The sequence below is a fragment of the Dromiciops gliroides genome, chromosome 2 (assembly GCF_019393635.1).
Source record: "Dromiciops gliroides isolate mDroGli1 chromosome 2, mDroGli1.pri, whole genome shotgun sequence".
NCBI lineage: Eukaryota > Metazoa > Chordata > Mammalia > Microbiotheria > Microbiotheriidae > Dromiciops > Dromiciops gliroides.
In genome coordinates, this window is record NC_057862.1 from 153,635,880 (window position 1) to 153,707,968 (window position 72,089).

Genomic DNA, 72,089 nt, shown 5'->3' on the forward strand with positions numbered 1-72,089 from the left:
CTGCTACCACCACCACTACATAACAATAAGGATAATAAATAATAACTAATAACGATAATCAATAATGATAAAGTATATGTGATGATGAATAATATGGATAATAATGATGATAAATAATAATAATAAATGACAACCAGCATTTATATTGCATTTTAAGATTTATACAGTGGATTTCAAAATTATCTCATTTTATCCTTATGCCAGCAGTGTAACGTGTTCTTATTATCCCCATTTTACAAATGAGAAAACTGAGGTTAAGTGTCTTGACCAGGGTCACACAGCTAGTAAGTGCCTGAGGTAGAATCTGAACTAATCTTTCTGACTCTAGTTCCAATGCTCAATCTACTGCCTATTCTGCCACCTAACTTCCAATGATACCACAAGACATTTGGAGATGTCATACAGTAACAGTATATTAATAACTGTCATATGGACAGTATAGACACTAAGTACTATGAGAGGTCAGAGGAGGTTCAGATGATCACAGATATCTTCTTGGAAAAGGTGGATGTGATGTGGGCCCTGAAGAATGGGAAGAATGTTAATGGGTGGCCAAAAATGGAAAAACATTCTAGGATTTAGCTTTTCTCAGCAAGCAATACAATGATCCAATACAATCCCAAAGGACTAATGATGAAGCATACTATTCACTTTGTATGAGATGATTATGGATATGTCTGAGGATACCCAGCCCCACCCCAGTATAATTAGTTTAAAAGTTTATTGCTTGTCAAATTCTCACTATCTCCTTTAAGTTTTATTGCCAATCAACAGTATTTTTACTTCTGCTCAGTCTCCCCACTTGTCAGCTACATCTTAGTTTTATCTGGAATCCATCATGTGTCAGAACCCCAGTCCCTGTTGAGTGGGTCAAGGAATTCACCCACCAATTCAATACTTGGGACTCAAGAAGAAAGGGCAGGCAATCAGGGGCTCAGCACAGGATGCGGCAATTGAGACCAGATGTTAAGTGACATGTTTCTTTTTCTCAGAGAAGAATCCCCTTGACCCTGGAGTCTCAACAATAGATTATTCTTTTATTCTTTATTCTATTTCTTTGATTTCCCAACATAGCCAGAGATAAATTTTAAGCCTGTCATCCTTCTAAAATGAACACAACTACAAAACAATGCTGAAACACCTGAGTGACTCTTCCTGTTATTCAAGTTGAATATCTTTAGAGATACGGGCCAGGAGAGGAGGGGAGGGTCAGTGGGAACTGTGAGATCTGAAATATCTGACTGTCCCCCCCCTTCTCTCTTCCTTCATTTTGACCTTGTTCGCCCTCCCCTTTTCCCCCTTGTTCCTGGAACACATATATATGTCTCCATACATTGATCATGAACTAAGCATGCACTTTGGGTGAGACAGGATTGGATGTTAGATTGTGAGCTCAGCCTAGTGCGCGTGGGGACTTTCCTTCCTACAATTGCTATAAAACCCCAAAAGTTTGGGTCTATCATTGTGACTCAGTTATTGAGTTTTCCCATTCTTGCAGGAATGTAATAAATCTGTCTCTGTTTGACTTTGTGGTCTTCTCAAGTTATTTGGGTAAACTGAGGCAGTTTGTCCCAAATAACTTCTAGAGAAACAGACTGAAATGTACCATTTTTTACTTTCTTTCATCTTTTTTCTTTGAGTCTTCTTATGCAAAATTACTATTATGGAAATGTTTTACATCATAGCATATGTGTCTGATTGCTTAACTATCTCAGGGCTGGGGCTGGGGAGGGGGAGAGAGAATTTTGAACTCGAAACTTTAAATAAAAATGTTAAAAATTTTAAAAAGAAAGATATTTTAGGTAGAGACATGAGCAAAGAGGGTTCTCAAACTGAGTTTGGGGGATAGTAGAGAGAGATCATTTTGGCTGATAGTGAGCTTGTGTGGGAGAGTAATGAAGTCATGGGATGATAACTGTCAAGCTGGAAGGGACCTTACATGTAATCCAACCCCATCATTTGACAGATGGGGAAACTGAGGATAAGTTGAATAGTTCTGATTCTATGGTTTTTTAAATATTGCTTTATGTCTAACTGGTATCCACCAAAACATTTAAGTCTCTTCAAGCGGGGAACCATTTCTCTTATTTTTTTATTTCTTCCAACAATATATACATAGGTCTCTGTAATAATAGGTCCCCGAATCAATGAGATTGACTGAAGGAACAAGAGTTTGAACCCCAGGTGACTGTCCAAGTAGGAAGAGCAACAAGTTGATGTGAAGTTCCTAATGTTCACTCACTCAGTCATTTAATTAATTCATTTATTCACTTCAGTGCTAGGCAGGTAGCTGGTGGAGTGGATAGAGTGCCGGCCCTGTATTCCGAAGACCCAAGTTGACATTCAGCTTCATCCACTTTTTGCTTAGCTGTGTGACCCTAAGAAGGTCACATAATCTCCCTCTGCCTCAGTTACTTCAACTAGGGGCTGCTAGGTGGCACAGTGGATAGAGCACTGGCCCTGGAGTCAGGAAGACTTGAGTTCAAATTTTACCTAACACATTTACTAGCTCTATGACCTTGGGCAAGTCACTTAACCCCCATTGCCTTATAACATTCAAGGCCATCTCCAGTTGTCCTGATATATATCTTGCCACTGGACCCAGATGGCTCTGGAGGAGACAGTGAGGTTGGTGACCTTGCACAGCCCTGCCTCACTTAAATTCAGTGTAAGTCATGATACCACGCCAATGTATGGTTCTCTTTGGGAAAGAAGGACAAGCAACAATAACCTCAACTATAAAATGGGGGTGATAATAACACCTACTTTGCAGGGTTGTTTTGAGGATCATGTGAGTTGTAAAATACTTAGCACAGTACCTGACACATAGCAGGCACTCTATAAATGCTTATTCCCTTCCCCTTCACCTCTAGGTATAGGGGAGAATCCGAAGATGAATGAGACATAGTCCAACCCCTCAAAGAGCTTACAGTCTCAAGGGGAGACAGAGACAGAGACAGATGCAAAATTAAGTAGCAGGGTTTTTTTTCTAAATCTAAATAATCATTCAATATAGCAATAAAACTGGAAACAGTGTTGTGAACTTGGTTATGAGAATTTGTTTTTCTTCATGGATGTTGTACTAACATTCTAAAGAAACCAAATTTCATCTCAGGGGTTACTACCTTTTAGAGGAAAACACATCTTCTTGCCTCTTGGGGACTGTATACTGGGGGAGGGAAGGTGGGAGGAGAGGAGTGTTAGAAGATGCATCAAATAATCAAAAAAGATTTCTATAAATGCCTTTCCTTTTACATAGCAATGAAAACAATACATGTCATGCTTAGAGCATTTTTCTTTTATCAAAGTGCTTATGGGTATCTTCCTTTGCTATATTCTCATATGACCTCTGTGAGTGAAGTGGGACAGAAATTATTGTTCTTGCTTTACACGTGAGAAAGCTGAGGCCCAGAGAGGTTAAATGACTTGTTGAATGTCCATAGTTATTTAGTGACAGAGTTAGGAATAGAACAAAAATCTCCTGACTTCTGATCCAAAGCTTTTGTTTTTTTCCCCCTCTTTCATAGTCCACAGAAGGCATTCTTATGACTGGAATGGAGGTATTTTGGGCCACTGGCTGGGGATATGGACATTCTTTTTGTGGACTCTTATGTACACAACCTGACCTTTAGAATCATGTTAGGAAAGGTATTCTCGTGCTTTTTTGTGGGTCATGGATTCCTTTGGTGAAATCTGGTGGTTTCTGGAGTCCTCAGAATAATATTTTTAAATTCATAAAATAAGATACATATGATTACAAAGGAAGTCAATTATATTAATAAAATACAGTTATCAAAATATTTTATTTTTTAAAAGTACATGATCTCAGGCTAAGAATCCCTACAAGGTCTACAGTTGGAATTCAATGTTTGTGTCTTTCTGCCTACAAGTGACATGCTACTTCCTAATAGATACATATTTCTGTATCCTAGGATCCTCTCTGTTGATTCAAATCAATTCAATTTGACAAATGTTAATTAAGGCCCTCCTATTTGTATAGCACTGTAGGGAATACAAAGTTTAGTTAAATCATGAGTAAATCTATTTTTTGGATAGTTCTAATTCTTGGGAAATTCCTGAGTTATTATGCACTGTAGGGGTGGACTATGAGCAGATAAGGTAGCAGATACTCATGATTGGTACTCTAGTCTTCTTGATCCTATAAACCCAATTTTAAAAAATTATATATCTTGTTTTTACATCACACTTATTTCCAAATATATACTTCCTCATTTCCCTATTCAACATGAAATGAAGAAAAATAAAGAAAAAATCAATTCAACTAGCCAACATATTAATCATAGTACATGTAATGTTCCACACCCATAGACCCCACCTCCACAAAGAAGCCTCATTTGTCCCAGTTCTTTGAACTGCTAAAAGAAACTCTTTGTTTCTTTGCCCTCAATAATGAAGCAAACTCAGGTAGAGAAAATTAAAGGGAGTTTATTGTAGCACCCAAGGCAAAAGTGTGTTAAATGTGGCCAGGTGACGAAGTTCAAACCTGGACACTGTTTTCATAGACAAATTTCGTAATAAGGGAAAGACAATTCTGAAAGGTCCACATTTCTAAAAGGAGATGGACTCCTCTCTTCTTGACACATCAGTGGGAAATGAGACGAGATAAAGAGATGGGATGAAAGCACATGGGCTGCCTGGGGACTAGTAGGTATTACAAAGGATGAAGGGATGGGATCAAAGTATGTGCCACCTTTTCCTACAGACTGACTGTCTCTATTCTGGAAGATAAGGAAGACTATCTCATGCTTGGAGCATTTTTATTTTATCACGGTGCTTGTGGGTATCTTCCTTTGCTATATTCTCACATGACCTCCGTGAGTGAAGTGGGACAGAAATTATTGTTCTCTTTCATAGTTCCCAGAAGCCATTCTTGTGACTAGAATGGGGGTATCAGGGGATACCAGTATCTCTGAACAAATTTCAATACAACCTCTTGGAAATTATGCCTTTGTTATTTGTTACACTCATAGAATGCTCCCGTGATCATTCCATTTAGTTATATTATTTGTATTTTGGGTAAAGGTCATGGGGCTCTGAGTCCTTTCTTCCCAGAGCCAAGCTGCTTAGTAATAGAGTACACCTGCAGCTGGCCTAAGGCCTCCCACTAGGACCATACAACTGGGTGGGCTTGGTTGGGATCAGGGCAAAGAGTATGCATGCAGACGTGTGTGTGTGTGTGTGTGTGTGTGTGTGTGTGTGTGTCTTTATGTCTCTGAGAAAGGGGTGGTGAGGATGGTGATGGAGAATAACAGGGAAGAGTAGAAAATTCCATGATTTTGAGCCAACGAAAATGTTTTGGTCTCATCTCTACTACATAATTATTGTTTGTATTGAGACCTTCTCCTCTCCTCTCTTCTCAAGCCAGTAATGAGGGGCAACTGATGAATCATCTCCTCCTTCAGGGAGACAGTGAAGCAGAGCACAGAGAATGCTGCATTTGGAGGCATTCAGTCTTAGTTTGGATCCTCACCTTGCCAATCAATAGCTGTGTGACCGTGAGGGAAATCTATTCATCTCTCTTCAGGCACCTCACCTGGACAAGTTGCTGGGACAAACCAAGGGGACCTCAAAGACCATGCACTACTTAAGTCAAGGAGCAGCAAAATATGGACCCTTGATCGGAAGAGCAAACCTGGACTTTGTCCTTCATTAGTATGGTGGAATATAGAGAAGATTTCTGGGACCCAGCAGAGGATTCTGAAGACTGTGCAGGAACTAGTGCCAGGGAATAAGAAACAGAGCCGTGATGTGGAGCAGTGAAGTTAAGCTCAATTAGAAATGGGGATGCTAAAGTGTACTTAAGCATCCCTGCAGGTGCATATTGGCTTAGAAAACCACAAATAACGTTGTTGTTGTGTTGCAATCATTTCGGTTGTGTCCTATTCTTTGTGACCCTATTTTGAGGTTTCCTTGGTGAGGATACTGGAGTGATTTGCCATTTCCTTCTCCAACCCATTTTGCAGATGACTGAGGCAAACAGGGTGAAGTGACTTGCCCAGAGTCACACAACTAGCAAGTGTCTGAGACCAGATTTTGAACTCAGGAAAATGAGTTTTCCTGACTCCCAGCCTGGCACTCTATCCACTATGCCACCTAGCATTATCTATATTTTACTATAGTTTTATTTATTTTGTTAATATTTCCAATTACATTTTAATCTGATTCCTGCCACACTCAATGTTGCCCAAATAGAGGAGCAAACTAGGATCTTGCCCTTTATTAATACTGGACCTGGAGTCACAAAGACCCAGATTCAAATCCTACTTACTCCTTGTGTGATCCTGGGTGAGCCACTTAACTTCTCTCAACTTTAGTTTCTTCATCTGTTAAATGTGGAAGATATCAGTACCTGCCTCACAGGGTTGTTGTGAGGATCTAAAAATTGTAGGTATAAAGTACTTTGTTAACTTTAAAGTGCCATCTAAATAAGATTTATTGTTATTATTTGGAGTTACGCAGACTAACAAGTCTGAGGAAGTCAAAGCTAAGAATGCCAATCTTTCATCTTTTGGAGAAGCTTCTATCTTTGGATAATACTACAAGTCTGGAGGACCACATAGGTTCCTGGTGGAAATAAGGTTCATTAGAAGGCAGCATAACATGGTCAGTGTAAAGAATTATAGGACTTCTAATCATGGGACCTGAGTTCAAGTTCTGACTCTGCCCCTTACTATCTGTATGACTGGGCAAATCATTTAACTTCTCTAGGACTGATTTTCTCCATCTTTAAAATAAAGAGGTTGGACCACATGACTTAGAAGATCCCTTTCAGCTCTAGTTTTGTGAGTCTATGAGGAAGAGTTGCTTTGAAAATTCATGGGTTTGTTTGTGTGTCCTTTTGTGGTTTGTCTTTTCTGTCTGGCAAAATCAAGTCCATCATGTCTTTGGTGTGTTAGCCTGAGTGCTTGCTTGGGAGCTAAGGACCTCTTTGTTTTCCTGTAGAGACCTAGAGGTGAATTGTGTCTCTGTCTGTCTGTCTGTCTGTCTGTCTGTCTGTCTCTCTGTGTCTCTGTCTCTGTCTCTCTATCTGTGTCTGTCTTTCTCTCTCTGTCTCTCATTCTCTTTCTCTCTCTGCCTCTTCTCTGTTGCTATTTATTTGTTTCTCTATTTCTCTGCCTGTCTCTCTGTCTCTGATCTTTCTTTGTTTCTGTCTTTTTCCCTCTCTCTCTCTCTCTCTCTCTCTCTCTCTCTCTCTCTCTCTCTCTCTCTCTCTCTCTCTCTCTCTCTCTTCATGTCTCTGTCCTCGGTCTGCCTGCCTGCCTGCCTGTCTCTCATCTTGCCACTGGACTTCAATGACCATAAAAGAGCAAATGAGTTTGATAACTTTTCCCATAACTCTGCCTCACTAAATACAATCACTCACAAGTCAAGGCATCACCCCTGTGATGTCATTGGTCCTCTTTTGAAAACTAAGGATAAAAAACAGCAGTGTATGGTGTATATACATGTTCCTAGATCTTAGTTTAAGAACCTCTGGATTGGAGGATCTCCAAGATCCCTTCTGACTTGCCCAGGGTAACAGTTTAGGGCTAGTGCCCTTCCTGCTGTGATTAGCTCCATTACTTGGGCTCCAAGGGATATTCAAGAAGAAAAGAATAAAGAATGATTTTCTTTAGTTTCTGTGAGAAGTCCTTTGACTCTTATTAGTCTCTTATCCTCCACAGAAGGTACCTCAGCTATCTTTATCCCTTTGTTTAGCACGGTTAGCTTTTTATCAATGAAGTCCAAAGACTTTGGGAAGAGGTATGGGTTGTCACACTCTCTCTATATAGCTAAGAGAATCTCTGTCTCAGTTTCTGTTTCCTCTCTCTCTCTCTCTCTGTATATATATATATATATATATATATATATATATATATATATATGTATGTATGTATATATATATGTATGTATATATATATGTATGTATATATATGTATGTATATATATATACACTATGCATGAATGCATGCGTGTATGTATGTATGTATATCCTGATGTTCAAGTGACAGAAGGAAAAGAAAATTATTCATTTGGAATTCTCAGAACTGAATCTAATCTTTGTGAGATTTGTGCAACAGTTTATCAACAGGAAAAAAGGCAAATGACCAGATGACTTCCATCTCAATAAGAGTACTCTTCTACTTCTCTCTCCACCCCATTCTCAAACAACAAAATGGACATCTTTGGAAGCAGAATGTGAAGGCAACCAAACTAGCCAGCAGATTGCTGAAGAAAAGAAGGGTGTGTCAGTTGGCAGGAAAATTAGGTTCAGAGATCAGCTGTGCATCTTCCTTATTAGTCATAAAAATATAAAAATTCACGGATGTAATTTCAGTACAGCTTAGTCCAGAGACAGGGAGAGAACATGAGCATGGATATGAAACCAGATCAGCCAGAACCAGAACACACAGAGAGCAGAAGGTGAGTGTTTAAAATCACTTGTTGGGTTGCATGTTTTGTGATGTAGGTAAGCTAGGATTTTGGGGAAACCTGGTGGATGGGGAAAAGAGGAAATTTACCAAAATATTGTGTGTGTTCAGAGTTAATTCTCAGAAAATTTTCAAAATTGGAAATCTTTCCTTGGATACCTTCCTTCCTCATTGTCTATTCCCTTTTGTGGCTCCTGGTACTCGCATCCCCTTCATATTCTTTCTCACTACCATAAGCTACCCACTGTAGTAACCCACCCAGATAGGATGGAAGAACATGAAGTTAGAAGACTTTGGTTACTTACTACCAGGATGGCCTTAAGAACATCACTACCTTACTGAGTCTCCATTTTATCTTTGTCAAATAAAGGGGTTGATCTCTGAGATCCCTTCCAACTGCAGCCCTATGACCCATCTTCTCTATTCTCTACTTTTGTTACTCCCCTACCCACATTACTTTTTCCCCACCTCCCCATGCCCCATCAGAATCTCATAAACTCAGTGTAGAAGATGTGATTGACTAAAACCTTTTTTTTCACATTGTCATTAACTCTGATTTTGTCCATTTTAATTTTCAGGGAGTCTATTACTTGGGTTAGGTTTTGTAACTCCTGATCCAGACTGTTAATTCTCTTTCAAGTCTCTTCCCATAGTTGTAATTTCTTTTCAACTTTTTCCTCTATCATTCTCATTTCACTTACAATACTGTCTTTTAATTCATTTTAAAATCTTGGGTTATTTCTTCTAATGATTCTAACTGATTTTGTGGACAAACTGGGTTTTCCTTTAGTGCTTTGCTTGTAAGCATTTTGGAGTTTTTTCCCTTTTTGTTTTGTGTCTTGGGACATCCCTAATCTCATAATCGTTCTTTATATTGTTATTAGTCATTCTTCCAGCGATCAGCATTGCTAGGCTAGCTAAGAACTCCTTGGATCTAGGTCTATAATCTTAAACCCTTTGGGGAAATCACTCCTGAGCTGCTGGTGCAGCTCCAAGATCAGTTATGAGCATCTCTATGCTGTAGACCCGGCTCAGAGTTCTAAGAAATGAGTCTGTAATTCCATCTCAAACTGGTTACATAATTTCTCCCATGGTCATTTGCCTGTAGGTCAAATTTGTGATCTTGGGCTATAGAGATGACCCACTATAATTTCTCTTTGATGTCTGTTTACTATTTGGTCTGGCATTCTTTTGAGAACATTGTAGTAGTTTTGGAGGAGCTGGGCTATAGTATTTCCTCCTACTCTGACATGTAGCTAGTTTCCCAGACAATTTATTAATCCCAGCAGCAATACTTGATCTGAGGACCCAACATTGGTATTCTAGAAAAAGAACTACCTTCTTGGAGGGAAAATTTTCTTTATCCTTTTAGGAGACCAGATGACAGAGCAAGAGGCTTCTTAGAATTAAGGTAAACACTTTTCCATGATTTTTAAAGGATAAGTCTAATCATCGGTGGGGCATAACCTGATGAACTTGTCCTTACCCACTCATACATTGTTCTGTCTAAGGAACCAGTTGCATAGAGTTAGAGCCTCTCTCCCCAATCAGTGCTGAATAGACTGCAATTCAATTCAATTCAATTCAATAAGCATTATTGTCTCCTATGTTCCAAACACATAGGATGCTTAATAAATAATAAAAAACAATCCCTGTCCTAAAGGAACTTGCATTCTAGGGCATGGAGAGGGGAAATTCTGTCTGGGAAAGGCCAGCTGCTATCTTCATATATACATCTATGAATCTGTATACACACAAATTGTTATGTATACATAAAACACACACTTACTTTTTTTTTTTTTGGTGAGCAATTGGGATTAAGTACTTGCCCAGGGTCACACAGCTAGAAGTATTAAGGTGTCTGAGGCCAGATTTGAACTCAGTCTCCCTGACTCCAGGCTGGTGCTCTATCCCACTGTGCCACCTAGCTGCCCCTAAAACACACACTTCTGTGGTAGATATGTATTCCATGGAACCATCATTCTACATGTACTTATCTTTACAATATTCTCTATTTACCACCAGTTTTCTCATTTAAGCAGCATTTCACATCATGGTACAGTCCCAAGATTGCAAATTATTTCCCACTGTTCCATTTGAGTTGTCCCTTTCTTGATGACATACAGAAAGAACATTAATCTTATCAGGAGAACCTTCATTTCAGTTCATAGAACGATTTGCTTTGATAGAGGTTTCCCATAGATTGTTAATCATTTGTTCAGTTTTTACTTGTCATGGTCCCAGAGGGTTGGCAGTCCTGACTTTTCCCCTGGATTCTGGGATCCATTTTACAGGGCACTGTTACACTGGAGTCAGACTATAAATGCTTTTGTATTGAGGGAGGTCTCTGTATGTAATATAGGTTGAGGTATGCAAGGTCCAGAGGAATCTATTAAGGCATCTGGATAGGTACTATGGGTCTGGAAGTGATGAATTCAGGAGATCAGAAAGAAGAGCAAAATCAGTGGTGACCCAAAAGACAAAGCTCTCTTCCCAGGGCAGAAGTTATTTACTTTTAACTGGATTTCATATTTCTTGTTTAATTCAATACTTGACACAGAGAAGGTGCTTAATCAAGAATCCTTTCTTTCCTCCTTCCCTCTCTCCCTTCTTTCCTTCCCCCTCCTTCCCTCTCTCCTCTCCCTCCTCCCTCCCTCCTTTCCTTCCTTCCTTCCTTCCAGCTCTGAGTCCAAAAGTGTTCCTTGTAACCAGAAATGAAACCTGCATCTAATTAGGGCGGGAGCAAAGGTAGTTGGATTCTTGGGACCTTCTCCCAGGTTCCTAGTCCTCTTTCCATTGACAAACCAGAAGTTTTCCTTTGGTTCCCCAGAACTATGAATGCTGACGATGATGCTAAGTGGCTGAAGTGGGTGTCACATCAGTTTGAAGCCATTGCTGGAGAAGATCGGGAGATTGACCTGCAAGAGTTCAAGACAGCATTGAAAGTGAAAGAGGCAAGTGCCTACGTATAAACCCAAGGTAGAACTTACATTCACCCAGAGAAATGTATAATAAATAATAAAATAAAATAAAATAAAATAAAAGCAATAAAGATCCTTAAGAACTTGAGGGATTGTATCTGGTTCACTGCTTCCAAGAAAGCTGAGAGCCCCACCATTTAGAATCTGGTGATCTTTTTTCCTTTATGAAAAGCTCCCCTTTAGGGCAGATAGATGGGCAGTGGAAAGAGTTCTAGACTTGAGTTAGGGAAAGACCTGGGGTTAAATTTGCATCAAGGACACTAAGCCGTGTGACCCTGGGCAATCACCTTACCTCTGTCTCCCTCAGTTTCCTCAACTGTAAAATGGGGATAATAGTTGCACCTATCATCCATGGTGGTTGTGAGGATCAACTAAGAAAGTAATCATAGGGGGGCAGCTAGGTGGCACAGTGGATAAAGTTCCGCCCTGTGATCAGGAGGACCTGAGTTCAAATCCAGCCTCAGACACTTGACACTTACTAGCTGTTTGACCCTGGGCAAGTCACTTAACCCCCCATTGCCCCACAAAAAAAAAAGTCATTATACAGCACTTAGCACAGTATAGGGCACATAGTAAGCATTATATAAATGTTGTTATTATTGTTATCATTATCATTATTATTAGGTAGGAGCAGTAATGATATTCTCCTTACTTCACCTGAAAGTGTCAGGAATAGCTTGATCCTGACCTGATATATTCACCTATAGCTTTTTAGTTTAGACCACCACTAGCCGTGTTTCAGGTCTTTTCAATTCTCTTTTTCAGTATTTTTGTTCAGCTTTCTCTTCCACCCATTCAGATTGCCCTAAGCACTTCCCACATGAATTCTCTGGTTTTATCTGGCCTGATTCCTTGCTGGTTCAAGTGTCACATAGAAAGAGTTTCTCCACAGCAGTGTGGTTGCTGTCACTCATCTACTACTTCTCTTCAGGCTACCAGATTATCAGCAAGACCCAGCAGAAGAGGTGATTGTGTGATCAGTTCAAGTCAGTCCTACTGGCTTTCCATGTATATTATTTGATGTGCAATTGTTGCAACTAGAAGGTATTAGAGAAATTAGACTTTATCATGGGAGAATCCCTAGCAACCACAGGGATCTAGGAAGGACCTTTCAAGTGAAAGGTCCTTTCATGTGAGTTACGTGCAGATATGCTGAAGTAGTTCTCATCCTGCTACTGAAAATTTGAGCATGAGAATTTATTCCTCCTAAATCAGCAAAACAAATCAGGGCTTAATTAATTGTTTATAATGTGTTTCTGAGGCTCCTGCTGTCTGTTTTCCTTGAAATCTATACCTGGGGAAGTGAACATTCTCTCATACAGGGATCTAAACTGAATTGAATTGAATGGATGTGAACCCAGAAAGCCTGGCCAGCTGTCAGCAGGCTATCTCACCCCTGCTTATTTCCCTTATAGAAGGTAGGCATACCCAATGAAAAGGAAGAAAATAAAATTCAGTGCTGTCTGGCTTTGTGGATGTCACGGTTTGTTTCCTGAAGGGTTACCATACAGAACAGAGTCAAAGCTTATTGTCTGTAGTTCCAGAACTAGGGCTAAAAATAGAAACTACAGGGGGATAAATTGCTTGTTCTGAGAATTTCCTAATAATTTTAGTTATCTCCTATAGAAGTTAACTTCCCATTGAGGGGAAGCATTCATTGATAGAAGAATTCAGGCAGATTTTGACAATGGTCCAGGGGATTCTCGAATCAGTTCAGAGGAGTAGATATTAGGAATTTTGGCTGATGGAGTACTGGCCTTGGAATCAGAGAAGTTCTGAGTTCAAATCTAACTTCAGATATTTGCTAGCTACATAGGAAGTCATGCTTCAGTTTATTCATCAATAAAATTGAGATAATAATAACACCTATCTTCCAGGGTCATTATGTGGATAAAATGAGATAATATTTGTAAAAGGCTTTGCAAACCTTAGCTTTAATTAAAATGAGATGATGATGATGGTGGTGGTGATCTGTGAGGTTACAGCTCTAACACTCTGTCATTCCCACAGTCCTTCTTTGCAGAGAGGTTTTTTGCCTTGTTTGACTCTGATGGAAGTGGCACTATCACCCTACAAGAGCTTCTGGGGGCTCTGAATCTACTCATTCATGGGAATGCAATGGACAAACTCAAATTCCTCTTCCAGGTGTATGATGTGGATGGTAAGGGGCTGGCCACAGGGTAGATCTGATGACTACATCAGAATGATGGGTTATTTCACGGTAGAGCAGGAAGGGTGGGGTATTTTTCTCTCCCAAGCTTTTTGTGGTTGAATCATTTTCAGTTTGTGTCCAACTCTCATGACCCCATTTGGGGTTTTCTCTGGCAAAGATTCTGAGGGTTTGCCATTCTTTCTCTAGCTCATTTACAGATGAGGAAACTGAGGCAAAGAGGGTCAAGTGACTTGCCCAGGGTCACCCAGCTAGGAAGTGTCTGAGGCTAGATGTGAACTCAGGAAAATGAGTCTTCCTGACTCCAGGCCAGGCTCTATCCACTTTCTCTCCTAGCTCCCAAGGTTACTTCCACTATAAGCTCAGTCTTTGGAGAATAAATACTTTTGTCTTTTGGTAAAAGAATGTGGGGCAGCTGGATGGCGCAGTGGATAGGGCACGGGCCCTGGAGTCAGAAGACTGGACAATTTGTACCTGAGTTACGAATCTGGGCCTGGGGACATTGACACTTCTAGCTGTGTGACCCTGGGCAAGTCACTTGACCCCAATTGCCCATCTAAAAAAAAAAAAAAAAAAAAAAAAAAAAAGGATGTTAGGCAAGAGGGAGCTGGTTGGAGAGTTCTGGGGACTTGGGGGATTCTATTTTCTGTGCCCTAATGCTTTTCCTCTGAGATTATCTTGAATGTACCTAGTTGTTTGCATGTTGCCACTCCCTGTAAAAGTGCACAAGAATCATATCTTTGCTTTTGTTTGTATTCCCAGCATCTGACAAATAGGAAGAGTTTCATAAATACTTGTTGACTGACTTACTGACAGTTACCTATTCTGCTTATCCATGATAAGCCCTGTGCTCTAAATGGGGGACCCTAAGTAGCCACCAGGCACTTAAAGAGCATTCATCAATGTGGATAGGAAAGGGAGCTAAGGGTAGGAGGACAGAGACCCTTCAAACAAGTTTACTCTACTTCAAGATAGGGAATCTGGTCGAAATGGATCAGGTCCACCCAGACCCCCAGGTGGAAATGGGATCACAAAACTAGTAATAGGGTTCTTATCTGGGTTGAACAGGACCACACATTGTGGGGAGAGAGTGAGGAGCCTGAACCTGGAGCCTAGGGCTGATTTATTCTACTGGGAAGTAGGAGGGGGAGAAAAGGGGAAATTACTGGGAATTGGCAGCTAGTTGATATTCAAACTCTCCCTTGGCAGGGAAAAGGGTTTTGAGCTGTTCCTGCTGGTCTTACTCTTTCTGGGTCATTCGGAGGTTTTGAGCTTCTCAGGGGCTTTGCTCAGTGGAGTGGAGAGGCTAATGGGGCCATTACGGAAACCACTGAGCAAAGCCCCTGAGAAGCTAATGGGAGCAAAGTCCAGCAACCATCTGCAGGTAGCAACCATTGGGCTATAAAAAGAGTAAGAATTCTTATTAACTAATGCTAATCCAAACCTCTATCTGCCTCAATTTCCTCAACTGTAAAGTGGGAATACTAATAGTAGCTATCTCCCAGAACTGCTTAGAGCATCAAATGAGATAATACTTACAAAACATATAGTGCACTTAATAAAGGTTCCCTTTGTACTCTTGTTCCCCTTTCCCTATAATTCCTGCTACCTCTGTGATTGTTTCAGTAAGTGCTTTCTGTTTGAAATTATCCATCTACTGGCTTGGCCTGGGAGAATCATGGAAAAGTAGACTCAGAACTATAATGTGAATAGACAGAAGGCCCTAAAAGAATTATGATTCTGGGGGGGCAGCTAGATGGCACAGTGGATAAAGCACCAGCCCTGGAGTCAGGAGGACCTGAGTTCAAATCTGGCCTCAGACACTTGACACTTACTAGCTGTGTGACCCTGGGCAAGTCACTTAACCCTCATTGCCCTGCAAAAACAAAACAAAACAAAACAAAACCACCCAAAAAACCAAAAAGGAATTATGAGTCCGGCTTTAATTTTCAGGGGGCCTGTTTGAAGGGGGTGGTCCAGATTGTATATGGGTGGTAAGTAGCCTTTGCCCCATCATTACCTACATTCTATCTTACTAGTCATACTTGTTAAACCCATCCACACACTCCATCCACCCAGTAAACTAGGTGAGAGCTGTGAGCAACCATAGTCATTCATTTTCCTTTTAGAACAACATCATCTAAGAGGCTGTGGGAATTTACATTGTGGGGAGCTTCCAAGTGTGAAGGGTTTTGAAACAGGCAGTACCTTGGGCACTCACTATCTACGTGACCATGGCCAAATCCATTATCTCATCTGTGAAGTTACAGTGTTGGGCTTGATGGACTCTTAAGGTCCCCCTAGTTCTAAATCGCTGTTTCTATGGTGTCAAGAGTGACTGCTCCTCCCCATGACAAGTCCTGCTTCTTTCCTCCCTCCTCCCCCCGCAGGGAGTGGGTCCATTGATCCGGACGAGCTCCGCACAGTGCTGCAGTCTTGCCTGAAGGAGAGTGCCATCTCCCTGCCAGATGAGAAGCTGGATGACCTCACCCTGGCCCTTTTTGAATCAGCCGACAAAGACCAAAGTGGCTCCATCACCTTTGAGGAGCTCCGGGACGAATTAGACAACTTTCCTGAGGTCATGGAAAACTTAACCATCAGGTACTATTGCCTTGCTTGGAGCACACACATCCATCTCAGACCAACTCTCCCTCCCCAAGTGCCCTCACCTCAGGCTGAATGTGATGCTAACATATCACTCACAGCCTGAATGTCATCATGTTACCATTTCTCTTTGGCCCTCTGTGTATACTGTGCTCTGTTTATGCACTCTGTTCATCTTAGACCAATTCATCAAGATTGGCCTTATTGGGTACTTACCATGTGCCAAGGACTATGCTAGGTACTGGGATACAGATAACAGAAGTCAGAAAGCCTCTTCCCTTCACGCAGCTTACACTCTACTAAATGGGGACACAACAAGCAAATATGGGATATATGCTATATAAATACATAGTGACTAGGAGTGGGGAAAGAGTACTAAGAACTGAGACTAAAGGTCTCTTGAAGGAGATACTTATCTAGGAACTTAGTCTAAGTGCTAAGTGTAGGGGAGGCTAATGGGATCTTTATAGAAGACCAGCAATTAATTGGAACCAAGTCTAGCACTCTTTAGAAGGCCCGAGCCACATATATGCATATATATATATATATATATATATATAGTCAGAATTCTTACTATCTAATGCTAATCTTAACCTCTATCTGACTCAGTTTCCCCAACTGTAAAATGGGACGAATAATTGCAGCTCCCTCCCAGGATTTTTGTGGGAATCAAATAAAATAATATTTGTAAAGCACTTAGGATAGTGCCTGGCACACAGTAGGTACTTAATAAGTGTTTATTGATTGATTGATTAAGCTCCTTCACAGCATGTACATTGTACTTTAGATAGCTGTTGGACTATCTGGCCAAATGCAATCAGGTTCATATTAAGGCTTTCTGACAATGGTGATGATCATGATCTGTTCTCATTGGATTATCTTCCTTGGTGTTTGCTAGATCAGCCCATTCATGGGTTTGTAAACTTTGTATATTATCTGCCCCATCATTTACTAATCTTACAAATGAGAGATATTGTATCTTCTCCAATTTGTGGGTTATCTGTTATGCAGACACAGTGGGTAATGAGACTGTAATCAAGAAGACCTGAGTTCAAATCCCACTTCAGAAACTTACTGGCTGTGTGACCATAGGCAACTTACTTCACCTCTATTTGCCTCAGTTTCCTCAACTGTAAAATTGGGATAATAATAGCATCTATCTCCCAGGCTTGCCATGAGGGTCAAATGAAATAATATGTGTAAAGTTCTTGGCACACAGTAGGATTGAATAAATGTTTCCTTCCTTTGTTCCTTAATTTTTTCCCTTCCATGTAGATGATACATTGTATAGTTTATCCATTTTGTTGTTTGTTCACTTTTATTATTATTCATGGCATACCAAGGTTTTCTTTCTCTTTTTCTCTTATTCCCTGAATTCACTCATCAGCCTTTTCCCCATAACCAGGTGCCCTCTCCAATGAACAGAAACCACTTTTCCTTTTCACAGTGCAGCCAATTGGCTGAAGCCTCCATCCTCCAAGAAAACGTCACAGATGCCCCGCCACCTTACCTCAGCATACTGGCATAACAACAGTGGCAAGCTGGCCATTCTGGCAGCCTACATCGGGCTCAACATTCTGCTCTTCACCCTGGCAGCCTTGAAGCACCAGTCCTTTGGAGCCAGTATCATGGTGGCCAAAGGCTGTGGCCAATGTCTGAACTTCAACTGCAGTTTCATTGTGGTGAGGACTAGATGGAATTTCCTTCTGGAGGTCATGGGAAAGTAGTTGGATGGGAAGGAATGGAGAGGAAAGAAAGGGGAAGGTCTCAGATGTAGCCTTAGCACCCCAGGATTGCTCAGCTGCCTGAGCTGAGGTCTTTTCCTTAGTTTGGAGAAATATACAGTCATTTACTCAAGGATGAAGAGGTGGGGATGGTAGAGACTTAAGAAAAGATGGGGGAATGCCCCCCCAAATATAGATAATTTTTAATTATCTGTGATTACTGGAGACAGCAAATTAAGTTTTCAAAAAATTCTGACTTTAATTTGGTCAGTAGTCTCACCTCCTCTTTCCAAGCATGTCTTTTATTTATTTATTTGTTTGTTTGTTTGTTTGTTTGTTTGTTTTTGGTGAGGCAATTGGGGTTAAGTGTCTTGCCTAGGGTCACACAGCTAGTAATTGTTAAGTGTCTGAGGCCGGATTTGAACTCAGGTCCTCCTGAATCCAGGACTGGTGCTCTATCCACTGCACCACCTAGCTGCCCCCTTTTATTTATTTTGAAAGATTTCCTTGGTTATTATTATGAATTTAACATGTATCAACACACATTATTTCCTTATGCAATACACAGAAAAAGAAGATTGTATATGACACCATGAACCTGAATTATATTAATTTTTTTAAAGCATATTTTAAATTTAACTTGGTAGTTCCATCACTGTCCTATTCTGAACTTCTTTCTATTCTTTTCTCTGCATTTCTTTCTGTTTTTTCTTTTCTTCTTTTTTATCATTATTACTATTCACCCACTCCCTAGAATTTGTCGTTGTTGTTGTTATTAATGTTCAATTATTTCAGTCATGTCTGACTCTTTGTGATCCCATTTGGGGTTTCCCTGGCAAAGATACTGGAGCGATTTGCCTTATCCTTCTCCAGCTCATTTTACAGATGAGGAAACTGAGGCAAACAGGGCTGAATGATTTGCCCAGGGTCACATAGTGTCTGAGGCCAGACTTGAACTAAGAAAGATGTCTTCATAACTCCAGGCTTGGTCTTCTATCCACTATTCCACTTAGCTACCAACCCCACCTAGGATTTCCCCCCTTCACACACACACACTCACACTCACACACACACACTCACACCCTCCCTTATAACAAATAAGTGTAGTCGACAAAACAAATTAACACATCTACCACAACTGAGAATGTATGCTTCATTTTGGATCTCTACCTTCTTTCTGCCAAGACAGCCTTCATTTGGGAAGGTGAGATGAAATCAGGGGGTAACAATTTAGGAAAAATCCAGGCTTCAGACATTGGAAAATGGGTCTAGGCCTGTTTCCAGCTCTGCTACTTACTACCAGGATGACTTTGGGGAAGTCTCAGGGAATCAGTGTTCTCATCTGCAAAAGAAGGGGTTAGACTGGTGGCTTCTGGGGTTCCTTACAGCTCTAGATCCATGATTATACATGTGCATATTTGCAAGTTGCTTGGTAACATGAATTTCCAAAATTCATATATCTCCTGAGTAAAATTTGGGCAGGTGGAGAAGAGCCTTGGAAGGCATCCCAAGAAAGCAGGATGGCATGAGCAATGGCCCAACTTGTCAGGCAGCAGTAAACTTAGCTAGAATAGAGATTTCATGTTGGAGAATAATGGGGCAGGAGCTGGTGGGGGGGTATGTTTGGGAAGGGCGAGTGAGGTCACACCACCCGCATAGGATGAAGAAGAGCCAAGGAATTTTAAATGCCAGGCAGTCATTTGGGTTTTATCTTATAGATTCCGGGGACTCCGTGTCAGTCCCTGAGCAGGGGATGGAAGTGACAAAAACAGTACTGTCAGAACCTGGCTGGCCTAGGAGGATGGAGTAAGGCTATTTCCAGGGAGCAGTGCAAAGGGAACAGAGAGAGGCACAGGTGTGAAGACATTACTGCTTCTTTTTCTCCCCCCACTCTCACCCCATGGCCTTCCTAGGTGCTGATGCTGCGGCGTTGTCTCACCTGGCTAAGGGCCACGTGGGTGGCCCGAATTTTCCCATTGGACCAGAATGTCGAGTTCCACCAGCTCATTGGTTATGTGGTAGTTGGATTTACACTTGTACACACTGCTGCCCATGTGGTCAACTTCGGTAAGTTTCTGCTCCTAAGACCTCACCTTCCCAAGTAAGACCACCTGGCATCTCATCATTCTCGCAGGCCCCCCCCCCATCCACTTCATTCTAATCATGTCATTCTTCCACTAAGTAAGTTCCAGTGGCTCCCTATTACCTCTAAGTGCAAATGCAAAGTACTCTTTTTTGACATTGAAAACCTCCTCTGACCTGCTTCAAATCTCTTTTTCCAATCTTATTACACATTATCCCATTATATCTACTCTACAATCCATTTGAACCAGCCTTATTACTGTTTCCTGTATACAAGGTGACCCCAAAAGTCATGAAGGGGATTCTATACTTAATAACTCCTTTATTTTTTGTTTTTAATTTACAATCCCATAGCATCATATACAGTATATATAGGAAATGGATTCATATTATGTGTGAAAAATAAAATCTTATAAATGGTAAAAAATAAAGAAAAATATTTTTTGACAAGTTATTATTATTATTATTTGGTGAGGCAATTGAGGTTAAGTGACTTGCCCAGGGTCACACAGCTATTACGTGTTAAGTGTCTGAGGCTGGATTTGAACTCAGGTCCTCCTGAATCCAGGGCTGGTGCTTTATCCACTGCACCACCTAGCTGTCCCAAAAGTCATGATGTTGTTTTTGTTTTTGTTTTTAATAGAATTTTATTTTCCAAAATATATGTAAAAACAAAATTTTAACATCAATTTTTTAAAAACTTTGTGTTCCAACTTCTCTTCCCCCCTCCATTTCCACCCCCCACCCACAAGAACTCAAGCAATTCAAACTAAGTTATGCATGAGTAGTCATGGAAAAATCCCCATACTAGCTAGTTGTGAGAGAAAACAGTCAAAAAACCCAAAACTTCAGATTAAGGAATTGTTGAAGAGGAAATGAAAAAAAAAATTTTAATGTGTTTCCATCTGTTTCCAGATAATATCAGTTCTTTCTCTGCAGATGGGCTGAAATCTTCATAAGTCTTTCAGGGTTATATTGGATCATTGCCTTGCTGAAAAAGTCATGATGTTTTAATAACTTGTCAAGGGGGCAGCTAGGTGATGCAGTGGATAGATAGAGCACCAGCCCTGGATTCAGGGGGACCTCAGTTCAAATCCGGCCTCAGACACTTGACATTTACTAGTCGTATGACCCTGGGCAAGTCACTTAACCCTCATTGCCTTGCCAAAAAACCCCAAAAACCATCATGATTTTTGGCTCAGCCTGTACAACATTCCATTTCCTTTCTGCATTCCTGTGCATTGGGTTTCCAGCCTCCCCTCTGCCTTTCAGAATCCCTAGTTTTTTCAAGTGTACCTCCTCCACGAAGCTTTTACTGATCCTCTACCCCTGTTATAAGGGCCATCCCTTCCAAACACCTTGTATATATTCTGTAGAGGCCTAAATATATACGTGTAAAATCCCTGATGGTAGGAACCATTTCAATTGTTATTGCATCCCCAGCACTAGGTATTAAATAGATACTTGCTGATCAAGTGATTGATCACAGGCATTGAGTTTATTGACAATTTTGTTCCCCATACTAACAAAGGAGAACAAAGACTGACATAACTCCAAATAACAGACAATCAGAAGAGGTAGGAGTATCATAAACTGTCCTTTATCTAGTAAGGTTGAAGAATGCAGGGATTCTATTTGATTTGATGTTCTAACTAAGAGTCTATAGCTGGGGCTTGCAACCCTTTGTGCAATGGTATTTCAAACTGTCATTTCCTTACTCCCTTGTGAGGGGTCCCTCCTTTGGGATGAAGAAGAAGGAATTTTCTGCATTTCTGTTATTGTTTTTGGACATGCTGACAGAACTCCTTGGCAGCACAGTATAGTCTCTGTGAAGACGTTGACATTGGCTTGGGTATTTACAGAGGAGGAAGGGCTATCTCCAGTTGCTTACAGAGATCTCATTCAGGGTGGCCCAACCACCTTGACTGGCCTAATGGGGAAGAAGTCACAAAACTATGACTTAGGTCACGTAAAACCAGGAGGATTATTTTGAAGGAACAGGAGAGTAATTAGCCTCAGGAGAGAGGGGTGCATTGGGGCTGTTTTCAAGAATCTGGATGCTTATTATGTGGAAGAAGCCTTAATATATTTCTATTTGGCCCCAGGGCATAACTAGGAGCAGTAGGTTGGTATGACATGGAGGTAGATTATGTATAGGTGTTGAAGGAGGAAGAAGAGGAGGAGGAAGAGAAGGAAAAAGGAAAAGGAAAAAAGGAGAAGGAGAAGAAGAAAAGAAGAAAAAGAAGAAAAGAAGGAGAAGAAGGAGGAGAAGGAGGAGAAGAAGGAGAAGGAGAAGAAGGAGAAGGAGGAGAAGAAGGAGAAGAAGGAGAAGGAGAAGGAGAAGGAGAAGGAGAAGGAGAAGGAGAAGGAGAAGGAGAAGGAGAAGGAGAAGGAGAAGGAGAAGGAGAAGGAGAAGAAGAAACTTTCTAATAGTCAAAGCTACCACAAAACGAAAAGGCCTTTCTCAGTGTGAGGTGAATTCTCCATCACTGGAGGTCTTCAATCAAAGCTCAAGGACCACTAACCAGGGGTGTTCCTATTCAGTTGTAGGACAAGCTGGATGGCTTCTGGAGTCCTTTCCAAATCTAAGATTCCATGATTCTGAGTCTGTTTTTGATGCCATCTGCCTCCCTTCCCTTTTTAGTGTTTTTCCTCCTGCTTTCAGTTCCCATTTCCTCCCCAGTGATGAGTGCCCCTCTGCTGCCAAAATCTACTCAGTCAAGAGGTCATCTGATAAAATATTCATACCAAGGTGCTAATGACTTTGTGTGTTCCCCTCCAATGGGAAGGGGAAGAGAACAATTTTTAAAAAGGAGTCTAGATATTACAAGACAATGTCAAACCCTAAGGTGGTACAATGAAAAGAGTGGTAATTCTAGAGGCAGATAATCCAGGTTCAAATCTGGTCTCAGACACTTGCTACTTGTTTGAACTGCATAGTTCTCTTCTTTAAAAATATTTATTTATTTATTTCATTAAATATTTCCCAATTATACATAAATATATTTTTCACTTTTTAATATTTTTAGTTCCAAATTCTCTCCATTCCTCCCTCCCCTCCCCCATTCCCTTAAAGGGCAAGCAATAGGATATTGGTTATACTTGAGAAGTCATGCAAAATATATTTCCATATTAGCCATGTTGCAAAAGAAAATGCACACACATCCCAACACCACCAATGACAAGAAAAATTAAGAAAGTTTTAAAATCCTGCTTCAATTTTCTCTCAAAGTTTATCGTTCTATCTCTGGAGGTGAATAGCATTTTTTGTCACGAATTCTTTGGGATTGTCTTGGATCATTGCTTTGATCAGAATAGTTGTCTTTCACAGTTGATTATCTTTACAATATTGCTGTTTACTGTACAATGTTCTCCTGGTTCTGCTCACTTCACTTTGCATCAGTTCATATAAGTCTTTCCAGGTTTTTCTGAAATCATCCTGTTCATCATTTCTTATTGCATGACAGTACTCCATCACAATCATATACCACATCTTGTCCAGCCATTCCCCCAAATTGATGGGCATATCCTCAAATTCCAATTCTTTCTAATGCAAAAAGAGCTGCTTTATATATTTTTGTGCATATTTGTCCTTTCCCTTTTTCTTTGATCTCTTTGGGATACAAACCTAGTAGTGGTATTCCTGGGTCAAAGGGTATGCACAATTTTATAGCCCTTTGGACACAGTTCCAAATTGTTCTCCAGAATGGTTGGATCAGTTCAAACTCCACCAACAGTCATTAGTTGAACTTGGTAGTTCTTACCCTTCCTGGGCCTCAGTCTCTTCATTGGTAAAATGAAGAAGTTGGACTAAATGATCTTTAAAGTCCCTTGTATTTCTACACGTGTGATCCTCTGATTAAGGGTGGAATTTCAGGCATTAAGGAGAAAGAGGTATCTTTGTGCTGAGGGAGCATGTCCTTTGGTCACACCACTGAGGTAGTGACATCTTTTGCCTATAGTTAAAGCTGTCTCACCATCTACAGAACATTAAGAACCATAGACAATCAGAAAGCCAAAAAGAACATGTGTCCTACACATATAATGATATTTACCATGAGGATTTGCCAACCCTTTCTGCAAGTTTCTCCTGCTTCTTCCAGCTCTAATAACATGAGCTGTGTATAATTACATCTAGGGTATAGATTTCTAATAAATTAATCATCGGTTTGAAGGCCTGTATTACTTAGAAGATTAGTCCTGTTCATAGTAACTATACTGAGGCTCCAACGTGAGCAGTAATATTTTAACAATCTATTCCCATTGCACTCATATGCAGGAACACCAGCTCTGGGCTATGGTGAAGGGAGGATGGACCTAAGCTCTGCCTTCCCCAATTTTTAGGGATATTCTAGGGATTCTTATGCCAAAACTAAACATTTTGGTGGATGTTGTGCAACAGACCAGTGGCCAAATGTCCTATTGTCCAAACAGTCCTGCAGATGAAAGTTAGTGTGTGGTTTTCATTCTTTTTTTGACCTTCAATTTCCTTTTAATTCTATTTTATGGATATGTTTTGCTTTTATACTACCTTAACTCCAAATATCTTTGTCCTATTCCCTTTCCCCTATCCAGTGAGCTTTTCCTTGTAACAAAGAAGAAAAAAGGAAGAAAAAAACCATTTTTTAACAAAGTTTAAAAGTATTTTTTATTGCAGATAATGCATATACATTATTAGTAGAACTGGTTTCTTTCCCCAACTCTAAGATGATATAAAATACCTGATCTTATAATGATATTAACAAAAACTCCAAATGTTTTCATGTAACTATTTTTTTCAGTACCAGATGATTTCATTTGGCTATATTTTCTATTTTAACCCATGCTTCTTCTCGTTCCTTCAGTTTTAGCTTCTCTTTAATTTTCTCTGCTTTAAATTGTTGCATGAGGTAATCAAATAGTTTTCGGTTCATCTCCACGAAGAAAACCCCCCAAATTATCCAACTCATTAGCCAAGTCTCACAAATTTTACAATGTCCACACCTGTAGTATCCTCTGCAAAGAAGGGAGAGAGGTACATTTTCTCAGCCCTTCCCTGGGACCACATTTATGTGGTCATTATAATTATCCAATTTATTTGTTGGTTATTATTCTTTCCATTTACATTTGTAGCCATTGTATACATTCATTGATAACAGGATCTTGGATTTGGAGCTGAAGAGGACATTAGAGGCCATTTAGTCCAGTTCCCTTATTTTACAGATGAGGAAACTGAGACCCAGAGAGGTTAAATTACTTGTCTGAGGTCATAGAGGTGTCAGAGGTAGGATTCGAGCCCTAGTCCTGGGACTCCAAATTGTTCTTTCCACTATATCAAAGGCTCTTAAGATTTTTGTGTGCATGTGTTGTGGGCCCCTTGGGCAGTCTGGTGACTCCTCAAAATAATGTTCTTAATTAACTAAAGGAAATGCTAAATTTGTTAATCAGTCAGTCAAGAAATATTTGTTAAGTGCCAACTATGTGCCAGGCACTGTGCTAAGCACTGGGAATTTAAAAAAAGAGAGACAAAAGATGATATCCCTGTCCTCAAAGACTTTACAATCTAATGGGGGGAGATAACAAGCAAACAAATATTTACAAATAAGCAATATATATGATAAATAGGAAACAATTAACAGAAGGAAGGTAGAAAATTAAGAGGGTTGGGAAAGGCTTTAGAAGAAGGATTTTTTAAAAAATTGTGAACCCTTCAAGGTAATTTAATATACTACTTATAATATTCTTTTAAAAAAATAATAAACATTTTTATTTAAAGTTTTGAGTTCCAAATTCTATCCCTCCTTCCCTTTCTCCCTTCCTCCTTCCTTGAGGTGGTAAGCAATCAGATATAGGTTATACATTTGCAATTATGTAAAACATTACCATATTAGTCATTTTGTATAAGAAAATTTGAACAAAAGAAAAAAATCAAAGAAAGTGAAAAATAGCATGTTTCAGTCTGTGTTCGATAAATATCAGTTCTTTCTTTGGTGGTGGATAGTATACTTCATTATTAGTCCTTTGGGATTGTCTTGAATTATTGTATTGATGAGAAAATTTAAGTCATTCACTGTTTTTCATTGAACAATATTGCTGTCATTGTGCACAATGTTCTCCTGGTTCTGCTCATGTCATTATACATTAGTTCATACAAGTCTTTCCAGGCCTTAGAAGAAGGATTTATTTATTCATTCATTCATCCATCCATCCATCCATCTATCTGTCTGTCTATCTATCTATCTATCTACCTATCATATATATATGTATATATATATATTCATTCATCCATTTATTTGTTTATTTAGAATTTAATTTTGCCTTAATTACATGTAAAATCAATGTTTAACATCCATTTTTAAACTTTGTGGTCCAAATTCTCTTCCTTCCTCCCTCCCCACCCCCCACTTTTAAGAAAGCAAGCAATTCAATATAAGTTATACATGTGTAGTCATGCAAAACATTTCCATATTAGTCAGGTTTTGAAAGAAAACAGACAAAAAACCTCAAGAAAAATAAAGTAAAAAAATATGCTTTAATCTATATTCAGACACTATCAGTTTTTTCTCTGGGGATGGATAACATTATTCATCATAAGTCCTTCAGAGTTGTCTTGGATCATTGTATTGCTGAGAATAGGTAAGTCATTTACAGCTAATCATCTTATAATGTTGCCGTTACTTTTTACACAGTACATTTCACTTTGTATCAGCTCATGTAAATCCAGGTTTTCTGAGAGCATACTGCTCATCATTTCTTATGGCACAATAGTGTTCCATCATAATCACATACCACAATTTGTTCAGCCATTCCCCAATTGATGGGCATCCCCTCAATTTCGAATTCTTTGCCACCAGGAAAGAGATGTTATGAGTATGTTTTGTACATATAGGTCCAAAAGAAGGAATTTTTGTTGGAATTTAAATGAATGCAGGTGGGGGAAGGGAGTGGGAAGAGCATTCCAGGCATGGGGTACAGACAGAGAAAATGTTCAGAGACTAGAGATGAAGTGTCTTCTTCGTAGAACAGACAGGAGACCAGTGTCACTGGATCACAGAGTATGTGTTGGGGACTAATGGTATAAGAAGACTGGAAAGATAGGAGGGGGCTAGGTTATAAAGGGCTTTGAACGTCAAACGGATTTTATGTTTGATCTTGAAAGAGATAGGAAGAGTTTATTGAGTTAGTGAGTGACATGATCAGACCTGCACTTTGGTAGTTGAATAAAGGATGGGAAGAGATTTGAAGCAGGTTAGTGGGAAAAAAAAAATGTAATCCCCCCAACTCCCATCCAAGGTTATAGAGCCCTTGAAATCTATCCAAGGACTCCAGGCTCAGAACCCTTGAAAATGTGAAGTGTTTTCCTGGTTCTCCCTTACCTTATTTGGTAACAATTCATATTAGCCTTCCTGTGTGTCTCTTAATGTGTCTCATTTGTCAATTCTTATGGTGCACTAATATTCCATTACATCCACATGCCCCAATTTGTTTGGCCATTCTCTCATTGAGAGGCACTTTTTCTTTTTCCAGTCCTTTGCTACCACAAAAAAGTTGCTGTTATGAAAACAATGGAGTATTATGGCATGTTCTTGTCTTTGACTCCTTTTGAATACATGCTTAGCAGGGGTTGGAGATTTTAAGCATGTTTGTATTTTAGCCTAATTTGAAATAGCTTTCTGGAGTGATGAGGCTAATTCTCAGCCCCATTAACAAGCATTATAACATTATATCAGGCTAATATTCAAAAGCAGGAAGGACAGTTGCTCATAGCCACTTGTTCCTCTTTGCCAGAGTTGCTGCCTTCTGCATTATGATTATTTACTGTACTATTTTCCCCTCCAGCTCCCCTCAAGAGCAAGGTTTGTAGGCAGGGCCTGTAAAAAGTTAAGCAAGACCAGAGTTCCTAACAATCAGTGCTTTTTAAAAGTGAAATGGGCTGCCCTGCCTACAACCTTGCCCTCATTAATGATCTTCAAGCAGAGGCGGAACTCGATGAGCATGATATAATAGGGATTACTTTTGAGTACCGGTTGGATTCCATCAAGCTATCAATGAATGAAGACTCATTAAGTGCCTACTATAAGGAAGACACTGTGCTAGGCACTGGAGATACAAAGATAACAATAGCACAACAACCATCCTTACCCTAAAGCAGCTTACGTTTTTATAGAAGGAGTCAGCATGTATGATAGAATTACGGACAAAATAAATGCAGACAAAATCATCTAGATTATATTCAGTTCTGAAAAATCACAGTTTCCATGTCCTTCATAGGATATGAAATCAGGACAGAAGTGAATAGCAAATCAACAGATGATGATTACAGCCCACATTTCAAGTGAGCATGCTTTCACTCCTCCTTTTTGCCACAGTAGTTCAAGGGCAACTAGATGGCACAGTGGATAGAGTGTCAGTCCTGGAGTCAGGAAGATTCATCTTCCTGAGTTCCAATCTAGCTACGTGACCCTGGGCAAGTCACTTAACCCTGTTTACCTCAGTTTCCTCATCTGTCAAATAAGTTAGGAAATGGCAGACCACTCTATCATGTCTGCCAAGAAAACCCCAAATGGGGTCATGAAGAGTCAGACATGAAAGAAAAATGACTGAGCAACAAAAATACTCATAGTTCTGATAGCAAAGGCTTGGACAAAGTCTCTTTGTAGCAAGGGTTGGAGGATTGAAAACTTCAACAAATATGCCATCTGTTTGTTCAGGTTGGATCTTTTTGGCTTGCCATGGCCAGGATGTCTCCTCTTCCTGTCCTACTGTCTTCCAGATCACTCAGTGGCTGGCTAGATGGCTAAAATCCTCACTGTGACTAGACTCTACTACTGCAGACTCCATCCCTTGTGGCTGTCCTCCTTTAAAGAAGCTTCTTTCTCCTCCCAAGCAACAGCTATGCCATCAGCATCCAGCCTTATGGAAAATAGAATTCTTACTCTCCTCCAAGGAATACTTGTACTCTGGTATTCCTATATCCTGAGAAATGTAGTCCTTTTGCTCTTGGATATTACAGTTACATATAGAAAAGGAACCTGAGGCTCAATAGATTATTCAACTTGCTCATGGTCACATAGTTATTAAGTACCAGAGGTAAGATATGACCTTGTGCAGAAGCAATCATAGGATGAAGGGTACTGGTTAGTAGAGGTTGACAGTCTCAAACTGAACAACAGACAACATTCAACCAGCATGCCTATGATGTGTCCAACTCTATTCTAGGTGCTGTGAGGGAAAGAAAAGAGAGCCATGCTATTTGCCTTTGGGGTGTTAGCATTCTAGTTGTGGAGATGGTGCTAACATGTGTGGAACAATTAGAATGTGGAAAAACGCTGCATAATGAGGTGCTAAATGAAATATGACTAAATGGAAAGACATTTAAGTGCTTACTATGTATCAAGTACTTTACTAAGAACTCAAGATACAAAAAAGAAAATTGAGATAATCATTGCTACCAAAGAGGACACATTCTAATTAGAAGAGATAACACAAAAAAGGAATGCTTGTGGGTACGTTTGATTCATGAAAAGTGGAAAAGTCAAGTAGTACTTAGAAAGGTTAAATTGCGGAGCAGATGGCAAGCAAGGCCCAAAGGATCTTGGAGACAAATGGTTGTTCCACTACAAAAAGAATAGTGAGTTTAAGAGTGTTCTAGGATATTTCCAGGACAAGTAGGGATCTAGAGATCAGTCTTCAGTTGCCAGTGGGCTTCCTGTACCTAGTGGGAACTGGGAAAGGGGTAAATGAGGGTTGTCTGGAGAAAGAAAAAGTCTGTGGCTCCCTTCAGTGGCAGCAGGTATTACTGGTCCCTATTCTTGTCACCCATTGGTGGAATGGGGGCCATGGAGGGAAACAAAATGACATTTTCAAGATACCCTTTTAAATATCTAAGGCAAGCCAAAATATAGGATACTAATTAATTGTGATTTTGAAGAACTTGTCTTCTTCAGGTTTCCATTTCCTCACTGTAGGATTCAAAAGCACACACAAATGGCAGGCAGGAGGGGGCCCTGAATATGCCTGAATAATTATTTTTTCCTACTTAATAGTATTTTACTTTTTCCCAGTTGCACATAGTTTTCAACATTCATTTTTGTAAGATTTTGAGTTCCAAATTTTTCTCCCTCTCTCCCTTCCCTTTCCCCTCCCCAAGACAGCAAGGAATCTGATATAGGTTCTATATGACAATCATGTTAAACATATTTCCACATTAGTCATGTTGTAAAAGAAGAATCAGAACAAAAGGGAAAAACAATGAGAAAGAAAAAGGAAAAAAGGGAAAATAGAATGCCTCCATATGCATTCAGACTCCATAGTTCTTTCTCTGGATGTGGAGAACATTTTCCATCACAGGTCATTTAGAATTGTCTTGGATCATTGTATTCCTGAGAAGAGCTAAGTCTGTCACAGTTGATCACACAATGTTGCTGTTACTGTGTACAATACTCTCCTGGTTCTGCTCACTTCACTCAGCATCAGTTCATGTAAATAAGTGTTCCCAGGTTTCTCTGACATTTGCCTGCTTATCATTTCTTACAGCACAATAGTATTCCATTACATTCATATACCACAACTTGTTCTGCTATTCCCCAACTGATGGGCATCCCCTTAATTTCCAATTCTTTTCCACCACACAAAGAATAGCTATAAATATTTTTGTACATGTGGGTCCTTTTCCCTTTCTATGATCTCTTTGAAATAAAGACATAGTAGTGGTATTGCTGAGTCAAAAGGTATGCACAGTTTTATAGCCCTTTGGGCATAGTTCCAAATTGCTCTCCAGAATGGCTGGAGTTCACAACTCCACCAATAATGAATTAGTGTTCCAACTTTCCCACATCTTCTCCAGCATTTATCATTTTCCTTTTTTATCATATTAACCATTTTAATAGGTGTACGGTGGTTCTCAGAGTAGTTTTAATTTGCATTTCTCTAATCAATAGTGATTTAGAATGTTTTTCATATGATTTTAGATAGCTTTAATTTCCTTATCTGAAAACTGCCTGTTCATATCCTTTGACCATTTATCAATTGGAGAGTGAATTGTATTCTTATAAATTTGATTCATTTCTCTTTATATTTGAGAAATGAGGCCTTTATCAGAAACACTAACTGTAAAAAATGTTTCCCATCTTTCTGCTTTCCTTCTAATCTTGGTTGCTTTGGTTTTGTTTGTGTAAAAACTTTTAAATAATCAAAACAATCTATTTTGCATTTTATAATATTTGCTATATCTTGTTTGGTTACAAATTCTTCCCATCTCCATAATCTTGAAATATAGACTATTCCTTCCTCTCCACATTTGCCTATGGTATCACCCTTTATGTCTAAATCACGTGCCCATTTTGACCTTATTTTGGTATACAGCATGAGATGTTGGTCTATGCCAATTTTCTACACTATTTTTCCCAGCAGTTTTTGTCAAATAGTGGAAGCTGGAATCTTTGGGTTTATCAAACAGAATATTACCATAGTCATTTACTACTATGTCTTGTGTACCTAACCTATTCCACTGATCCACCACTCTTTTTCTTAGCCAGTACCAAGTAGTTTTGATGATTGATGCTTTATAATATAGTTTTTGTTTGTTTGTTTGTTTGTTTGTTTTTTAGTGAGGCAGTTGGGGTTAAGTGACTTGCCTAGGGTCACACAGCTAGTAAGTGTTAAGTGTCTGAGGCCGGATTTGAACTCAGGGACTCCTGACTCCAGGGCCAGTGCTCTATCCACTGCGCCACCTAGCTGCCCCCCCCTTTTTTTTTTTGTTTTTAGTGTATAATATAGTTTTAAATCTGGTTCACCTAGGCCACCTTCCTTTGTAATTTTTTTCATTAATTTCCTTGATATTCTTGACCTTTTGTTCTTCCAGATAAATTTTGTTATTATTTTTTCTAGCTCTATAAAATATTTTTTCATAGTTTGGTATGACACTGAATAAGCAAATTAATTTAGGTAGAATTGTCATTTTTATTATATTAACTTTGCCTACCCATGAGCAATTGAGGTTTTTTGCAATTATTTAGATCTGATTTTATTTGTGTGAAAAGTCTTTTGTAATTGTGTTCATATAGTTTCTGGGTTTGTCTTTGCAGATAGACTCCCAAATATTTTATATTGTCTACAATTATTTTAAATGTAATTTCTCTCTCAATCTCTTACTGCTAGACTTTGTTAGTAATATATAGAAATTCTGATGATTTATGTGGGTTTATTTTATATACTGCAACTTTGCTCAAGTTGTTAATTGTTTCAAGTAGTTTTTTAGTTGCTTCTCTAGAATTCTCTAAGTATACCATCATATCATCTGCAAAGAGTGATAGTTTTGTTTCCTCCTTGCCTATTCTAATCCCTTCAATTTCTTTTTTCTTCTCATTGTTGAAACTGATATTTCTAGTACAGTATTGAAAAATAGTGGTGATAATGTACATCCTTGTTTCACCCCTGATCTTATTGGGAATGCTTCTAGCTTATCCCCATTACATATAATGCTAATGGTTTTAGGTAGATACTGCTTATCATTTTAAGGAAAACTCCATTTATTCCTGTGCTCTCTAGTGTTTTTAAAGGAATGGGTGCTGTATTTTTGTCAAAAGCCTTTTCTGCATCTATTGAGATAATCATATGATTTCTGTTAGTCTTGTTATTGATGTGGTTAATTATGTTTATAGTTTTCCTAATATTGAAGCAGACCCATATTCCTGGTATAAATCCCACCCAGTCATAGTGTATGATCCTGGTGATAAATGAATGTAATCTCTTTGCTAATATTTTACTTAAATTTTTTGCATCAATATTCATTAGGGAAATTGGTCTATAATTTTCTTTCTGTGTTTTGGCTCTTCCTGTTTTAGGTATCAGTACCACATTTATGTCATAAAAGGAATTTGGTAGAACTCCTTCTTTGCCTATTTTCCCAAATACTTTATATAGTATTGGAATTCATTGTTCTTTAAATATTTGCTAAAATTCACTTTTTTTGTTGTTTTTTTTGCTTTTTGTTTGTTTGGTTTTTTGTGGGGCAGTGAGGGTTAGGTGACTTGCCCAGGGTCACAAAGCTAGTAAGTGTTAAGTGTCTGTGGCTGGATTTGAACTCAGGTCCTCTTGAATCCAGGGCAGGTGCTTTATTCACTGTGCCACCTAGCTGCTCTCAGTAGAATTCACTTGTAAATCCATCTGGCCCTGGAGATTTTTTTCTTAGGAAGTTCATTGATGGCTTGTTCAATTAATTTTTCTAAAACGGGGTTACTGAATGATTCTTTTTTTGGGGGGGCAGGGCAATGAGGGTTAAGTGACTTGCCCAGGGTCACACAGCTAATAAATGTCAAGTGTTTGAGGCTGGATTTGAACTCAGGTCCTCCTGAATCCAGAGCCGGTGCTTTATCCACTGCACCACCTAGCTGCCCCTGAATGATTCTTTTTTTTTTTTAGTGAGGCAATTGGGGTTAAGTGACTTGCCCAGGGTCACACAGCTAGTAAGTGTTAAGTGTCTGAGGCCGGATTTGTACTCAAGTACTCCTGAATCCAGGGCTGGTGTTCTATCTACCTGGATGATTCTTAATGGAAAAAATTGAACAAACATGTCTGCTATGTGCATAGCTCTGAGTTGGATACTATTAGAGAGAGAAGAAAGACACATTCTAGACTAGAAGATCTCCACAGTCCCTTTCCAACACTAGTGTTTTATGAGTGAGAATCTAAATGCTGAGTAGGAGGAAGAAAGTTCAATGTGGTTTAGAAAACTGATGAGTCTATTGGTGGCTGCTGGCCCCTGGACTCCACAATAAACTACCATAAGATTTTGGCTTTGATCTACTGTCCATAGTTATTCTAGGTACCCAGAGGGGTGATCTGTCTGTCTTTTTCCCCCATTTCAGGATTTTAAAAAAATTGTTATTTTTTTGTTTAGTGCGCCTGACTCAATTGGAAGACAGCCCCTTCCAGTTCTGGGAATATCTCCTCACCACCCGGCCTGGCATTGGCTGGGTCCATGGCACAGCTTCCCTCACAGGCATTGTTCTGCAGTTTCTCATATTCATCATGCTGGTATGCTCCTGCTCCTTTGTCCGGAGGAGTGGGCACTTTGAGGTATGATATCCCTCTATATCTAGTTTCCCATCCACCCAGGATCTACCCTCCCAGGCCCATATCTGGAGCTATGTGTTCCCCCTAACCCCCACCATTCCATTCCACATCCTTTATTGTAGTTATCTCCCTTTTGTTCTTAGCCAGGGTTGGATCCCAGTGAACAAAAGTCTCATGAGTGTGTTTACGTGTTATTTATATGCACTACTTTGTACAGCACTACTTTCTTTTTTTTTTTTTTTTAGTGAGGCAGTTGGGGTTAAGTGACTTGCCCAGGGTCACACAGCTAGTAAGTGTTAAGTGTCTGAGGCCAGATTTGAACTCAGGTACTCCTGACTCCAGGGCCCCAGTGCTCTATCCACTGTGCCACCTAGCTGCCCCCAGCACTATTTTCATATTCAAGTCAAAATGCTTGGCTTTGGGTAGATCCTCAATTTTCTTAGCCTCTCATATCCACTAAATATCATTGCCTGGTCCTTTCTACCTATGTTGGACAGTAAAAGCAAAACAAAAAGAAAAACCCTTGCAGAGCCCAAGAAGGAAAGGAAGGATAATATGGGGCTTTTAAAAAAAATTCTCTGGTTACTTCCAGGTCAAGACTCCCTTCTCTAGTCAGCCAGCACCATCCCCAGGAGGCCAGATAGCAGATAGGAACCAAATGTTTCCACTTTACTGAAAAGGGCAGATAGGGTAGGGTCCCCTAGAGGGCTTGAGCCTTCTGGTCGTGAAGAGCCTCACCCTCCTCGAGGTAACAATTCAGAGCAGCACCATCTCCTTTGCCACTCCTTTGACTGAAATTATTGTTCCTAGGGAATGAATAGCACTCCTGGCCATGGCTGTCCTGATTCTGGCAAACCCAACAGCAAAAAGAAGTCATTGGCACTGAATAGCTATGCCAAGACTCTGCTCTCCATGCCTGACCAAATCTTCCCCAAACCCCATAGTGCAACACAGGGCAGTTCCTTCCTGAATTTGAAGCCACCTCCAGCCAGTCTCCCTGTCTGTGTTCCTGCAGGTATTCTACTGGACCCACCTCTCCTACATCTCTATCTGGGTGCTGCTCATTATACATGGGCCCAACTTTTGGAAGTGGCTGCTGGTCCCTGGTCTCTTGTTCTTCCTGGAGAAAGTTGTAGGGCTGGTGTTGTCACGCATGGCATCCCTATGCATTGTGGAAGTCAGCCTCCTCTCCTCTAAGGTAGGTTGATCCTCCTCTGCTTTCACCCTGTAAGAAATAATGAGCTTTTTGTCAATGCCCAAAGGCCCCAACCAGAGGAGATTGACTTAGATTGATTGAATTAAGTGAGACTGAGAGTGATTGACTTTGCTGATTAACCCACTTAAATCTAATTAAATTGAAACCACACCTGGCTGGCCCTCAAGAGGGTATCGTTCTCAGAAGCTGAGGACTTTGAACTCAAGTCCAGTGAACTAATGGATTTGGGTGACACTAACCAATCAGCTTGAAGCAATGAAGGAGGGCCTCTTCCAGGAGAGGCAGGAAGTGCTGTTGCCTCTCTCAGTTTGGTTCCAAACAGGCTGTTGGTGGGGGAAGTGGAGGATGCTAGATTAGATAGGTCTTTTCCTGGCTTTCTGACCCAGGTGTTCTCTTTTTCACTAATGAATGCTTAATGCCAAACTTGGAGTTAAAGCTTCTAATTTAGAAGTAAACCTAGCTATTTTCCCCTACAATTGGGACAGGAATAAGGTGACTACACATTAGATTTTACTCATCACAACCCCTTAGAGAAGTGTACCATCACCATCATAAAGATTTTTTTTTTGGTGAGGCAATTGGGGTTAAGTGACTTGCCCAGGGTCACACAGCTAATAAGTGTTAAGTGTCTGAGGCCAAATTTGAATTCAGGTCCTCCTGAATCCGGGACTGGTGCTCTATCCACTGTGCCACCTAGCTGCCCCCACCATAAAGATTTAAGGGAACACCAACCATTCTGGAGAGCAATTTGGAATTATGCCCAAAGGGTGATAAAGCTGTGCATACCCTTTGACCCAGCAATACCACTTTTGGGTCTTTTTCCCAAAGAGATCATGGAAGGGGGAAAGGGACCCACATGTACAAAAATATTTATAGCTGCTCTTTACATGGTGGCAAAGAATTGGAAGTTGAGGGGGGTGCCCATCAATTGGGGAATGGCTGAACAAGTTGTGGTATATGAATACAATGGAATACTATTGTGCTATAAGAAATGATGAGCAGGAGGAGTTCAGAGAAACCTGGAGGGTCTTGCGTGGGCTGATGATGAGTGAGATGAGCAGAACTAGAAGAACATTGTACACAGTAACATCAACATTGAGTGTTGATCTACTGTGATGGACTATATTCTTCTCACCAATGCAATGGCACAGAAGAGTTCCAGGGAACTCGTGATGGAAGAGGATCTCCAAATCCAGGAAAAAAAAAAAAAGAACTGCGGAGAATAGATGCTAAATGAACCATACTATTTATTTTGTTTTTGATGCTGTTGTTTTTTTTTTCTATTTTGAGGTTTTCCATCATTGCTCTGATTTTTTTTCTCTTATAACATGACTAATGCAGAAATAGGATTAATGTTATTATGTGTGTATATATATATAACCTATATCAGATTACCTGCTGTCTAGGGGAGGGGGGAAGGAGGGGAGGGAGGGAGAAAAATCTGAAATTGTAAAGCTTGTATAAACAAAGGTTGAGAACTATATTTACATGTAATGGAAAAAAATAAAATACTTTATTAATTTAAAAAAAAGACTTAAGGGAACAGAAGTTGGAAGAGAAAAGTTCAAGTGGGTTGGACTCAATGACCTCTAGGGTCTGTTCCAGCCCTAAATCTATGATCTAATGATTCTATGAATAAGAGAAAGATGTCAGTTATTACATAATTGTTTTTGCTTGTAAGTCACAGGCTATAAATGATATAGGAGTTCTCATAAAACTAAAGCTCACATTTATCGACCTCTATTGAGTTTGTGAAGTTTGTTATGTACATGATCACATCTGATCCTCAACATAACCTGATGAGGCAGATGTTATTATTAGCCCCATTTTATAGATGAAGAAACCGAGGCTCTGAGAGTTCAGAGACTTGCCCAAGGTTGCATAGCTAGAAAGTGTCTGAGGGCACACAGTAGGCACATAATGTATACTTGTTGACTAACCAAGGCAGGCTTTGAATCCAAGTTTTCCTGATGCCAGATACAACACTCTCTGCTTCACTGGGCTCTTCTATCTAAGAAAGGAGAGGTCAGTGCAGGCTACAGTAGTTAGGGTAGGCTTCATGAAAGAAGTATATGTTTAAAAAGGTAGAGGAGGGGCAGCTAGGTGGTGCAGTGGATAAAGCACTGGCCCTGGATTCAGGAGCACCTGAGTTCAAATCTGGCCTCAGACACTTGACACTTACTAGCTGTGTGACCCTGGACAAGTCACTTAACTTAATTGCCCTGCCCCCCCCCCAAAAGGTAGTGGAATAGTTTCAAATCTTTCCTGAAAAGAAGTGAGATGGTGTCCTTCCTCACTATGCCCCACTTCAATTTTTGCCCTGACCCCTTATTGTCCTTGCTCCCCACATTTGCTTTTCTCCCAATTAATAGATTATCATTCTCCACGACTAATAGGGCACAGTGGACAACTATAGCACTAGACCTGGAGTCAGGAAGGCCTGAGTTCAAATCTGGCCTTTGACACTTACTAGCTATGGGACCCTGGACAAGTTATTTAACCTCTGTTTGCCTCAGTTTCCTCAATTGTAAAATGAGGCAATTGGGCTCAATAACCTCTAATATCCCCAACGTCTTCAACTGGGACACCCTGTTATACTTTCACCACTAGAAAGCTCCCTTGCATCTTTGGAATGCTTGTCTGATCCAATTTGTTTCCTCTCACCCCAGGTCACTCACCTCGTGATCAATCGGCCTTCTTTTTTCCGCTACAAGCCTGGAGACTATGTGTTCTTGAACATCCCGGCTATCGCCAAGTATGAATGGCACCCTTTTACTATAAGCAGTGCGCCGGAGCAGGAAGGTAGGAAGGGACATCTGATCAGCCTGTAACCCACAAAGCTGAGACTGAACACCAAACTTTGACCTCAGAACATAGATGTAAACCTTGCTGTAATATAGCCTTGCTCACTCTGCCTAGGGGAAGTTGTGAAACCAAAAAGCTTTCTTGCTCCTTAGTTCCACTGCCTACAGAGTTCTTCCTCATGGTGACCACTCTCTCCTTAACTCACAGCTCTCTTCTTCAGGTTGGCCATCTGGAGTGAGACGATGAGCACCTTACTATAGGCAGAACCAGGATCATGGGTAGACAGCACAGGCTTCTGCCTATGGGGAGTGATTTTAGGGACTCTGGGAAGGATTCTCTGTCCCCCAATTATCTCTCCCACCCACTGCCCAATGTCTGAAATTAGAACTTCATTCCTTTGACTTGAAACAAGTGGTACCACTCATAAAATCATAGATTTGGGATTATAGGTATCACATACCTAGAGCTCAAAGAGACCTCCAAGGCCATCCCATCCAATCTCCTCATTTATGGATAAGGAAAATGAGGGCCACAGGGGACATATGGATAACAAGTGTCAGGGATGGGATTTGTACCTACTTTCTCAGATTCTAGAGCCTTTGTTCCATCAATCCCATTTTGTCAGAATATCATTTAAATTGCAAATGCCCCCAAGAGAGGTAGCCCATTTAGCAAGTAGGGCAGTGCCTGGAACATAGTAAGCACTTAATGAATGATTGTTGTTGTTCAATTCTTCAATCATGTCCAACTGGACATGACACCATGGTTTCCTTGGCAAAAATACTGGAAGTTTGCCATTTTATAGATGAGGAAATGAGGCAAAGAGGTCTTAAGTGATATGCCCAGGATTATCTGTAAGATAGTAAGCATCTGAAAATGAATTTGAACTCAGATCTTCCTGATTCCAAGCCTGGGGCTCTATCCACTGCACCTGATGAATGCTAGTTGATTATTAATCAATATGGTACCAATTGTGCCCTGAATGGGCTGAAAACAAATGATGGTCAGGATACAATTACTATGCATATAGGCAATCATGAGGACAGAGAGTAGTTACAACATTCTATTTTGTAGGCAAATTTCAATCAACCAGCACTTAGAGATCTCTGGGTTCCAGATCTCTCAATCTAGGTCAATCCTGACCCAAGTTCTTCCTTCCCTCACTCTATAAAATGTCATAGAATCACATAATTTGAGAAATGAAAGGGACCTCAGTGGCCACCTGATACAACCCATATACCAAAGGATGCCTACTGTAACTTACGTTATAAGTGGTCATCTCGCCTCTTCTTGAAGACCTCCAAAGAAGAGGAACCCACAACCTCTCAAGGTATCCCTGTCTACTTTTGTTGTTATTTTTGTTTTGCAGTCATTTTGGTCATGTTTGACTTTTCATGACCCCATGTGGGGTTTTCTTGGCAAAGATACTGGAGTGCTTTGCCATTTTCTTCTTCATTCCATTTTATAGATGAGGAAACAGAGGCAAGCAGAGTAAAGTGACTTTTTCAGGGTCACATGGCTAGTAAGTATCTGAGGCTGGATTTGAACTCAGGAAGACTCATCTTCCTGACTCTAGATTGAGTGTTTTAACCAATGTACCACCTAGCTTCCCAGTCTACTTTTGGCAGCCCTAATAGTTAGGTAGCTTTTTCCTATTATCAAGCCTAAATTAGTTTCTTTGTGACTTCTACCCATTACTCTTGGATCTGCTCTGAGGAGCCAAACAGAAGAAGTTCCATTTCACCAAAATATAACAGTCCTTCAAAAACTTGAAGACAGCTGTCGTGTATTCCTTGAGTCTTCTGCAGGCCAAACATGCCCAGTTCCATTAACTTGTCCTCCAATGACATGAATTCAAGGCTCTCCACCAATATGGCTACCCTCCTTTGGACATGCTACAGCTTACCTGATGCCCTCCTTAAATTGTGACACCCCAAACTGATCACAGTCCTTCTGAGGAGTTCTGCTGATGACAGAGTACAGTGAGATGACAGATCATTCTCCTAATCCTGAAAGCAGATAAGGTCTGTTTTCTCTTTCTTGGTTAGGGAGCCCTTTGGCTTTATTCTTCATACTTCAATATTTCAAGCATTCATGATTTGATTGGAATTCAGTCCATCCTTCAGTAATGCAGATCATCTCCCTCCTCATCTTAGTAGGATGTTCCTATGACTCTCTTTGGATAAAAAGAAATCCACTATCTGACGGCCAGGCTTTTTGTGATTGTCCTTAGAGAGAAGACATTCATTCGATCTGTAGCTATACTCAGTCTTTCTAGCCTGGTAGAACCTGACAAGGCTTATGACTCAATAGGATAGTCTCAGACAAGGCAGATTCACCTGCCTATTCTGATAAGACATTAGAGGAGGACTTTAGTGACAACAATTTATGTGTCAATAGCACTTTATGACTTAAAAAACAACACTTTTCCTCACAACAATCCCGTGAAGTGGGTAGCAGAGAACAATTTGACTGAACTACTAAGATAACTCCCTTTTCCCTTTCTCCACTTTATCAGAGAAAATTGTTGCAAAGATTTCCCCCCAGTTTCATCGTTTTCTTCTACTTTTAGTTGCATTTGTTTTGTTTGCGCACAAACTTTTTAATTTTATGTAACCAAAATTATCCCCCTCTTTGAGAATGCAAGCAAATTGATATAATTTATACATTTGTAGTCATGCAAAACAACAACTTTCTAATAATTTGAGCTGTCTAAAAATGGACTGGGCTATCCTGAGAGGTGGTGGACTCTTTCCTTCTTGGATATCTTCAACCAGAGGCTGGTTAGCCAGGTATATTATAGTGAGGATTTCTTTCATGTAGCAGCTAGAAAAAATGACTCCTAAGGTCTCTTCCAACTCTCAAATCCCTGATTCTTTGTCATCATTTCTCTTCCCCACTGGTTTCATCCCTTTCCCAGATGCTATCTGGCTGCACATCAGATCACAGGGACAGTGGACAAATAGGCTGTATGAATACTTCAAGGCTTCTGACCCCATTTACTTTGGTGCCAAGAGGCTGACACAAAGCCTGAAGCTCAGAAGGAGTCAAAAGAAGTCCCAGGTAGGTCAAAGAAGAATAAGGGACATTTTCCTCAAAAGTCATCCAGAGGTATGATAGTATGAGCTCTCTGCCCCCCCCCAATTGTACCCATGACATTTTTAAATTTAATCTGCATTATCAACATTTTCTCCATCACTTTCTTAATCCTAGACAATCAACAAACAATAAATCAAGCCCTGATTTATAGTGTTTGCACATTTCCAAGGTGTAAATGCTCACATTGAATATTTAAGGAGCAAGTTAGAGCTAGCTCAGCATACCCCTGGCCTAGGGCACTAACCTGATTATCACCTGCAGTAAGTTGATATCATTTGCTGAGAATTAGAAGCCTGCACTGAGCTAGACTTACATAGCTGCCTATAATGTGTGATTTCATCAGCCTCCTGAAGCCCCATTGGACAATGTCTAAAATTCCGTAGTAAGTCTTTATTCTCAGTTAAAAAAGCAAATACTGGGGCAGGGGGAAGATAAGACAAACTGTTCTCAGACACTGACACCTTAGAGAAAAGTGAAAGGTCTGAGAGCATCTCCTGATGGGAAGGCAAAGAAGAAAAGAAATCATTAGGACATGGAGGAGGGATTAGTAAGAGGACATGGGAGGCATATGACAGTGTGGTCCAGTGGAAAAAAAATCTGCATTTGGAATCAGAGGACTTGAATTCAAATCCCAACTTTGCCTCTTGGTATGTGTGTAATATGGGAAAATCATGTAGTCTCTCTGGCCCTCAGTTTTCTCATCTGGCAAGCAAAGGGATTGGAGTGGAGGGCAATTGATCTTCAAGGTCCCTTCCAACTCTTATGTCTGCGTTCCTCTCATCTTTTGGCTTATGTATATATCTTATGTTTACAGAGGTTCATAAGATAACAAAGACAAATGAGACCAGACCCTATCACTGCTTCCCATGGGGAGTTTATAATCTTGTAACAGAGATAAGAGAGACCCATGAAATGTTATCAGGCCAATTCCACATGGATCAGTCACTTCTGAACAAATACCCAATAGCATAAGATAAAATAACACCTTGTGGCTGAGGGGAAGGGAAAAGGGGGCACTGGAGCTGGGCATGCCCAAGCAGGCAAGGCAACCCAAAGGAGGTGACTTTCTAAGCAGGAAAGCAAATTGGAACATTGTACACTGAAAACTGTTGTTTCCAGAAAACCAAGGTCCAGGACTTAAATGCTCATTCTGCTAGTACAACTCAAGGAGTCATGGCCACTAGCCTGGAGGACACTGTGGAACTGATGTCCTACAAGCCTGAGAAATGGTCCCAGCAAGGGAAGGAAGACCTTATTGACTGGGGAAAGGAGAGAGAAGAGAAGTCTCAGCCAAAAAATGTGAGGTTCTGGGACTTGGAGGAGGTGGGGTGGGGGTTGGGGGATGGTTGGGGGGTGGAAGGAGTGGATAGTGATTGCTTTTCTTTACCTTTTTTTTTTTTTTTGGTGAGGCAATTGGGGTCAAGTGACTTGCCTAGGGTCACACAGCTAGTAAGTGTCAAGTGTCTGAGGCTGGATTTGAACTCAGGTCCTCCTGAATCCAGGGTTGGTGCTTTATCCACTGTGCCATCTAGCTGCCCCTTTTCTTTACCTTTAACTCTACTTCAGGAACCTCTCAAGTTCTACTTCCTGCTAAATTCCTATTTTTAAAAGCCCTCAAGACCTAGTTTATAGTCCTTCATCCATTTGTGGAGAAGAAAAGTTTAACCCTGCCCCTTTCTTCAGCCAAGAATAAACATGGTTGGGGAACTTAGGTGGCGCAGCAGATAGAGTACCGGCCCTGGAGTCAGGAAGACTTGAGTTCAAATCTGGCCTTAGACACTTAACACTTACTAGCTGTGTGACCCTAGGCAAGTCACTTAACCCCAATTGCAACTGCCACACACACACACACACACACACACACACACACACACACACACACACACACACAAACTGATTTTAAAAAAAAAGAATAAACATGGTATAGCATGCCCAGGTGATAGTGACTAGGGAGGCCTGCCTATCTTGCAGGGGTGGAGGAAGAGCGGAGCATCTATAGTGATGATGAATGTGGATGTAATCACTCATTCTGCAGAAAAATCCCATTTCCCCTTGTTCCTACTAGCTTCCTGAAAAAGCATCTGCTCCAAAAGGGAATACCCTGGTGTCAAATGCTTGAATATTTTAAAAATCTGGCCTTAAAAAAACTGCTGCTAGGACCATTGCAGTCTCCTCCCAAGTACTGCCCTAGAAAAGGGGTTGTGATGGCCAAGAACTGGGAAAACAGCTTATGGGACCCTCTGGATCAGCCTGACTTTTTGTTCCTTATAGGTCTTTCCTCTGTCAAATGAAAACCACCAATTCTGTAACATCAAGGTAAGAAAGAGACTCCAAGAGAAGAGGGCTTGGGTGTGGGGGAGTGGGGGTGGGGGAAGAAGGAGATCAGAGAGAAGTCTTTTAAAAAGTTGTGAGCCGGGCAGCTAGGTGGCACAGTGGATAAAGCACCAGCCATGGATTCAGGAGGACCTGAGTTCAAATTTGGCCTCAAACACTTGACACTTACTAGCTGTGTGACCCTGGGCAAATCACTTAACCCTCATTGACCCACCAAAAAAAAAGTTGTGAGCCATGTGGCCCAGGGAGGACCTACATTGTCATTCTTTACTCAGGGTGGGGATGACCAAAGTCATAATGGAGACACTATTGGAAGGTTTATCTTCATGGATGAAGGAGCGCTCAGTTGAGAATTAGAAGACTTGAGTTCAAATTTGAGCTCATCACTTATTTAACCTATGTGGTCTTGGGCAAGTAATAACCTCTCTAGTTTTCAGTTTCTTCCTCTATAAAATGAGGAGCAGAGTGAAACAGTAGAAAGATAATTAGTTCTGAAGTTGGTAAACAGATTCAAATTCCACCTCTGTCACTTAGTAGTATTTGTGTGACCTCAGGCTAGTCACTTCTCTAGACCTCCATTGTCTCATTTGTGAAATAAGGATGGGGGGAGTGACTAGATGATTTCTAAGGTTCCATCCAGCCCTGAATCCATGATTTTATGACATTATGCCCCATTGACTTTACAAATGGAAACTGTCCATTAGGATGTGCTGCTGGATAATGGGGTTATAGCTTAGAGGAAATCTCACTCCAATTCCCTCGTTTTACAGATGAGGAAACTGAGCCCCAGAAAGATTGTGAGTTTCCCAACATCACAGTCAATGGCAGAGCCCAGATTTGAGGCCGGTCCAATCATCTCTCTACTGTACTATGCAGGTATATAACTAACCTAGAGGATCCATTTTCCAGGCTCTGCTCTGCCATGCATTTTAATAGTAGCTAATATTTATATAGTGTTTTATAGTACCAGGCACTGTGGTAGGTGCTTTATAGATATTATCTCATTTGATCCTCACAACAACCCTGGGAGGTAAGTGCTATTATCATCCCCATTTTACAGTGGAGGAAACTGAGGCAAACAAAGGTTAAGTGACTTGCCCAGGGTCACACAGGCAAGTGTCAGAGGCTGGCTTCGAACTCATCCTTTCCTAATTCCAAATCTAGAACCCTATTCACTGCATGACCTAGCTACCATAGACAAAGCAATCCCTATTTCTGAATCTATATCTGCAAAGTAAAGGATCTGGATCTCCCAGATCTAAGCTATGATTGTACAACTTCTCCAAACAGACCTCCCCTCCCCAGAAAAGTGGTGAGGGGAGTCCCTAAGGCCTGGGCCAGGGCTACTCAGCAACTCAGAGATTCAAGTGTTCCCAGAGCCAGGGGAAGCATGGAATTCTACTCCTTCATTCCTCTCATTCCAGTGCTATCTGGATGGTCCCTATGGAACTCCAACCCGACAGATCTTTGCTTCTGAACACGCAGTGTTGATTGGAGCTGGGATTGGCATCACCCCTTTTGCCTCCATTCTGCAGAGTATCATGTACAGGTGAGTGGGAGAATCTGTGACTGACCTGCCAGTGAGGGAATTGTGTGCACGAAATTGATTCCATCTTGTAAAACTGACTGTTTTGAGACTTTCTTTCACTCATTCCCCTCCAAACTTGAAAAGTCCCTAATCTTTCCTCCGATTAGAAATCAGATTATTTAATATTGTATCCTATTTTATATTCTGTTAACCATTTTCTTTTAATGCATACAAATCTGTCTCCCTCTATGGGAGGGAAAAATCCATCCTCTTCTCAATAATTCTCAGGAACTCAGCAGCGAAGTGACAAAGGCTCTTTATTTCATTCTCATGAGAAGGAGGCACCCTAGTGTGCAGCTAGTGGGTGCCCAGAAAGGGGACTCCAAGGCCCTGTTTTATATGCTAGTCCCTAACTTGAATGGACCCTCCCCTTTTTCATCACTGGTGGGGTTACAATCTATGTGCAAAAACTAGCTAATCAGAACGCAGTATTCCCACCCCTCTTCCTTGTATGGGCATAACTCAGGAGTGGACCTTATACTTCCTTATATGGACACAACTCTGGAGCAGACCTTATTGAGACCAGGGTTCCTGGAACCATGTGACCTTGCTAACCCGAGGGGGAGGAGGGGATCTGAGACCTTTGTCCTACAAACAGGTCAGGGGGAGTATGTCTGACTGTTATATCCACATTGAGAGGAAACAACTACCCATTTCTCACACTCTATATTTGAGGTCCAATGCCAAACTGAGGAGACTTGGTCCCAATTTGTTATGCAATTGACAAACATTACTTAATAAGTCGATATGCTCAGAAGCTTGAACCTTTGATTCCTCAGTTTAAGATTTCACCCACCATACCAGCCCCTGATCTGCTGAAATCTAGAGTCTAGCCCCCTTCTTCACTTTGTTCTGTTTTTCTTATTCTAAGTCTATCTTAGTTGGTGTTCCACTTCCAATGCATTGAATCACTCACAGCCTGAGGGGCCAAATAAAATTCCTCTTTAATTAAAGCATATTCAAATATCCAAGGGGTAAAAGTAGTTTCCAAGACAATTAAAAGCAGTTCAGGAAAATAAAAAGTGGCAATAAGGAAATTAAAAGCAGATAGCAAGGAGTTTCCCTAGGGTCTCTGGAGCTCATCACCAAAGTCCTAAAAACTGATTTTATGTATCCCCAAAGAGTCCATAGCCATTCCCAGATCAAATCATCTGGGCCCAAAGTTAACCCCAACTGCTCCAGGTCTGCCCATAGTTTCTTTGCTTATGACAGTCACAGATGGCTTTGTGGGAGTGGAGGGGATTAAATAAGGAAAATAAAAACAGTTCCACCAGTATCTTGGTCCACTACTTGGTCCCTTTTTCTTCCCTTCCCTTCTCCTCCTCTCCCTTGTTCCTCTTTCCTCCATTTTTCATACCCCATCCTCCAATCTCTCTCACTGGCCCTCTCTGACTGACTTTACTCAGGCACCAAAAGAGAAAGCAAAATTGCCCCAATTGCCATTACTCATGGTGTGATGATGTCAAGGATGATGAGATGAAACTGAGGAAGGTAAGTGGTGGTTTTCTAAAGGTGGGGTGGCTGGGATCACATCTCTCTCTAATTATGTATAACAACCCTTCATGGAGGAAGGGGGAGGAATAAGATGACTTTTTACCTGCTGCAACCCTTCATTATTTTCCCACACCCTTCCCCAAAGCCTCTTCCACCCCTGCCTCCCCGCAATGTTCTCATGCTGCCCTATCCCTGGGGATCTGCTCTCCCCCCTCCTCCCTTCCATCCATCCATCCTTTTTGTGAGGGTCTTAATTCCCTATCAGGAAGAAAGCATCTGATGAAACTAATCAAAACAGATGGGAAAGGCTGTCATATGGAAGAAGGGTCAGACACATTTTGTAGGATTTCTGAGGCAGAGATTAGGACTGGCAGGTGTGTATGATCCAAGGAGGCAGAGAGGAAGATTCAGATTATGCATCACAATTAGAGTTGTTATACAACCGAAAGAGGGGCTGGGCCTTCACAGCAATGAGTTCTCTGTTCTGAGTCGTTGAATCTTTGTCGAGGACACTGCAGAGAGGGTTCTTGCATTGAGTAAGAGGCTCTGTTAGATTTCAAAGAGTATGATTCTAATGCCACTTAGGGGTTACATTTCTTTTTATTTATTTATCTTTTTATTGCAGGGCAATGAGTGTTAAGTGACTTGCCCAGAGTCACATAGCTAGTAAGGGTCAAGTGTGTGATTTGTGTGCAAGAGGGTGTAATTCTTTATTTTTTCAGGGTAATGAGGGTTAAGTGCTTTGCCCAGGGTCACACAGCTAGTAAGTGTCAAGTGTCTTGAGGCCGGATTTGAACTCAGGTCCTCCTGAATCCAGGGCTGGTGCTTTATCCACTGCACCACCTAGCTTCCCGCCCCCCCCCCCAGTGTAATTCTTTAAAGAGGAATTCCTAAGAACCCCAAACTCCTACCCCTATTCCAATTCTTTAAAGAGGAATTCCTAAGGACCCCTACCCCTATCCCAAACCCCTACCTCCAACCCCCACCCTATTTCCCCATAACACTAGAAATTCATCAATGCAAAGAAATATATTTCTGGTGGGGAAATGTGTGTAGTGTTGTGGGAGTAGGGATAGAGGGAAAGATGATGTTCTTTGGCCATTTGAATAACTGAATATGTGATCACCTACCATAAATCCCTGAAAAGCAGGTCCTAATTGCTTTGGTGTTGGTGTTGGTGGGAGGAATGCTATGGCTCCCATAATCTCTTCTGAAACTCTCTCTAGATAAGGATTCTGTGGGGAGTTCATGAACTTGGATAGAAAAAAAAATACATCATTATTTTCATTAATTTCTGGCTTCCTTTGTATTTTATTTTATTTCATGGCTTTAAAAACATTATTCCAAGAAGGAATCCATAGACTTCACCAGACTGCTCAAGGGGTCCACATCACCAAAAAGGTCAAGAATCCCTGCTCTAATTCTTCCATTTTGCAAAAGAATTTATTACACACACACACACACACACACACACACACACACACTCTCTTCATACCTCTTTTGAAATAGCTTGGACAGAGGCTAGATGAGTTTCCCATCTATTCTTGAGCATTGAGGCTCTAGGGCATATGGCCAAGGCTGTGAGCTGAGTACAGACAGTGGTAAGCCCAGTTGACTGGGAGCTCTGGGAGATGGACAAGGACATCCTCCAAACTCACTGCATCCAAAGTACTTTCAAATGTCCTCTTTATTAAGTGTCTAGGTCAGAAGGGAAACTTTCTTGAAAGTCAGGAGTCACCTCATGGTGATGTGGTAAAGTTGCAGAAGTTGGAGTCAAAAGGCCTGAGTTCAAATCCTGCTTCTGTCAACTACTGCCCGTGTGAATTTGAATAAATCACTAATCTCTCTGGGCCTCAGATTACTCATGAGTAAAATGAGGAGGTTCAACTTGATGGCCTTTGGAAATCCCTTCCAGATCTAGATTAGTAACTTTTGACACATTGGTTCTAGACTCAGTTCTGCTGCAACCAGCTGTGTGACCTTAGATAGGTTACTTCTCTTTGAACTCTAGTTTCCTCCACTGCCAAATGAGGGGATCCAACTAGATGATTTCTGACTTTCAGAAGCTATGTTCCTATTTGCTGTAGACAACATGTTGTGGGGGAAATTGGTAGGGGTTGGGGTTGGGGTTGGGGGGGTTGGGTTTTTTTTAGGAATTCTTCTTTAAAGAATTACACCCTCTTGCATACAAATCCAATTAGAATAAAATAATATTTTAGTTGGGTTCTAGAGAGAGGAAACCAAGAGAGAAGTCCTTGGACTACTCATGGGGAGAAAGCTTGGCACAGAGGTGTGGTTCTTTGGGATACCTATCTTCTCAAGCAGAAGACAGGCAAATACTTTTATAGAGGACCGATGGTGGTCCAATGGGGTGATCACCCAAGGGAGGACCATTCCCCACTGGGGGTGACTGGGGAAAGTTGGGCAAGAGGTGGCTCTGATCTCTTGAGCCATCTCTGTCCCCATCACATAAATCAGGCAGCAGCCTAATGGGCTTATCTCTCTTGCTTCAAGGTGTGTCTCAAAGAGAAGACCTGTGTCAGGTTAAACTTTAATGGTCCTAACCCTGTAACAATGTTGACACCAAGAGAGAGTGAGTGGTCACTGGCATGGCTCAGTTCTATTAACAATAATATGAACTTACATTATAGCACTTTAAGGTTCACAAAGCCCTTTCCTGACAGCTACTCAGTGGTTGCTGAGTATTATTCTCCTGATTTTAATTCAATTTAATAAACATTTATTAAGAGCATACTATGTGCCAAGCAGTGCACTAAGTCCTGGGGATACAAAAGGACAGTCTCTGCCCTCAAGGAGCTTACAATCTAATCAGGGAGACAACCAGGATTCTCACCCAGGTCTCCATAGTCCAGATCTGACACACTTTCCACTATACGACACCTGCAACAAATCAAATGGGCTGATACTTATATAGAAAAATCAGCTTGAGTTTTATGAGGGTATTGAGTCTTAGGCATTCCAGTGGAAGGGACAAGAGCCAAAACATCCAGGTTTGTGTCATGGCTGGCTGTCTAAACTTGACCAAGTAACTTAATTTTCTCGACCTCACTTTCCTTATCTGCAAAATGAGCAGGCTGGGCTTGATGACCGTCATATATTTTGGGCCAGAAGGGAACTTATTTGGGTCTCAGTTTTCTCATCTGAAAAATAAGCTAATAATCATAGGTCAATGAATGTAAGGGAATCCTAGCATCTGAACCTAGAGTCAAGAAGACCTGAGTTTACATCTATCCTCAGGCACTTACTAGCTGTGTAACCCTGGGCAAATCACTTAACCTCCCTTTGCCGTAGTTCCCTCAACTGTAAAATGGAGATAAAAATAGTAACTGCCTCTCAAGGTTGTTGTGAAGATTAAATGAAATAAGATTTGTAAAGCACTTTGCAAATCTTCAAGTGTAGTAGTAGTAGTAGTAGTAGCAGCAGCAGCAGCAGCAGCACAAGTGGTTGTCATAAGGAGCAAATGTGAAAATAAATGTGAAATACTCTTCATCCAGAGCCTTGTGGATAGTAGGTGCTCAGATGATCAACCAAACTGAAGGTGCCTTGGAAAAGTTAATGAAAAAAGTTAATGGTAGATTTACTAACTTTATATTATATATAATATAAATGCTATATTTACTATGAATCTCACCTTAGACACTTACTAGCTGTGTGACCCTGGGCAAGTCGCTTAACCCCAATTGCCTTAAACATCTGGGGCCATCTCTAGCCATCCAGATATATATCTTGCCACTGGACCCAGATGGTTCTGGAAGAGAGAGTGAGGTTGGTGACCTCGCATAGCCCTCCCTCACTTAAATCCAATTCAGTGCAAGTCATGACATCACCCTGATGTCATGGTCCTCTTCAAGAGTGAAGGACAAACAACAAGCATATAATTACTATATATAATATAACTACTGATTATATATAATGTAAATGGTATATTTACTAACTACTAATATCACTAGGTGGATTTCATTTGGATCAACCGAGACCAGAGGTCATTTGAATGGTTTGTGAGTCTGCTGACCAAACTTGAGATGGATCAGGTCAAAGAGCAGCCAGGAGGTAAGCCAAGATGGTCAGGGAGTCTCAGGGATTGATATGGCCTGCTAATGATGTAGCACTCATGTATATCCTCATAAGCAGAAATTGGGAATGGGGTCAGGAAAGGGGATGTCAAGGAAGGTACTAAGAGGATTATGATGTGTTTTGGGGAAGGAATGCCCACACTTGTGAAACCATGAATATTTTCAAGTATTGAATTATAAGTTGGCTAAATAAATGAATTTCAGAGCCTTTCCATTGTCATCTCAAACCCTAGAAAGGGTAGAACTGGATCATGTCCTATCTCAATTGAACTGACCTTTCCTCAAAGAACATTCTTTTTTCTTGCCCCCAGGCCATTTCCTGGAGTTGCACATGTACATGACTTCAGCCTTGGGCAAGAATGACATGAAGGCCATTGGCCTACAGATGGCACTTGATCTCCTGGCCAAGAAAGAAAATAAAGACTCCATCACTGGACTGAAGACAAGGACCCAGCCAGGGAGACCAGACTGGAGCAAAGTAAGGGCCTGGTGGCATCATAGAATTATAATACAGTTTAAAGTAATCATACATACTAGAACTTTCATACCATCTGGTGGTTCTCCTTCCCATCTAGGAATGTACCCAAAGAGCCATACTTCTCCTTTCCCAGGGAAAATAGGGGTGATCCTTTCCATTTCTAAAATGGGAAAACTGAGGACCATGCATAGGACTCACAGAAATGCTTTGGCTATTATTTAAGATCATGGGGAGACAATGCTATGGTTTCTATAAACTCTAGAATACCTGGTGGAGCTAGGAGACCACTCCAGTAGAAGAAGAAGGAGAAGACCCGGAAGCTAAAATTATATGCCTTGTTTGAGAGGCATGGAGACTTGGTTTAATTTCTGTCTTCAACCAATATTTCCTACCTATTTTAACCTACTTCCCTTTTCTGGACCACAATTTCCTCATCGATAAAATTAGGAGATTGAAGTCGATTATTTCTAAATTTCCTGCTCTAAATTAGTGACCAGTCTCTTTTGCTCCTTCCTCTTCTTTCTCCTCCTCCGCTTCAGGTGTTCCAAAAGGTGGCTGCTGAAAACAAAGGCAAAGTCCAGGTCTTCTTCTGTGGATCTCCAGCTCTGGCCAAGGTGCTGAAGAGTCACTGTGAACAGTTCAGCTTCCGATTCTTCAAAGAGAATTTCTAATCCCAACCCTGCAAGTGCTTTCTCACTGGGATTTGGGAAATTGTCATTCATGGAGGAGTAACTTAATAGTGATTTATTGTTGGATGTCAAAACCTGCCACCTGTGATCCAATTTGTTATCACATAGGCTACTTGGAAGGACAAAGACAAGAGCAGAGGTATTAATGGTCATCTCCAAATTTTATCTTGTCCTGATGGAACTGAAGAGACTAACACCAGATGGATTTCATTTAGAACACAATGTAGTATAAAATGTATCGTTGAATGTTTGTATTCTAGAACTATGGAGGGCTGATATATTTGTTTCTCAACTATCTCAGACTTAAGGTTGGCTAGGATGGGCAGCTAGATGGTACAGTAGATAGAGAACTGACGCAGAAGTTTAGAAGATTTGAGTTCAAATCTCACCTCAGACACTTATGAGCTGTGTGACCCTGACCAAGTCACTTAACCCCAATTGCCTTAAACATGTGTGGTCATCTCCAGTCATCCTGATGTATAATCTTGCCACTGGACCCAGATGGCTCTGGGAGAGAGTGAGGTTGGTGACCATGCACAGCCCTCCCTCACTTGAATCCAATTCAGTGCAAGTCATGACATCACACTGATGTCATGGTCTTCAAGAATGAAGGAAAAATAGGGGGCAGCTAGGTGGTACAATGGACAAAGCACCATCCCTGGATTCAGGAGGACCTGAGTTCAAATCTGTCCTCAGACACTTGACACTTACTAGTTGTGTGACTCTGGGCAAGTCACTTAACCCTCATTGCCCTTTCTCCCCCCACCCCCCCACCACAAAAAAAAAATCAAAAGAATGAAGGAAAAATAACAAGGCTGGCTGGGATGGGAAGGGTATATGTCCATATTGGCAAAAACAGTCTCACAGCAATTTTACCTTTAAAGTAGTCTTCAGAGAGACAGTTCCCTCAAATTCCCAATGTGTGCCTGATCCACTGTCTCTCTCATACAAATGCATAGACAAGTGGAAAAATGTTTTCAATTCATGTGGAGAAAACCTCTCCGCTTCTCTGTATATTGTTTGCCATCTTTTTCCTCTGCATCTTTCCATGTACTTCTTTCTGTTTCTCTGTCTTTCAGTATCACTGCATCTGTCTCTCTCCTTTCTCTCTCTTGGGAAGCAGCATAATAATGTAGGAAAAGTTTTGGACTTACAGTCAGGAATTCCTGGGTTTGAATCACCCTTTTGAAAATAACTAGGAGGGCAGCTAGGTGGCGCAGTGGATAAAGCACTGGCCCAGGATTCAGGGGGACCTGAGTTCAAATTTGACCTCAGACACTTGACACTTACTATCTGTATGACCCTGGGCAAGTCACTTAACCCCAATTGCCTCACCAAAAAGAAAAGAAAAGAACTAGGAGTGTGACTCTGGGCAAGTAAAATAACCTAAGTCTCAGTCTCCTCTTGGCAAAATGGGGAACCTCTTTTACAGGGTATTGTGAGGACCCGAGGAGATATGGTATAGAAAGCCTTTTGCAAAACTCAAAATATTATATAGTCACTTCTCTCTGTTTCTCTTTCACTTTACTGATTGGAACACTGAGTCTCAAAGGCATGAAGTGATTAGCCCAAGGTCACACAGCTAGTGAAATCCTGGGAATGTCTATGCCCACCACATTCAGCAAAACCCAAAGCAAAACTTGAAAAACATTCTTAGGGGAGCAAAGTGTGAGAGCTTTTTCTGGAATTCTCTTTCTTGGGATTTTGAGGTAGGTGGAAGAGTCCCCAGGAGAGTCTCATCATGAGGAGCTCTACCCACAGCATGTCAGCACATGTGTGCACATACTTTGAAAAATCTTTTCCCTGTTTTAATAGGACCTGTGATTTCTTTGGGGGTAGAAAATTCCCATGAGGAAACTCCCCCTACTAATGCAGTTCAATAACTGTTCTGTAACCTAGAGTCTTAGAGGGCCCCCTAGGAGCACTGAGTGACTTGCCTAGGGTTATAGAGTCTACATGATTCTGAGGTAGGTTTTGAACCATGTCTTCCTGGCTCCTCTATAACTCTGACTTCATTATATCATGCTTCCTATTCCCAGTGATACACACATATACATACATACATGCATGCATACACACATATATATATGTATGTACACATATGTACAGAGAGAGAGCATTATTTTCTGGGAAGATTAAAAAGTTATTGCCTAATATGCTATCATATGTATCACTGCACCCTTCATACATTAGATTTGAGTTTATAATATGGGACAAAATCTGATAAAATAGCTCAAAGGGAAAAAAAGACCAAAAGAAATGGTATATAGGGAATAGAGCCCTGGATTCAGAGTAAGAAGACCTGAGTTCTAGTCCTGCCTGCCATTCACTGGGTATGTGTAATCTTACAAGTCATTTATATCTCTGAGTTTTATCTGTTAATTGGTGATAACATTATGTGCCCTGCTTGCCTCACAGAGGATTGTGAAGAACAAATGAGATACTCTATGCGAAAGTGCTTTGTAAATGATAAAACTCTATATATACATGTAAAGGAAGGAAGGAAGAAAAGATATGAAGGGAGGGAGGAAGGAAAGAAAGAAGAAAAGAGGAAAGCAAAGAAAGAAGGAAGGAACAAAGGAAAAAGGAAAGAAGGAAGAAAGAAAAAGTAAGGAAAGAAGGAAGGAGAAAGGAGGGAGGAAAGAAAGAAGGAATGAAGAAGGAAGGAAAGAAGAAAGGAAGGAGGGATGGAGAGAATGATGTTCATACCTAGGATATGTTATATTGGGACATTTGTAAAGGTATGTGGTAGTAAAGATTCCTTTTCTATATGGTTCAACAATGTGACCACTGCGGTTCCTTCCAAACCTAAAATTCTGTGATTCTGTGGAGACATTAAGGATCTGTGCTAGGTCAACATGAAGGTAGATAATGGGACTCTAGGAATTCCTAGGGCCAGTCAGTGGTAAAAGAGCTCCTGACACAATTACCCCCAAAACAGCCATAAACAACCCCTGGAGCAGCAAAACCCACAAAAAGATGGGCTGAAATTATTTTCCAGGCAAAGGCAGCTTAGAGGGGGCTGTGCTGGGCTTCAAGAAGAGTCCAACCCTGCGATCATGCTGACACAGTCCCCAGGCAAGCTGTGCCAGAGAAACTTACTCCTGAGCCTCCAAATCAGCTGCAGCATGAGCATCTTCTGGAACCAAGTTACATTGGGTGAAAGGGCTGAATGGCTGGCTGGGGGTGGGGGGTGGGGGTGGAAAATACAGGGGTGTCTGCAGGACCTAAGGAGGAATTCAGCTATCCCACCCCAGCAGGGGAATCAGTGGGAGGCCCAGGTGGGGGAGGGGCACAGGCTCATCAGAGCTAAGAACAACAGCACACAAAGTTTTGCTGGCTGGTTAATTAGCAAGTTGGCTTGAGGTTATCTTTGGACCAGAGAACAGGCCAGGCAAGAGAAAAATCTCCCCTTCCTCAAACTCAAACACATGGGACCCTCTGAAGCTTGGGATGGTGTACCTTGGAAGTAGGGCCCCACTGTAAGAGGGAGTTAAAAGTCAAGTAAAAGACAGCAAGATGAGCAAGCAAAGAAAGTTGAGAACTATAGAAAGTTTCTTTAGCAATAAGGAATATCGAGGTGCACCCTCAGAAGAGGATAGCAACATCAAGGCGCCTACATCCAAAGCTTCCAAGAAAAATATGAATTGGTCTCAGGCCATAGAAGCACTCAAAATGGACTTTGAAGAGAAAGTAGGAGAGATTGAAGGAAGATTTAGAGAGGTGGAGGAATGAATGGAAAGAGAAATGAGAGTGATGCAGGAGAGTCATGAGAAAAAAGTCAACAGCTTGAAAAGCCAAATGGAAAAGGAGATAGAAAAGCTCTCAGAAGAAAATAATTGCCTGAGAACTAGGATTGAACAAATGGAAGCTAGTGACTTTATGGGACACAGTAAAGCAAATCCAAATGAATAAAAAAATAGAGGGCAATATGAAATATCTCCTTGGAAAAAAAAACAGGTGACCTGGAAAATAGATCCAGGAGAGATAATTTGAAAATCATTGGACTACCTGAAAACCATGACCAAAATATGAGTTTAGACATCATCTTCCAAGGAATTGTTAGGGAAAATTGCCCTGATATTCTAGAAGCAGAAGGTAAAATAGAAATGGAAAGAATCCACTAATTACTTTCTGAAAGAGATTCCAAAAGGAAAACTTACAGGAATATTATAGCCAAATTCCAGAGATCCCAGGTGAAGGAGAAAATATTGCAAGCAGCTAGGAAAAAGGAATTCAAATACTGTGGAGCTACAGTAAGGATAAAACAAGATCTAGCAGCATCTACATTAAAGGACCAGAGGGCATGGAATATGATATTCCAGAGGGCAAAGGAACTGGGACTATAGCCAAAAATCATCTACCCAACAAAACTGCATATAATCTTTTAGGGTAAAAAATGGGACTTCAACAAAATAGAGGATTTTTCAGGCATTTGTGATGAAAAGACCTGAACTGAATAGAAAATTTGACTTTCAAATACAAGACCCTAGAGAAGCATAAAAAGGTAAACAGGAAAAATAAATCAAGAGGGATATTAAAAGATTAAACTGTTTACATTCCTACATGGGAAGATAATACTTCTAACTCTTAAGAACTTTCTCAGTATTAGGGCAGCTGAAAGGAATACACTTAGACAGAGGACACAGGTCTGAACTGAATATGAGGGGATGATATCAGTAAAGCATTTATTTTTTTGCTTATCCTTGTTCTTTGTGTGGCAGGCAGGGTGGGGTGGATTATATCTGGGGCTGGATGTGGGTTCAGGGCCTCCTGGGTCCAGGGCTGGTGCTTTGTCCACTGTGCCACCTAGCTAACCCATGATGACATCTTTAAAATAAAGTTAAGGGGTAAGAGGAATGCACTGGAAGAAAGGGAAAGGTAGAGGTAGACTGGGGAAAAGTAGCTCACATAAAAGAAAAAGTTTATGGAGGGGAGAGGAAGAAAAGGAAGGAGTAGGGGAATGAATGAACCTTACTATCATCAGAATTGGCTCAAAGAGGGAATAACATACATACTCAAGTGGGTATAGTAATATATTTTAACGTGAGGGAAAGTGGGAGGGGAAGGAGATAAGGGATGGGGAGGGGAAGGAAGGAAGGGCAGATTGGGGGAGGGAGCAATAAAAAGCAAAAACCTTTTGAGGAAAGTGAAGATGTTCTGAATAACTGCACATGTATGTCATATATTGAATTGCTTGATTTCATAGGGAGAGTTGAGGAGGGAGGAAGAAAATTTAGAACACAGAATTAGCTCAAAGACCTTAATCTCATCAGAGTTGGCTCAAGGAGGGAATAACATACACACCCAATTCGGAGGAATAATCTATCTAACCCTGCAGGAAGGTAGGAGGGGAAGAGGATAAAGAGGGAAGGGTGAAAGAAGGGAGGGTAGAGCAGGGGAGGGGGCAGTCAGAAGCAAAACTCTTCTGAGGAGGAAGAAGGTAAAAGAAGACAGAAAATAGAGTAAATATCATGGGAAGGGAATAGGATGGAGGGAAATAGTTATGATGATTGATTATAATGGCAAAATGTATGGTACCTACATTGCTGGGCTATTGTGAAGAAAATTCTTTGTCAAGTTTAAGGTACTATATAAAGGCTATGATGAACAGGATGCTATCAGAAAAACCAGGAAAAACCTACATGAACTGAAACAGAGTGAAATGTACTGCATACAAAAGAACAGCAATAGTGTAAGATTATCTGCTATGACGGACATGGTTATTTTCAGCAATGCAATGATCCATTATAAGTCTGAAGGACTTATGAAAATTGCAATCCATCTACAGAGAAAGAACTGATGGTATCTGAAAACAGATCGAAGCATACTTTTTTTTTTGATAGTTCCTTAATCTGAAGTTTTGGGTTTTTGTCTGTTTTTTTCTCACAACCTGACTAATGCGGAGATGTTTTCCATGACTACTCATGTATAACTTATATTGAATTGCTTGAGTTCTTGGGGGTGGGAAGGGAGGGAGGAAGAGAAGTTGGAACACAAAGTTTAAAAAATTGATGTCAAAATTTGTTTTTACATGTAATTTGGAAAATAAAATTCTAAACAGAAAAAAAGAAATGTCATTATGGTATTGATGAAAACTAGAGGGGTAAACTCTGAGCCCAAGAAGTTGAGGGCCTTTCTCATCTAGAAATTAGGGGGGGATATAAAAAAGAAACTTAGTTCAGGAGGGCAATGTGTGGGATGGTGGTGGTGGGGTGAATAGGAGGCTAATATCATAAGATCAGAGAGAGCAGAAAGGATAGAGGCATTATCTAGTCCAATCTCTTCATATTACATATGAGAAAACTGAGGCACAGAAAGGTTAAGTGACTTACCTAGAATCATATACCAAGTAAGTGCCTAAGGTTGGTTTAGTTCTTCCTGTTTCCCAGTCCAGTGCTCTATCCATTTATACTACATTTCCTTCTGGAGGGGACAGACAAAAGCCTCCTGTAAGAATTTATTTAGTCCCATCAGTGTACATATTGATGTTTTGTATTTTGTTGTTATGCTTTTTCCTGTTAAGAAAAAAAAAACCCACTCATAATTCGCTCCTTAATACTCTAACCCCACCTCCACCTCATTTAGTCGTGGTCCTAGATTTACATCTATAAGTTTAGCTGCAGTAGTTGCTTCAGCATTTAGTACTGGCAGCAGCAGCAGCATCTAGTGGTGGAAGGATACAACTACAGGTAGACAGTTATCCCAAATTGGTGTAGTGGATGGAATTGGAGAGGTGATGATGCCCACTCTCCCACATTCTATTTTACAGTGAGGTTCCTGGTAACATATTTCTTTTTCTTCTTTTTTTTCCTGGGCAATGGGGGTTAAGTGACTTGCCCAGGGTCACACAGCTAGTAAGTGTCAAGTGTCTGAGGCCGGATTTGAACTCAGGTACTCCTGAATCCATGGCTAGTGCTTTATCCACTGCACCACCTAGGTGCCCCCCTGGTAACATATTTCAACAAAAACCAAAGAGCATCTGTCTCTGGGAACTTGAAGCATCAGCTACAATCGGCAGTGTTAGCTTGTGAATGCTTGTAAATTTGAGTTGAACTAAGCTGTTGAACCTGTAAGAATGTCTATCAATGGTCATTTTCAACTGTATGGAGTTTGTACCCTGAAATTCTCTTACATTGTAAAAAACTTAACTGTGCTACAAAGTCATTTGTGTCTGCTAGACTACATTGCACACTTCTACAGTAGAAGGGATTAAAATGTGTGGGCTAAAGATGCCAGAATCATAATGGAATTTCTATATGAAAGATATCTGTCTTTCTTACCTTCTTGTTAGAGTTCATCCTAGTGTGATCATGATATACAGTGGATGATAATAGGATGCTTCTCTTCTGGGAGCATCCCTCCTTTTTTTGTCCCAGCTTTTGATAGGCTTTTATTTTCTGTCAGAAAAACAGGAATACCCCACTTTTTTTGGGTGCAGATCTATGATTTCATTGACATAGGGGATTCCCAGTACAAAAACATTCTCTCCCAATACATACTGGCAATTTCTTTGTAGCTTATAGTCTTATAAAGTGGCCTTGAGCCCTAGGGGTATGATCACAGACATATACATGCCTAGGACCAGTATGTCTCAAAGGAAGAATTTGAACCCAGAATATGGTGGTTCTGAGGCTGACTCTCCATTACATCACAATGCCTCTCTAAACCCACCTAATATTGTTGATTGCTCATTTGAAAAAAAAGGGAAACAGAACTTTGGGGGAAACAACATTATAAGGGAGCCTTGTTTCAAAGGAACTAAAATGGTAGATGTGTTCTTAGGTGGACAAAATGGTCTTTAAAGAGACCTGAAGAAATAATGAAGAACCATGGGCAGGGCTGGGCTGGGCTGGGCAGGTGCAATCATCTGAACATGCTATAAAGATCTGAGACCAGACATAGGTGGAGACCAGAGACCCCAAGTTGGCCTTTAACCCATATTCTTTGGCTCCAAATTCAGCTCTCCATCTGAAATATTACTCTATGTCTCACTAGTCCAAAAGCCTCATTTTACACATGGGGAAATTGAGGTCCAAAGAGTGGAAATGGCCAAGGTCACATAGGTAGTAATTAGCAGAGCTTCCATGAAGATAGAAGATCCTTTTGTTCTGGCTTGGCATATACATGAGTTTGAGCCAGAACAAAAACTAAGCAAGGGGCAGCTAGATGGCGCAGTGGATAGAGCACTGGCCCTGGAGTCAGGAGTACCTGAGTTCAAATCCAGCCTCAGACACTTAACACTTACTAGCTGTGTGACCCTAGGCAAGTCACTTAACCCCAATAGCCTCACTAAAAAAAACAAAACAAAACAAAACAAAAAAAACTAAGCAAAACATGCAGATGATATGATGGTATACTTAAAGAATCCTAGAGAATCAACTCAAAAATTACTTGAAACAATGAACAACTTTAGCAAAGTAGCAGGATATAAAATAAATCCACATAAATCATCAGCATTTCTATACATGACCAACAAAGTCCAGCAGCAAGAGATAGAAAGAGAAATTCCATATAAAGTAACGGTAGATAATATAAAATACTTGGGAGTCTACTTGCCAAGACAAACCCAGGAACTCTATGAACATGACTACCAAACACTCTTCACACAAATCAAATCAGATCTAAATAATTGGAAAGATATCAATTGCTCATGGATAGGCAGAGCTAATATAGTAAAAATGACAATACTGCCTAAATTAATTTACTTATTCAGTGCCATACCAATCAGACTACCTAAAAATTATTTTATACAGCTAGAAAAAATAATAACAAAATTCATCTGGAAAAACAAAAAATCAAGAATATCCAGGGAAATAATGAAAAAAAATTCACAGGAAGGTGGGTTAGCAGTACCAAACCTGGAGCTTTACTATAAAGCGGCAGTCATCAAAACTATCTGGTACTGGCTAAAAAATAGAGTGGTAGATCAATGGAATAGGCTAGGCTCAGGAAATGCAGTAGTAAATGACACTAGTAATGTAGTGTTTGATAAACCCAAAGACTCCAGCTTCTGGGACAGGAACTCCGTATTTGACAAAAACTGCTGGGAAAACTGGAAGATAGTATGGCAGAAATTAGGCAGAGACCAACATCTTACACCTTAGACTAAAATAAGGTCAAAATGGATACATGATTTAGACATAAGAGGTGATACCATAGGTAAATTAGGAGAGAAAGGAATAGTGTACCTATCAGATCTTTGGAAAGGAAAACAGTTTTTGACCAAACAAGAGATAGAGTATATTATAAAATGCAAAGTAGATGATTTTGATTATATTAAATTAAAAAATTTTTGTACAAACAGAAGCAATGCATCCAAAATTAGAAGGGAGGCAGAAAGCTGGGAAACAATTTTTGAGGCTAGTACTTCTGATAAAGGCCTCATCTCTAAAATATATAGGGAATTAAATCAAATTTATAAGAATCCAAGTCATTCTCCAATTGAGAAATGGTCAAAGGATATGAACAGGCAGTTTTCTGATGAAGAAACCAAAGCTATCTATTCCCATATGAAAAAGTGCTCTAAATCTCTAATGATTAGAGAGATGCAAATTAAAACAACTCTGAGGTACCACCTGACACCTATCAGATTGGCTAAAATGACAAAAAAGGAAGATAATAAATGTTGGAGAAGCTGTGGGAAAATTGGAACACTAATGCATTGTTGGTGGAGCTGTGAACTGATCCAACCATTCTGGAGAGCAATTTGGAATTATGCCCAAAGGGCGATAAAGCTGTGCATACCCTTTGACCCAGCAATTCCACTTTTAGGTCTTTTTCCCAAAGAAATCATGGAAGGGGGAAAGGGATCCACATGTACAAAAATATTTATAGCTGCTCTTTACGTGGTAGCAAGGAATTGGAAGTTGAGGGGGTGTCCATCAATTGGGGAATGGCTGGACAAGTTGTGGTATATGAATACAATGGAATACTATTGTGCTGTAAGAAACGATGAGCAGGAGGAGTTCAGAGAAACCTGGAGGGTCTTACGTGAGCTGAAGATGAGTGAGATGAGCAGAACCAGAAGAACATTGTACACAGTATCATCAACATTGAGTGTTGATGTACTACTGTAATGGACTATATTCTTCTCACCAATGCAATGGTACAGAAGAGTTCCGGGGAACTCATGATAGAAGAGGATCTCCAAATCCAAGAAAAAAAAAAAAAAAAGAACTGTGGAGTATAGATGCTGATTGAACCATACTATTTCTTTTGTTTTGGGTGCTGTTGGTTTTTTTTATCTATTTTGAGGTTTTGCATCACTGCTCTGATTTCTTCTCTTGTAACAGGATTAATGCAGAAATAGGATTAATGTTATTATGTGTATATATATATATGTGGGTATATATATGTATATAGATATAGATATATAGATATAACCTATATCAGATTACCTGCTGTCTAGGGGAGGGGGGAGGGAGGGGAGGGAGGGAGAAAAATCTGAAATTGTAAAGCTTGTATAAACAAAAGTTGAGAACTATCTTTACATGTAACGGAAAAAATAAAATACCTTATATGCAAAAAAAAAAAAAACCCCAAAACAAAAAACTAAGCAAAACAGGCTAGATTCTTGCACTCTACTCTCCTGGACCCTCAGTCCTGTCTTTATTATGTAAATCTGTCAGTAGTGAGACCAGCTGGCTTTGATGCTGGATTTTGGTCATAAGAAAACCTCATTGTCTCTCTAAGGCAGAGAGATTCTTAACCTTTTTGTGTCATGGACCCCCTTTGGCAGGCTGATGAGGCTTAAAGACCCTGATGTAGAATAATTTGTTGTTGTCTGTCTACATTCATGACTGAAGAAAGTTTTCCTCCCATCCAAGTTCATGGATCTGCTGAAATCTATCCTCAGTAGCAGACCCCAGTTTAAGAACCTTTGCTCTAAGATAAATTTGGGGAGAATCATCAGAGTAAACTGAGAAATGAGGAAAAGAGAGAATGGGGCAGGACACGGTGAGATTGGGGTGGGCCAGTTGTGCAGAGCTCCACTAAGTCTGAAGGAAAGAGCCCAATATCTAGCTGGGTTCAGTTCTGCACCGCCCCCCCCCAAGTCACTTGGGGAAAAACGTATGCTGGTGAACTGCGAATTACTTAATATGGAAGAAGGCTGAGATGTTTGAGATCTACCTCTCCTCCCCCAGGGAAACCACCATCAAAAAAGAGGGAGTCAGGGGCAGCTAGGTGGCGCAGTGGATAAGAGCACCGGCCTTGGAGTCAGGAGTACCTGAGTTCAAATCCGGCCTCAGACACTTAACACTTAACTAGCTGTGTGACCCTGGGCAAGTCACTTAACCCCAATTGCCTCACTAAAAAAAAAAAAAAAAAAGAGGGAGTCAGAAACAGAGGAGTAGGAGACAATAAAGGGGGAAGGGAGACTAAAATTACCAAAGACCTCATGAAGAAGAAAACTCAAAAACCATAAATGGAAGCAAAAAAACCAACAGTGAAAATATGAACAACAGAAGGAAACATGGCCTCTAAATCTGATAGATGAGTTCAGGTATCTATGAATAAATACTGAAAAATAAAGGAAAATGATCCAACACTTGATGAGAGAGAGGATCCTGCTAAATTTGAAGATAACATGGAACCACTACAACCTGTTTCTGAGTTGCTTAAAAGAGAAATGAGAATTTTGAGGGCAGAATGTATGATTTGCATAGCAAAAATAATTGATGGAACAGAAAAATTTGAATCTGTGATGGTAAATCTCACTGACAAAACAAAAAAAAGAGAATAATTGATTGGAAATGCAAATACACACAAGTGAAAGACAATCTTTAAGAACAGAAAAAATAATAACATTAATAGAAAATAAGCTCTCTATTCAAATAAAACAGCCCAATATCAAAACAAGATGCAGAGACAACCCAAGAATTATAGATCTCCCAGAAGAACATAACAAATAAAAAAAACTAAAAACCATAAAGCAAGAAATAATATCCAGAACTTCTGAATGTATAAAATGAAATGCCAATTGAAAGAAAGAATGGATTGTTTCTAGGGGAAAAACACAAGGCTGTGAACTCTAAGACAGATAGTGGTTAAATTTAACAATTCAATTCAGAAACAAGAAGTTCTGCAAACAACCATGAGAAAGAGCTGCAAGTACACAGGGGAAAAAAAATCAAATAACACAAGAATATTCTGCACCCACCAGAAAATGCAGGAGGGAATGGAATAATGTATTCTTTTGGGGGGGCAGGGCAATGAGGGTTAAGTGACTTACCCAGGGTCACACAGCTAGTAAGTGTCAAGTGTCTGAGGCTGGATTTAAACTCAGGTCCTCCTGAATCCAGGGCTGGTGTTTTATCCACTGTGCTACCTAGCTGCCCCAGAATAGCATATTCTGAAGAGCAATAGTACTCAGAATGCAGCCCAGGGTGACCTGCCAATCTGAGGTTAATCATAAATGAAAAAAGATGGACATTCAGTAATAAAATGGTGTTTGAAACATTCTTAGAAAGAAAACCAGACCTGATGAGATTATTTATTCCTTAAACACCCCAAATAGACAAAGATGCAGGAGGGGTGAATTAATGCAGCATCCAAGGAGAACAATAACAACCACAGAGGGACAACATGGTTCTTTCATTAATTTAGCTAATTTGATTAAAAATAATAAGGCAATTAAATAAAAAGTAGCAAATAAGCCAGGTGAATTCACAACAAAAGCAGAAGAAATAAAAAGAATCAGGAAATATTATGGACAATTATATGCTAACAAAATTGAGAACACAGAAGAAATAGAGGAATACCTTAAAAAATATAAAATTCCCAAACTATTGGAAGACCAAGTAGATTTCTTAAATGACCCAAACTCAAAGAAGGAAAGAGATCTAGCTGTGAAGAAACTACCAAAGGAAAAAAAACTCCAGGTTCTGATGTATTCACAGGAAAATTCTATTAAGTTTTTAAAAAATAATTTGTATCCTTAACTTTACAAATTTTTCTAAAAAACTGAGAAAGATAGCATTCTACCAGGATCATTTTATGAGACAAATGTAGTCCTAACACAAACCAGGGAAAGAGTAGGAAGACTATTAGATAATATCATTAATGAATATTAACTCAAAAATTATTAACAAAATTCTGTCAAACTACAATGATTTGTCAAAATCATTCATTATGTTCACATGAAATGTATATGAGAGATGCAATGATGATTCAATATTAAGAAATCGATCAACATAATTAATCATATTAAAAACCAAAACATCCCCAACTGCAGGATTATATCAATAGATGCAGAAAAAGCCTTTGACAAAATACAACATTCATTTTGCTAAAAACAAAACAAAACTACAAGGGATAGGCATAGAGGGGCCTTTTTAATATCATAAAAATCATTAATCTAATACTAAAAGCAAGTGGCACATTCAGGAAGATACACTAGATCCTTTCCCAATAAATAGGGGTGTGAAATAAGGATGGCCACTTGCCCCACTATTAGTTGATATAGTACTGGAAATGCTAGCAATAGCAATAAGGCAAAAGAAAGAAATGAAAGAAATGAAGATAGGTAAAGAAGAGATAAAACTGTTCCTAGCTGCTGGTGATATGAAAGTATACTTGCAAAATCCAAGAGAATCATCAATGATATTAAATAAGGCAATTATTAGCATCAACAAGGTTTCAGGCTATAATACAAACCTTCAAAAAACAGCAGCATTTCTATATAATAACAAAACACAAAAAAAGTAATAACAGAGAGGGAAATCCCATTCCAAATAACTATAAAATGCATAAAACACCTGGGGATTGACCTCCCAAAGCACACAAAAGGCTTGTATAGATTTAATTGCAAGGTACCCCTTTAAAAAGTAAAGAACAGGGGGGCAGTGGATAAAGCACCAGCCCTGGATTCAGGAGGACCTGAGTTCAAATTCGGCCTCAGACACTTGATACTTACTAGCTGTGTGACCTTGCTTGGGCAAGTCACTTAACCCTCATTGCCCCGCAAAAAAAAAAAAAGTAAAGAACAACTTAAATATCTGGAGGAATATTCAATGCTCATGGCTAGGCTGTGACAATATTATAAAAATGGCAACATTTCCAAAGTTAATTTATACTTTTAATGTCATACTAACCAAATTGCCAAGGGAACACTTTATAGAAGTTGATAAAATAATAACATTCACTTGGAAAAACAAAAGATTTAAAATATCAAGGGAAATTATGAAAAGAAGTATGGGTGAAAAGGGACTAGCACTTCTAGACCTCTAACTGTATTTATAACAGCAAAATCATCTGATATTATGGGTTTTTTAAAATGGAGAAATAGGCAAATGGAACAGATTAGATGAGAGAATCAGAAATGTCAAAACTCAATAAACCAGTGTTCAATAAATCAGAAAAAAAATTATTTAGGAAATAACAGTTCTCAAAAGAAAAAAAAAACCTGAGAAATATTCACAACCACATGAAAAAACGCTCCAAATCACTAATAATAAGAGGAATGCATCATCAAGACAAGCCTGAAGGTCTACCTTACACCCTGAAAATTGACAAAGATGACAAAAAATTACAATAGTTAATATTGGACAGGTTGTAGAAAAAAACACACTAATACATCGTTGGTGGAACTGTGAAAAGGTACAACCATTTTGAAAAGCAATTTAGAATAATGCAAATAAAGTGACTAAGATGCTCGTACCTTTTGAACCAGAGACTCCCTTGCTGGATTTATAGCTCCAAGGAAACTATTGTTTGTCCTTTGTGTTGTTTTGACTTGTGCATGGATTGGATTTAAGAGAGGCACAGTTGCTCAAAGTCATAAGCTTCACTTTCCTTCCTGAGTCATTGAAGTCCAGTGACAGTACAAAAGTCAAAATGTCTGGAAATGGCCCAGGATACAGTGGATGGCCTTAGTGTCCTTGATACTTGACCAAGCTCTAAACACTTAACAAACCTTGCTTTAGCTGTCTCCACAATCATTGGAATAAATTCTTCTCACCGGCCCATTCCACTAGAGGAAGTCTTCACATGCTTGGGGTTGACATCCTCCTAACTCAATGACAGATTTGAGGCCTGTTGGTTACCATCAACTTGGTTTAGCCCATCTGCCCAGATGGTTTACCAGGATATGACCAATATGCGTGCTCTAGCTTCTTGGAGCTCCAGGTGAGAATTGGATGAAGATGGACACCAAAGGTGGATGAGCATCCCTAAAAAGAGCTCAACAAACCCTCACACCAGAGGTGATAGTCCTTCCTAAACATACCGTACACCCCAAGAAAGCTACTGATAAGAAGAAAGTACCCATACAAACCAAAATATTTATAACAGCACTTTTTGTGATAGCAAAGAATTGGAAACAAAGTAGATACCCATTGATTGAGGATTAGATAAATTTGGTACATAAATGTAATAGAATACGACTGTGCTGTAAGAAATTATGTGTATGATGAATGCAGAGAAGCATAGAAAGACCTACATAAACTGATACAGAGTGAAGTAAGAAGAGTTAAGAAAATAACACAGACAACAACTACAATGGTATAAATTCAAAGAACAACTACATACAAAAAATCAAGAGTGAATGGAACATATTCCTAAAGATCAAGCATGATATAAATAAAAAGGTATTAGAAGACACCTTCATGGAGGTATGAGGTAGGTAGGAGGTGTTTACACATTGTACATATAGTCTACATTTTTTAATGTATTTATCAGTTTGCGGTGTTTTCTTCTCATCATTCTTCTTTCTTATTTTCTTTCTTTCTCTTTCTCTTTTTCTTCTCCCTCTTCTTTCTTCCTCCTCCTCTTCCTTCCTCCTCCTCCTTCTCCTCTCTCATCTTTAAAAAAATACAATTTGTTTTATGGGTTGGCTCTCTTGGAAGAACAAGAGGGGGGATCCTGGGGATAACTGTGATGACACTTTTAAAAGGAAGTTATCAATAAAAACATTTTTTAAAAAACAACAGTTCACTATGTGTCAGACTTCATGCAAATACTAGGAATACAAGTAGAAGGAGAAAGACAGACAGTACCTGCCCTTAAGAAGCTTATATTCTTTTTTTTTTTTTTAGTGAGGCAATTGGGGTTAAGTGACTTGCCCAGGGTCACACAGCCAGTAAGTGTTAAGTGTCTGAGGCCAGATTTGAACTCAGGTCCTCCTGACTCCAGGGCCGGTACTCTATCTACTGCGCCACCTAGCTGCCCCAAGAAGCTTATATTCTAATTTGGAAAACAACAAGTCCACAAACATTTATTACAAGTGAGGCATTTACATTCTCATGGGGAAGACAACATATAAAAAGAAGCTAAAAAGGAAGTAAAAGGTACCAACTCAGGGACATAGTGGACAAAATCTAAAGATTCAGAATGGAACAAGGAGAGGCAGGTAGGTGACACAGTGGATAGAGTACTGGAACTGGAATCAGGAAATCCAAGCTTAAATCCAGCCTCAGACACAACCTGTGTCACTCTGGGCAAGTCACTAAACCTCAGTTTCTTCATTTATAACAGGAGAATAATCTGTAGCACCTATCTCCTAGGTTTGTTTTGAGGATAAAATGGGTATTTATAAAGCATTACGCAAACCTTAAAGCACCATAATAATAGCTATTATTAATTAGGAAGAGTTGGATGGTCTGGAGACTTTCCTTAAAATGGAGGTTCTGGGAGGAACCAATCAATTAGAGAAGGGATGCAGTTTACTTGCAGTGTGAGAAAGACAAAAGTGAAAGAAGTTCCAGGTTGAGAAGGCCAGTGTAGAATGGTGGATATAGTAGGAGTGGAGCCTGATGTATACAAAATATATGCAAAATGAATATAAAATCAGATTTGAGAGGGGTTATACTAGCAGCTGGGCAGCTAGATGGCACAGTGGGTTGAGTGCCAGACCTGGAGTCAGGGAGACCTGAGTTCAAATCTAGCTTCAGACACTTACTAGCTGTGAGACCCTGTGCAAATCGCTTAACCCTGTTTGCCTCAGTTTCCTCATCTGTTTACGAACTGGAGAAGGAAATGGCAAACCACTCCAGTATCTTTGCCAAGAAAACCCCAATGATGCATCAGACATGACTGAAAAAAATGAGTAAACAACACTAGTAACTGGGAGGATCTGGAAAAGCCTCATATATAGTTCATGAAATATTCTAAGGGAAGAGCCCCATGGTATGGAGGGGTTCGTTCATTCATGCTCCGCTGCTTTTGGCTTTAAAAGTCTATCATTCTGAGTACTTTGCTCTCTTCCAAGTGGCTGGAAAGCATCTAATAAATTAATCTCAATAAAATACTGGTATTGGTTAATAACTGTAGCATATATTAGGGCTGGAAGGGACCTCAAAGGTCATCTCTGACAATCCCCTCATTTTATAGATGAGGAAACTGAGGTTCAGAGGTTAAGTGACTTGCTCAGGGTCACACAGCTATTAAATATCCAAGGTAGGATTTGAACTCTCCATATTTTATACTCTTTCCACAAGAGCCCAGCTTCACCCCTCCCAGGAGTGTTTATATATATATTGCAAGGCAATGAGGGTTAAGTGACTTGCCCAAGGTCACACAGCTAGTAAGGGTCAAGTGTGTGAGGCCAGATTTGAATTCAGGTCCTCCTGAATTCAGGGCCAATGCTTTATCCACTTTGCCACCTAGCTGCCCCGAGTGTTTATATTTTTAACAGGGGATAATACTTTCCTCAATGCTCATTAATATAGCTCTAATGATGGAGAATCAAATACTGGGAAAGATTATGTAATAATGTAGCAATCTTAACCAATTCCCACTTTATTGATAAAGATCAAGGAGGTGCTGAGGGTAAATATTTGTCAAGCGCTTTGCAAACCCTAAAGAACTGTATAAATACTATCTATTATCTTGTAAAATTGGAGGGTTGGACTCTGATATCCAAAGACCCTTCTAGCTCTAAATCTTTGGTCCTGTGATTAGATAGATGGTCTTTCCAAAACAAGTAGGATTTTCCTCATGGTAATAAGCTGTTTGCTCACTAGAGGGCGGAGTAGACTAAGTAATGTCTCTAAAGCCTGGCCCCATTAGGCTTGGCTGACAATGGCTCATCAATAATATCAACTCCAGCAACTTCAAAGGAATCCCTGGGAGCTAAGAGTAAAGGGCTGGAGCCATTCCTCCTTTCATGTAACCTTGCCCGGGAAGGAGACAGGCAGAACCCTGAGTCATCAGAAAAATTCTATGATGGGAATGGTCCAATGAAAGAGGCATTGACTGGAGTCAGAGGATCTGAGTTTAATTCCTGCTTCTAATACTTCCTACCTATATGGCCTTAGGCTCTCTGGACCTCAATTTCTTCATCTGTAAAATGTGTTAGACAAGATGAGCTCTAAGGTCAGGCTAGGTGGCTTCATGGATAGAGCAACAGTCCTAGAGTCAAGACCTGGGTTCAAATCTGGCCTCAGAGGGCAGCTAGGTGGTGCAGTGGATAGAGTACCGGCCCTGGATTCAGGAGGACCTGAGTTCAAATCTGGCCTCAAACACTTGACACTTACTACCTGTGTGACCCTGGGCAAGTCACTTAACCCTCATTGCCCTGTCAAAAAAAAAAAAGAACAAATCTGGCCTCAGACACTTAGTAGCTGTGTGACCCTGGGCGAGTCATCTAACCTTTTTTTCCTCAGTCTCCTCCTTTGTAAAATGAGCTGGAGAAGGAAATGGCAAACCACTCCAGTATATTTGCCAAGAAAACCCCAAATGGGGGCACAGAGAGTTGGACAACAATAACCAAAGATTTCCTTTCCTGCTCTAGATCTTTGATTTTGTGAATTAGCATGATGCCTCAGGCTATTCCTGATAAAACTGGGAAGTTGTCCAAGTTCTTCACAGGCCCATCCAGCTTTCTCCTTCTATTCCCTTTTTTTTTTTTCCTTCACTGACTTCATTCCCTCTCCGGTGTCCAGTGTCTGCTCTCATGCTAGGTCAAGCTCTTCTCTTGATTATCCCCTGGCTCAAGTTCCATTCTCTAGTGGTATCCATTCAACCAGTCAACACATGTTTACTAAGGGTGGACTGTGTATGGAACACTATGCTAGGCACTGGGAATACAAAGACAAAAACAAAATAAAGCAAAAAAAACATCAAACAATCCCTGCTCCCAAGCTTATATTCTGTGAAAGAGACAGCATAATGAGAACCAGCTTGGTGTAATGAAGAGAGCACTTGGAGTTAGGTTTTAGTCTGTTTTAGACACCAGCTGTGTGATCTTGGTCAAGTTACTTAACCAGGAATGGAGGTTCTGGGAGGAATGTCCATTAAGGCCTCAATTTCCTTACCTACAAAATAAGGGTTTTGGATTCAATAGCCTGTAAGGTCCCTTCTAGTTCTAAATCTATGATTCTTTGGCCCTATATAAATATATAAGTATATATATGTTGTATATGTGTATGTATATATCATATATGTATATTCATATATAAATACATGTTATATGTACATATATAAGTGTTTATTGAGTAAATACAAGATAGGGAGAAAGGGCACCAGCATTGGAAGGGATCAAAGGTGAGCTGTGTCTTGAAGAGATAGATTCTATGCAGCAAAGGTGGGGAGGAAGAGAATTTCAACCAGTGCAAAGAAATAAAGATGGGAGACAGAGTCCTCAGTTCTGAGGAACAGAGAGGAGGCCAGTTTGTTTAGACCACAAAGTGTGGGAAGAAAAGTATAGTGAGGCCGGTACCAGGTTAAATAGGGCTTTAAATGCCAAACCAAGGTATTTCTCTTTTATCCTGAAGACAATAGGGAGCCATGGTGGACTTTATTGATAAAAATAAAGGAGATGCGTGTTGAGATCTGTCCTTAAGGAAAATCACTTTGGCAACTACTCAGAGACTAAATAAGAGAGGAAAGGACTTGAGTCAGGGAAATAAAACTTCCCACAAGGCTAGAAGAGACATAATGAACACATTCACATTAAAAGCTTTATAATCAAGAAGGCTTAATACAGTCTGCCTCTCCCAGGATGGATTTTCATTTGAATAGGGGAAAGTATTTCTATCCAAAGGAATCACCCTCTAATGGTAGGAGTTCAAGCTGGGTGTCCAAGTGAATAGTTTCGGTTAGAATGTTAAGGGGTAGAAGACTTCCCTAGCTTCTTCTACACATACACTGCAGAAGCAGATGCCTCCTCTCCTACTCAAAATAAAACTGACCCATTTTATCCTCATTGACTACTATTTGCTCTTGCATCCCAGAAGCAGAACCTGAGGCCCACCAGGAAACCAACCAAATCATCAGAAAGTCTTTAGAGCATGCTCCACTATA

At 40.3% G+C, this 72,089-nt stretch overlaps 1 protein-coding gene across 1 annotated transcript; it reads left to right on the top strand.

The window, feature by feature from the left end:
* The first annotated feature begins 11,266 nt into the window (after positions 1 to 11,266).
* Positions 11,267 to 51,827, top strand: NOX5 (NADPH oxidase 5). Its single transcript, XM_043988195.1, has 15 exons — positions 11,267 to 11,386; positions 13,424 to 13,574; positions 15,974 to 16,184; positions 17,635 to 17,869; positions 19,825 to 19,978; positions 33,873 to 34,051; positions 35,064 to 35,246; positions 37,934 to 38,066; positions 40,990 to 41,132; positions 43,440 to 43,484; positions 44,927 to 45,051; positions 46,497 to 46,581; positions 50,556 to 50,655; positions 50,990 to 51,156; positions 51,696 to 51,827. The coding sequence occupies exons 1-15, from the start codon at positions 11,267 to 11,269 to the stop codon at positions 51,825 to 51,827; spliced, it is 2,163 nt and encodes a 720-aa protein (XP_043844130.1).
* The last annotated feature ends 20,262 nt before the right edge of the window (positions 51,828 to 72,089 follow it).

What these genes read in the sequence shown, in the direction of transcription:
- NOX5 (XM_043988195.1), top strand. Translation starts at nt 11,267, where the DNA reads ATGAATGCTGACGATGATGCTAAGTGGCTGAAGTGGGTGTCACATCAG. An exon ending in ATGGAAAACTTAACCATCAG is followed by an intron (nt 16,185 to 17,634) that starts GTACTATTGCCT and finishes TCCTTTTCACAG; the next exon opens with TGCAGCCAATTGGCTGAAGC. An exon ending in CAGTGCGCCGGAGCAGGAAG is followed by an intron (nt 38,067 to 40,989) that starts GTAGGAAGGGAC and finishes TCCCTTTCCCAG; the next exon opens with ATGCTATCTGGCTGCACATC.